This window comes from Sorex fumeus, unplaced genomic scaffold (genome assembly GCF_029834395.1).
Source record: "Sorex fumeus unplaced genomic scaffold, SorFum_2.1 ptg000008l, whole genome shotgun sequence".
NCBI lineage: Eukaryota > Metazoa > Chordata > Mammalia > Eulipotyphla > Soricidae > Sorex > Sorex fumeus.
In genome coordinates, this window is record NW_026606065.1 from 50,869,361 (window position 1) to 50,941,449 (window position 72,089).

The 72,089-nt window shown below is 41.3% G+C and overlaps 1 protein-coding gene and 1 non-coding gene across 2 annotated transcripts; both read right to left on the reverse strand.

The window, feature by feature from the left end:
- Positions 1–11,178: 11,178 nt before the first annotated feature.
- On the reverse strand, positions 11,179–11,285 carry LOC130019459 (U6 spliceosomal RNA). The gene has a single exon (XR_008791788.1). It is a non-coding gene; the product is annotated as a U6 spliceosomal RNA (small nuclear RNA).
- An 8,322-nt stretch (positions 11,286–19,607) lies between these two features.
- Positions 19,608–29,405, reverse strand: ACOD1 (aconitate decarboxylase 1). Its single transcript, XM_056109977.1, has 5 exons — positions 29,320–29,405; positions 24,573–24,734; positions 23,378–23,467; positions 21,564–21,769; positions 19,608–20,550 (listed from the first exon to the last, which is right to left on the reverse strand). Exons 1-5 carry the CDS (start codon positions 29,329–29,331, stop codon positions 19,608–19,610), a joined length of 1,413 nt encoding a protein of 470 aa, XP_055965952.1. The 5' UTR covers positions 29,332–29,405.
- Positions 29,406–72,089: the final 42,684 nt, after the last annotated feature.

Consider the following 72,089-nt stretch of genomic DNA (forward strand, 5'->3'; position numbering starts at 1 on the left):
CATTCACTCCCAGCACCATCAGGAGTAAGGCCTGAGCACAGCCAGGGGGGCCCAAAAACAAAAGAAAACAAAAGGGAAAGAGGTATTGTTAGCAATATTAATATTCTCATTTGAAATAAGTGACAGGGAAGTTACTTTAGTCCAGTAAAGGACGAACATTTTGGCACTTGCCATTTTTATGTGTGTTTGCTCTTTCACTTAAGAAGTTTCAAAGAGTGCTTGTTTTAAGTCTGGGTACAGCTTCCTGGCTGCCTCTTAAACTCCCCCGCAGAGCTGGGAGGCTCTGCAATTCCTAGATGCGCTGCAATTCCAAGGTGCGCTGCTTCTGCAGGTCCATCCGCGTCATGGACCACCAGAAGGACTTCTTGCGAAGAGCCTGATGCTCCGCCAGGGGGCGCGCCAGTGCCAGAACCACGTTGCCTCATCCTGGCAATGCTCTGCAGCGAAGTGCCCAAGGTGAAGCATCTGCTCAGTCCTTGAGCTCCTGAGCAAGACGCGTCCTCCTCTTCCCTCAGTAGCCTGTGGAGCTGAGGAGGATCGGCTGCTTCCAAAGACCTTTTTCCTTTCCTGAGATTTATTTCTTTGAAATTCAATCTGTCCAGCACTCATCATCCCTCTGCCCTGGAGTCCCCAACTACTGAACTGAGCCCTGAGTAGTACAGAGCTACTAGGGGTCTTCGCCTTGCAAATGTGAGTGCTAGGGAACACGGGCTCTGCTTAGCCCCCAAAATTCGTCACCCAGCTGCTCTGTGCCTTATTTCTTTTGTTTTGTAGTGACATCTGGAAATATGCAGAGACTCCTGCCCCCATGCCTGGCTGTCCTCACCCGGGCCCCTGGGGGGGGGGGGGCGGGTTGAGTTTCTTTCCCGGCCCGAGCAGAGCCCCGGCAGCCAAAGACCTCCAGAACCAGCCACAGCCATGCTGAAACCACTCTCCACACATCCGGATAAGCCTAACGCATGAATGAACCGGCAGAGGAACCCAGGCATGCGGGTCCCGGAGCTGAGATCTCCAAGCCTGCTCAGATGAGACTGGGCTTTCTCCACCCAGATTCCCCATCTTCCAGAAGGTAGGCGTTACACCCACCAGCTGCTGCCGGCGCCAGGTGATCCCTTCAACGGCCAAGACCCAGAGACTATAAAATGCAGCTCCAGGAAGTGCACGGCCACATTTGTGGCTGCGCGACATTTTATTATCTTGTTTTTACTTTGGAGAACCCGAACCGGTAGGCTACCAAAAGTATCCTGCCCACACAGCAGAGTCAGGCAAACTTCCCGTGTCCTACTCAATATGCCAAATACCAGTAACAATGATGGGTCTCATTCTTCTAGCCCTGAAAGAGCATTGAATATTGCTCTTTTAAAATCTCAGGGCTAGGAAGAAGGAGACATTACTGGTGCCTGCTCGAGGCAATCGACGAACAACAGGATGATCATGATCGTGATCTTGAAATATAAATAATAATAATAAAATAGCATCTTAACTGCTCTTTTTTTATCTACTCTTAATGCTGTTATTCAGTGCATTAACCTCACACTATTGTAGACAGCCATAGCACAATTTATTTTCAGAACTTTCCAGTCAATGCCAGCTGTTCCCATTGGTGATTTCTTTTAATCTTCTTTGTTATTGTAGTTGAGGTAACATAGTTACAGTTGTGTTAAGTTTATGTTTTTGATCTATGTAATGATTGTAGTTCACCATTTCACCACCCCCCGGAGTATCCAAGGTGGTTCACCACTATCTTTAAGTCATTTCTTTCCCCACTAGCAGTTTCATCCATCTCACTATGGCTTGATCACCTCAGTTCCGTGATCAAAGACCAGGGGTTGGTTATGGTTAGATATTACCCACTCCCTGGCTTAGCCTCTATACCACAGATGAAGGAAGATCACCTGCTGTGTGTCCTCCTCCCTCTGACTTATTTCACTAGGAGATGATGTCTCATTGTCAATTTGATTTGGATTCCCCTGATAATAAGAGATGATGAGCACTTTTTCATGTGCCTATTGGCCACCCATCTGTCTTCTTCAGAGATGTGAGACCAACTACTTTAGAAAGACTTCAACAGTTGACTTAACCAATTCTCCCACATTCCTCAGGCTGAATGTTTCTACCAACAAAAGGATATCCTCTTTTTTCATCTCTTTAACACACACACACACACACACACACACACACATACACTTAAATTAAGGGAAGATTCCACTGCTTATATTTACCAGTTTCTTTATTCATTCATCCCATTCTTGGACAGTTGAGTTGTTTCCAGATTTTGGTTATTGTAAATAATGCTACAGTGAACATGGTAGTGCAAATGTATTTTCCAGAGTTTTTGGGCCTATGGGATAGATGATAAGAAGTGAAATTGCTGGATTATAGGGAAATGCAATATTAGTTTTTTTGAGAAGAAACGATGGTACCTGTACACAGTGGAATGCTACTTGGCTATAAGGAAAGGAGAAAAAAAAATCATACCATTTGTTTTGTGTTAATGACCCTGGAGAATATCATGCAGAGTAAAGTTAGAAGCAGAGGGACAGTTACAGAATTCTCTCAATATCTGGGATATAAATAATCATACTAAGAGCATAGCAAATGCCCAAAGGCAACAACAAAAAAAAAGAGACCTGGTCTGCAGAAAGAGACTGACCTTGGGGGGATGGGAGGGATGAAATCATGAGGGGAGGACCCTGGGATGATGGTGAAGGCAGGTGGACAGCTGGAACACTTTTCTGCATGAAATCCTACCATTATGGCAGGAGTAATCGTACAGCAGGTGGGGCATTTGCTTTGCCCGAGGCTGATCCAGGTTCAATCCCCTACATCCCATATGGTGCCCCAAACACTGCCAGAAGTAATTCCTGAGTGCAGAGCCAGGAGTAATCCCTGAGCCTCATCGAATGTAACCCAAAAAAAGCAAAAAAAAAAAAAAAAAAAAAGAAGAAAGAAAAAAAAGAAAAGAAACCCTACCACTGACAGTATTGTTAATCACGGTGCTTAAAATAAAGAGAAAAGGAAAAGAAAGATCACAGAGCATTTCTATTTTCTCTCCCGCACCCATACCAGCTGTAAAATCTACGCAGGCTGAAGGTTGTGTTTTTGCGGGCTCTCTGGATGGCTCTATCTCACCACCCGTGTTCAGTGCTCTAGAGCCACTGTGTGTGGATGGCCAAGGAAAAAAGGAAGGAGGAAATGTGAGCCAGGCTGGTTGGTCTTAGTTGCATTTTACTTCCATCCTCTCTCCATTTACTCCTGTCTCTCCAACTCCCCAGCCCTCTGGGCTGACACTGCACCCAATCAGGTAGCAAAATCAACATAGGAAAGCCCTTCCTGTGGGCCCACCAGATTCAAAGGGAACACCACCTAAGAGGTATTCCAAAGCCCTTCCTGACTGCCCAAGGGCAAAATACCCCTTAAGGTGTTTTTCTCTTTTCCTTAATCCAATAATCTATCAATATCTTAATACTAGTTATTTTTGTATGGACACAGTAAGAGATACCATTGAGGCTTGTAGGGCAACTCTCCTGGGAACATCTTGCCACAGACTCAGACTACAGCGCTTGGGCCAGATTAATCATTCCTAACCCTAGCAGGGTCCAAATCTAGTTATCACTTTTTGGATCATGACAGCATTTGTCCATGATCAAACTCTTATAGTTAAGAATTGTGGCACTTTGGTCAGGCCCATCTCGATGCCAGGGTAGCACATAGCTTACCGTTTGCCCTAGTTCCATCCAGTCCCTCGTTGAGACCCTGTTTTGGGGGGTGCTAGGAAGTGAGGGCAACTGAGGCTTAAGTTGAGAAAGCTGATGCCCAGGAATGAATAATATTCGAAGCCAATTAAATTCCAAGTTGCAAAAGCAAAATATTGTCTTCTTGTGTCTATACAAAAGGACATTGCCTTAAAGTAAACTATTCAAAAGACATAAGGAGAGGAAAAAGGCAATATTGACTTATAATACAAAGTTCAGTGTCCTAGAAAGATCTGACCTTATAAATTAACAGAATCTGATTGGAAAAAAAGCTGATTAACAGGTTGGGGAAGAGAGTATAGAGAAGTGGTTACAGATAAACAAAAGAATGGGAGTGACTCGGGAGCACTTTGATGGGTGTGACCCGATAAACCTAAGCTCCTTGTGGCAAGGGAGAAAGGACAAAGCAATGTTATCCTACAACCAAGAAACTGCTGTGGTACATGCCAATAGAAAGTATTGAAATAAAAATTTATCTAAAAAACTAAATTTAAAAACTGATGGAATAAGAGGATTAAGCTTAAAGAATATTAGAGTATTCTGTTTAGGATACATATCATACAGAACAAATATGATGCATATGCGTGACAGCCAATCTCCCCTCTGCTTCCTTTAAGGAACTGGTTCATTGTCATGTGATTTCCCCCATCGAAACCTGCTATTGTTTCCCCTGTACTTGAGCTGTCCTGTTTCCCATTGGTGTGACCCATAAGTGTTGGCCCTGAGTGCACAAAGAATTATTGAGTGGCTTTCTGGAGTTTTCTTTCTGGTTTAGACCCTGAGATTGATTTCCTTGATCATTCTCATAGAGGCAGTCATGTCACTTTATTTTCTTTTGAAAGGGGGAAGATATTTGCTCCTAATTCTGAACAGATGCACGTCCTCAATCACTTGAAAGGGAGCCGGACAGAAGAGCAGAGAAATGTACAAGAGTGTGTCTGGGAGGAGCCCAAGGGAGCAGTGGGAATTGGCAGGCCTGGACTTCTCGAGCTGAACGCTGTCATCAGACCTGGTGAGTCAACAGAGAGCTGAGATACTGTGGTTTTAGTTAGAGCTCCTTCTTCCTGTGGAATCCGTGCAGGCTCGCATGTCATTTTGAATCCGTCCATGCCAAGTTCTCAAGCTTTGCTGTACATAGAACTGCTTAAAAGAGTTTTGCAAAAGAATCCCAGCGCTGGGTCATCAGTTCCATCAGATCCATGAAAGGGCAGAGATGAGCATTAAAATTAAAGTTGAGGGCCTGGAGCGATAGCACAGTGGGTAGGGCATTTGCCTTGCAGGCGACCAACACAGGTTCTATTCCCAGCATCCCATATGGTCCCCCGAGCACCGCCAGGAGTAATACCTGAGTGCATGAGCCAGGAGTGACCCCTGTGCATCACCAGGTGTGACCCAAAAAGAAAAAAAAAATAATAAAGTTGAGCAGTTTTTTGGATGCTCCCCAGGTGATTTTGCTGTGCAGTCACACATGAGAACTGGTACTTCTAACTCCAGGGAATGCTCACCTTGATTCACTGCACCCATTGATCCCCAAAGCATCCACGATTGGCATCTCAGAGAGTTAACAAAATGGGCAGGGTGTCTGTCTTGCCTGCAGCCAACCCAAGTTCTAGCCTCCAAAACACATACAGTCCCGGGTGAGCACTGAAAGGAATAATCTGCTCCATCTTTCCTCTGAGCTGACTGGCACTGTGTGGTACTTATCTACTATTTATCTTGTCATGCGGCACCTGGGTTGTTCCCATGTCTTGGTTGTTGTAAACATTGCTCCGGTGACTGGTATGCAGAAATCTTTTGAAATTCATAGCGTGTGTGTGTGTGTGTGTGTGTGTGTGTGTGTGTGTGTGTGTGTTCCTTGGATGCTTATTCAGGAATAGAATTGCTGGATTGTATGGTATATCTATTTTTTAAACATTTTTTCTTATTTTTATAAAGTTGTTCACAATATTTGATTACATTTAATATTCGAACGCCAATCCCACCACCGTTATACCTTTCCACCACCATATTTTCAACCTGAACCTCAAACCCCACCCCAAATCAGAACCAAAGTAATTTATTTTGCATTGCTTGTTATGCAAAATATGTTATGTTATCTACTAAAAGATGTTATGTTATCTACTAAAATATATTGTTATCTACTAAAAATGAAACAAACAAACAAACAAAAAAAAGGTTTCTCAGAAGAAAGTGTGTGACAATTGTTGAGTTTCACCCAGGAGCCATTAGTGAGAGATTAGCAACATGTTATTCAAGGTTGAGCCTTGTGTGTTTATATTGTTATCTGTGTGTATATATAAATATATATGTAATATATATTTCCCCTTAAGATTAGTTGCCTTCTACTGTAAAACCCCATCAACTGTGGTGTGCTACTCTTGGTATATTGAGGGTGTAAAGTATGAGATGTCCAGGAATAGATTCCTTCATGGGTGAGGCCCGTCCAGTCTGTGGAGATTGGCCGTGAGCCTGGAGGTAGTTGAGTTCTGGAGGTTTTCGGCTGTTGGAGCTGACTCTGTTGGGGCAGGAAGGGGCTCGCCCACCCCTCTCTTGGTTGCTCCAAATGAAACAGCCTGTCATGGGGTCCGGTATATCTATTTTTAATATTCTGAGAAATCTTGATTCTGTTTTTAACAGAGCTTGTTACCAATAGTGTCCAGGCTTTCTTTTTCTCTCTACCCTTGACATCTATATGACATCTTTGATAGAAAAAGAAACAGTTATGGGGAATATTTTTGTAATGCTATTTAAATCAATGCCTGTTTTATACTATTTAGAAGTAATTTCCAAAGTAAAAATAATTTTGTGCCAATAAAATTAACTGCACGTTTTATCACAATGACAATATATTTTTAAAAAATTCTAATTTATTAAAGCACCATGATTTACAATGTTATTTATATCTGGCTTTCAGGAATACAGTGCTCCAGCACCAGTCCCACTACCAGTTTCATTTTCCCTCCCAACCCTCACCCCAGCCTGTCATCTTGTCTTTTGAAGTTTGGATGGTAAAGTTTAGGTCTTGACACCATTGATAGACCTGAATGTCCTTGACCCCTCTCACCCCCCATTGCATGGGTCTCTTCTTGTTCCCTACTCGATTTCTTTCCTTCTCCTTCCTATACTCTGGGGGCAGTGGTGATGTTGCCAGTCTGCCTTTAAACCACAATGCTAACATTTTTAAGTGATCTTAGCTCCAAGATTAAGTAACCATCACTGAATTATCAGATAGGTATGGTTTCTAAACAAACACACTATTGTTTGTTTTCATGTGTCAAGGCCAGATGAAACACTTTGGTGCCATGTTTTAAACATGGAGCTGGTGTTTCAAAGACTTTTACCTGAACCTTTAGAGCTAACTCCTTGGGCACCCTCCTCGTGGGGAGGGTCAACTTGTTTTTAATAAATACTCTAACAGGCAACAACAGCCTTGGTCCAGAGACACAGCAGCAAGTCCTAGAAGGCACATAGCACCAGAGATCCCTCCGGGTCTTATACCGAGCCAATTTCACTGGGGCATCCCAGATGAAGAGGGTGCAGTCTCCCTGTCTACTCCAGATGAAATCCCAGTGACCAAGAGCTTCCACAAGCAAGGCCCAGGTATGCAGGTTCAAGGCCTGAATATCCAAGATGCATGGCAGCAGAGGTGCTGGTCTCTCACTCCCCGGCTCTCCGCTCACTCTGTGGCCTGCATGTCACACCCACAATGTGCCTCATGATATTCAAAAAGAGCAATGGAAAATAAATTATCTATCATCTACCCCTGGCAGGCAGGCTTTAATGGTTGTGGGAAATTTTGGGCAAAACATAATGTCCCCAAAGTGGAGAGTATGGAGGAAACTGTCTGCCGGAGAGGCTGGGTGAAGATTGGGATGGAGGTGGAGAGACTGGGTTCATAGATGGTGGAAAATGTGCACTGGTGGAGGGATGGGTGTTCGATCATTGTATGGCTGAATCTCAACCATGAAAACTTTGTAACTGTATCTCACGGTTGAGTCAATAAAAGTAAGTAGATAAATAAATAAATAAATAAATAAATAAATAAAGCACTGTCACTGTCACTGTCCTCCCGTTGTTCATCGATTTGCTCGAGCGGGCCCAGTAACGTCTCCATCGTTGTTACTGTGTCTGGCATATCGAATACGTCATGGGGAGCTTGCCAGGCTCTGCCGTGCGGGCGAGATACTCTCAGTAGCTTGCCGGGCTCTCCGGGAGGGGCGGAGGAATCGAACTCGGGTCGGCCATGTTGGCTGCGCAAGGCAAACGCCCTACCCGCTGTGCTATCGCTCCAGCCCCAAATAAATAAATACTCTAACAAAAAGAAAGGGGAATTTATTTTATTTTGTTTTGTTTTGGGGTCACACCCAGTGATGCGCAGGGGTGACTCCTGCCTCTGCGCTCAGGGATCACTCCTGGTTGTGCTCAGGGGACCATAGGGGATGCTGGAGATCATACCCAGTTTGAACCGCCTTACCTGCTCTACTATCGCTCCGGCCCTGTGTTCAATTTTTTAACGGTGCTTTAGATTGAGCCCAGGCCCCCACACATGTGAGGCTTTCTCTTCTAACACTCATTCATAGTCCAAGGAAGATTTTTTGAAAAACAGTCTTTGGGGGCCCGAAGAGACATTACAATGGGGAAAGTACAATGGGGAAGGTATTTGCTTTGTGCCAGACACACAGGTTTGGTCCCCAGTACTACATATGTTCCCCTGAGCCCTGCCAGGAGTGAACCCTGAGCACAGAGCCAGTAGTAAGCCCTGAGCATAGCCAGCCAGGCATGGCTCCACACAAACAAATTTGTATTTGAGCCACTGTTATTTACAATATTGTTAATGGTAAGGTTTCCTGCTACAATGTTGCAGCACCACACCTTCCACCAGAGTGAACTCTTTCCAGCCCCTGCCCCATCATTTCTCTCCCAACCTCCCCTTCATGGAAAGCTCAGTTTGTGAGATGGTAATATCTGAACGTTGATTACTCTATTTGTGACTGAACCAGATGACTAAACTGTTTTTCATTATTTCTGTTGAGGGTTTTTTTTCTTCATAATTCAAATATAGTCTCTGAGTCTTGGCCGCGCGACATCTTATCAGAACTTTTCTTTATGACATCTTATTATCTCATTCCTACTTTGGACAAACTTGCAGGCTATCGAATGTAGCCTGCCCACAGGGCAGAGTCTGGCAAACTCCCCGTGGCCTACCAAATATGCCAAATACCAGTAACAATGATGGGTCTCATTCTCCTAAAGAGCCGTGAATATAATCTCAGGGCTAGGATGAAAGAGACGTTACTGGGGCCTGCTCGAGGCAATCGACGACTAACAGGATGATGAAATGAAATGAAATGAAATTCAAATATAGTCGTGAATTTTGTTTGCTTTCTGTTCTACTTTGGTTATGGGTCTACACCCCATAGTAGTTCAAAACAGAACTACTATATGCGAAATATAATCTCCAGTCCCTTGAGCTCCCTTCTTGCCTCAAGCCAGGACTGATAAAAGTTACTATGTCTCATCCGTTCTTTTTTGTGTATTAAGTACTGTCAGCTGTTGAGTATTTAGGTCTTAGCAGGAACCCAGAAAGTTGCTTCTGAAACAACCATCTGTTTTGCATTTGTTGAGTTATCTCTTCTGTAAACTCTGTCAATGCAGTCTGTTGGGAGGGGCCAAGGATCAAACCCAGGACATCACACATGAAACACAGCAAGCACTGCCGAGCCACACGCTGGGTCCCCAGTACTATTGATCTACTTTTTATTTTTTTAATCACAGCTGGCAGTGCTTAGGGCTTACTTCTAGCTCTGCACTTATGGGTCACTCCTGGCGGGGCTTGGGGAACCATATGGGGTACTTAAGGGACCATATGGAATGCCGGGGATAGAACCTAGGTTGGTCATGTGTAAGGCAAGCACCCTACCTGCTGTGCTGTCTCTCCATCTGCTGCCCTCAATTCTACTTTTTGAAAGAGTATGAGAAAGCTAAGATAGGAAGACTGGAGCGATATCGCTAATGGCAGAGTTGCAGGTAAATTTTATGTTGGTGTGAAGAACACATAAGGTTGTGCCCGAGCACTCTGTAACTGCACACACACACACACACACAGAGACACACACACAGACACACACACACACGTGCATGTGCGCACACATCCCTCTGCTGGGAAAAAGAAAACAGTGTACCTGTGACTTTACACCCTGAATTCCCCAAGAACTTCATTTTTCACAGAAAAGAACTTCATTTTTCACAGAAAAGTCTCACAGGAGTTAACAAGGCAGCTCTCTCTATAGGACTGCACAAATTATTTTTTGCATCACAGGATATGATATGTCCCAGAAGGAACAAGAAGCTGTTAATTCCACATAAGGAAGGCTCACATACATTGGCAGCTCCTGGTTCCGGAATCCACCTCAGCCTGGAGAAACCCCCATCTCTAACAGAGGCACAGCGTCACCTTGTCCTACTTATTCTGCTTGTTTTTCTGCACACACTGTCTTATAAAGCTCACGACTTAGGGCTTTTTGCCCATTTTGTTCACTACATGATCACCTGCACTTCTGCCCTGCAGAAATATTCAGCTCTTTCCCAGGCCTTTTTAAAGTGATTCCCCTTGCACACCATCACAGAGTAAGGTAGACCGCAGAACCTTGTTGGCCTTCTATCAAACTCCCCTTTATATACACACCTTCTTATTTTAAATGTCTGAGTGAAAACCACTGTAGCTCTTTGGCCTGTGGTGACTTTAAGTCTTCTTAGGGTGATCAGTTTTAGTTAATACTTCTGATAAAACAGAGTTCACAATGTGGTAGAGTTCAAATAAATGCTCAGAGCTGTGATCATTCTTAAACTGGAGTCGAAGCCCGGTTTTACTAACTAGAAAGCAATTTTTTTCACTAAGAGAAACATTTCTTTCCCCCACAAGGCCACACAGACAGGAAAGAAAGGCATTCCAGGGTGGGTAGATATGAAGTGGAAACAGAGGCAGCAAGGCTGGTGGGAGCCTGCTGTCTTGAATAGGGCATAAACATAAGGTTGGTGGAAGGCCAGTGCTTGGAAATTTGGCACTTGACCCACTCCCTCACTGATAAAGCAGGTGCATTGTGCTTAGGCTAAGGCAAACAATTGTGTGTGTGTGTGTATATATATATATATGTACTATATATATGTACTAAATATATATATATATTTAGTGAATCATCATGAGGTACAGTTACAGACTTACAAACTTCCATGCTTGCATTTCAGTCATACAATGATTGAGTACTCAACCCCCCACCAGTGCCCATTCTCCATCACCAATGATCTCAGTATCCCTCCCACCACTTCCCCACCACCACCCCGCCTCTGTGGCAGGGCATTCCCTTTTGTTCCCTCTCTCCTTTTGGGTGTTGTGGTTTGCAATAGAGGTACTGAGTGGCCATTGAAAAGTATGGAACGCTTCACGAATTTGCATGTCATCCTTGTTCAGGGGCCAGGCTAATCTTCTCTGTATTGTTCCAATTTCAGTATATGCGCTGCCAAAGGAAGCACAATCTTGTCTATGTTACAGGTATATGCTGAGTAATTTCTTGCAGTTTTGATTGGACAGGATTGACTAGAGATTGGCAAAAGCTTGAGCGGTAAATGTCTTTGCAGGCCCAAAATGTTGCACATGCTTTGCTGAATTTTTATGCTGGATAGAGGAGCCATGCATTTCCTTACTGGAAGCAGAAGGCCAAGCTCTACCAACGTCCTTTCTCTCCTGATCTTATCTGTGTCATTTTTCTCACAGTGATCTTGCCCTGTGTCATTCTGTTGTGGTGGACTTTAGCCAGGCATACACGTGGATGTGGCATTTCATGGATTCTTCCAGTGAATCACTGAGTGTGTGCCATCTTGAGGATTCCCTCAAACACAGGAAGTTGCCAGTTTCCCGGCATCTGAGATCCAGCAGTGATGTGTGTGACTGGTGACAGAGGCAGCTTGACTCAGACCCTGGAGGCGAGCCATGTTTAAGAAACACAGACAGGGAACTGGAAGGACTCAGAGAATCTGGTCGGGTGTCAGGATGGGTTTTCTCGCTAGTAGTCTAGCCTGAGCCATGTGGATGACTCATTTACCAACATGTAAAGCCTGTGACACTGAGAGTGGGCCAAGTTGCACCCTTTGTGGTTATCCCCACGGAAGCAGGACGGGGAAACAAGCCTTTATGCAGTGTCTAGACATCACACGAGGCCTGGCTAAGCTCCCATTTTGGATTCTCTTAGGGTGGGTGACTTGCACCTCAGCGTTGTGCTCTGGCCTCTGGGTGGAAGAGACTATGGGCTCAGACTTAACAGTTCTACTCCATGTTGTGCATGAAAGACCATTATTAACAGTATTGGAGGGGACAGGGCGATAGTACCCAGGGTACACATGCGGCCGGCATCCTTTTTGGTCTCTCGAGCAACCCCAGGAATAATTCCTGAATGCAGAGCCAGGAGTAAGCCCTGAGCATCACTGGGTGTGACTCAAAAAGCAAAGAAAAAAAAATAAATAAAACCAAGCAAACAAACAAAAACCAACAACAAAAAAACTAGTATTGTAAACTACAGAATCTCAATCAATAAAAATTAAAGGTAAGAAATCAATTTTTATGTATTTTAAAGTACAGAGTATAATATTTTAATCAAAAGAGTAGGGTTTGTATATATTTTTTAAATTACAGTTTATTCAAGTGGAAACATTTTGGGAACTTAAGATAATAATTTGGTGATTATAAATATTTATGAGATATATATGATGTTTCTGAAATTTCCAGAGATCAAAATTTAAATGGAGATTTTATACCAGAATATCCTCGCCATCTCTTTCAACTATAAAATATCATGATTCTAATAATAAAAATCATAATAAATATTAATAGATTTTATTTTGAAAATCCCATTCCACCACAGGTTCCCTTTATAGAATCATCTGCAAAGGAAAGTAGGGGCCAATCTCTGCTTCTCTATTCTACATGTGCTACCAAGGGAAGCTGCCCATGAATAGGTCTCCTTATACTTTCTCTAATCTTTAGTTAACTCAGTGGTCATAATAGCCAGTATCAGCTTCGCCTTGCATGTCTTTGCACTAGAATAGACTGTTTTCTCCAACCTCTACTGTTGGTCTAAATTGTTTGGAATGTTAAAAAATACACTGGGGCATAAAACATTTTAGAGCGTAGGGTCAGAGAGAGCTCAATGGCCTAAGCACATTCTTTGTATGCAGGAGGTCTGGTTTTGAGCCCTGACCTGGAGGTCCCTCAGCATCTCCAGGAGCAACCTCCCAGCTTAAAAATAGGAGTGGCCCCTGAGCACCAGCAGGGATGGCCCCAAACAAAACAAAATTAAACTAAAAAGCAAAGAGTTTTTGGTTGGGTTTTGCTTTGCTTTGTTTGGGGACCACACCCGGTGATGCTCAGTGCTTACTCCTGGCTCTGTGCTCAGGGTATCCTCGTGGTTCTGGCTCGGGGATCAATCCTCAGTGTCAAAGGGACCATATGCAATGTTAAAGGGTTCCTCAGAGTTAAAGGGACCATATTCAGTGCTTGGGATAGAACCCTTATCAGCTGTGTACAAGGCTAGTGCTTTAACACCTGAACTATCTCTTCAGCCCCATGTAATTAATTTTCAGGTGTATGTATAAATGCTTTTCATTGATTTGCTCGAGCGGGCCCAGTAACGTCTCCATTGGAGACTTTGTTGTTACTGCGTTTGGCATATCGAATACGTCACGAGTAGCTTGACAGGCTCTGCCGTGCGGGCGAGATACTCTCAGTAGCTTGCCAGGCTCTCCGAGAGGGGCGGAGGAATCGAACTCGGGTCGGCCATGTTGGCTACGTGCAAGGCAAATGCCCTACCGCTGTGGGACACAGTGTTACCATGCTACAACTACCATGAAAATGTCAACATGCTTTAGTCATTATCCACATTTATATTCCACCTTGCTCACTACCACCTGAGTTCATCTGGGTCTAAGGGTTTGTTTCGTTGGATATTGAAGATCCCCTGGCTTTGTTTCATTACACACTACACATAAATGGGATCTGCCCATATTTGTCCTTCTCCTTCTGACTTATTGTGTTCATCTTAATACACTCTAATTCCATATTTGTTGAGTTAAAGGAGAGATTTCAATTTTTCTTACTGCAGATTAGCATTCCATTTTCTATATACGTCAAAATTTCTTTATTCAGTCATCAATCATCAGACACTTGGGTTGTTTCTAGATCTTGGCTATTGTAAATAGTCTTCAACGAACATAGATGTGTGTTATCTTTTCAAATTACTGTGCTTTTTTTTTAGCCTTGGAATTGGTATTTAAAAGTGCTGTAAAACTGCTGACTTAGATGGCAATTCTAATTTTGATTTTTGGAGACATTTCTACATCATTTTTCATAGAAGATAGACCTGTGTTTATTTTCTCACTCACAGTGAATGAGAGTTCTTGTTCTCCACATTGCCACTATCAGCCGTTTTTTTTATAGTTTATTTTTTACATATGTCTTTCTCATTGGTATGGTATTTCATTATTATTTTGATTTGTAGTATCATAATTAATGATAATTATCACTTTTTTCATATGCCTGCCAGCCAACTATATGTCTTCTTTAGAAAAAAAATTGAAACTAAAAAAATGGGTAAAATTCAGTTAATCAAAATGTTAAATTCTTGTTTTTCAAAAGATATAAGAATATGAAAATATACACAGTAGACAGAGAAAAGGTATTTTGCAAAACATATCTGATAAAGAAGTTATGTCCATGATACATAAATAGTTATTGAAAACCCAATGAGGTGAAACTAAGAAAATTAGAGTGGCAAAATTGTATGAGAATTAATAATTAGGACAAAGCAAATAAAAACTGTTACAGACTCAAATTACTGACTTAATTAAACTGGCAGTTCCAAGAACTGGTGAGGATAAAACTGGAAGTCTCATATTTTGCTGGAAGAGCTGTAACATGAAAATATTCCTTTGGAAAAAAAATTGGTAGAAAACATGTAATAACCAACTATATAAGCATTAAGTATCTTCCCAGAAAAAATGGAAAGATTAGTCTACAGCAGGATTTGTATTCCGAGTAGGTCCATATTGGAAATAATCCAACTTGCTAATTAATAAAGAGATGTTTTGTTTTGTTTTGAAATTTTATTTACTCAATGAGTTGTCTTCAAATTTCATTTAGTCACTGTGGATTATAAAGTTATTCATGATTTTTTTTTTGTCTTTAAAAGTGACCTGTTTGGGACTGGAGCAATAGCACAGTGGATAGGGCATTTGCCTTGCACGCGGCCAACCCGAGTTCAATTCCCAGCATACCATAATGTTCCCTGAGCACCACCAGGAGTGATTCCTGAGTGCAGAACCAGGAATAACCCCTGAGCATAGTGGGTTGTGACCCAAAAAGAAAAAAAAGTGACCTGTTCATTCAAGAAACTGATATTCTGCAAACTGGAAAATAAAGTACTGAAATGTATGTGAAAAAAACTTAAAATCATTAAATTAACTCAAAGTCATCACACACATAAAACTAAAGGTTGACTGATGCTGCTTATATGAAATATCAAAAAAAGACACACTGGAGATAAAAAAGCATGTCAGTGGTTACTGAGGACTGAAGGTGGGAGTTGGTACTGATTGCAAGAAAACATAAGGAAATTTTTTAAGTGATTGAAGAATTTTGAAACTGTTCTATATGTTTGCCAGAGTCATTAAACTATAAACTTAAAATGTATGAATTCATGACATAAAAATTATATATGTATTGTTGTTTTTAAAGGATGTTCTTGTTTTGTTTGGGTGCCATATCCAGGCTTACTTAGTTCTAACTTTTGGCTCTGTGCACAAGGATCACTCCTGGAAATGCTTGGGGGACCATATGTGGTACTGGGGATTGAACTGGGGTCAGCTGCAGGCAAGGCAAGCACCTTAACCTCTGTACTATGTCTCCCAATCCAGTTTACTGGGGTTTTTTTTTCACATAAATCCCTTTATTTAATTTATACTACAGTATTACCTACATATTTTAACTAAAAAAATAAGATTAACAGTATTAAGACTGCTGTTTAAGTCCCACATCATACATGTGGGGCTTAAATAAAGTCCCACTTTATCCCATTTCAATAAATAACTCTTCTACCCTACAGTTGCTCAAACCAAAACCAAAGAAACCAATGTTTGTTCTTGACATTTTTACATCTTCATTCCCATTATTCTCACCAATCCAACAATCATCCATCATTTAGTATTTGGATTATTCTGAGTTTTCTGATTTATCTGCATTTCCACACTTGCCTACTCCATATTGCAATCCAGCGGCCAACTTAACCTTTATAAAACAACATAACAAACTAGATTAAACAACTCAATGGTTCTCCAATGCACTTAAAAATAAAGTTTAAATTTTTTTCTTTTTAAAAATTTATTTATTTATTTTTAACTTTTTAATTGAATCACTGAGACAGACCCTTCCAAAGCTGTTTGTGATAGAATTTCAATCATACAGTATTCCAACACCTGTCCCTCCACCTGTGTACATTTCCAAGTACCAGTGTCTCCAGATTTCCTCCCATCACCCCCAACCCCCCCACCCCTGCCTGCCTCCTCTCTCTCTCCTTTTCGGAATTGTGGTTTTCAATATTGATGCTGAAAGATTATCAAGAATATTCCTTTACCTACTTTTAATATTTAGTTCTTGTCCAGCATGATAATTCCCAACTATTATTGTCATACCCATCTCTTCTCTATCTTACCTACCCTCAGTCCCACACACACTTGTGATTAGTTCCAACCATTGACCAATTCAGCAGAAACACCATCTGCACTGCTCTGTTCATTGCAGCATTGTTCACCATAGCCCAAATCAGGAAAAAATCTGAGTGCACAAGAACAATTTGCTAATAGATAAAGAAACTATGGCACATATGCACAATGGAATACTATGCAGCTGTTAGAAAAATGAAGTCATGAAATTTGCTTATAAATAGATGGACATGGGAGAGTATCGTGCTGAGTGAAATGAGTCAGAAGGAGAGGGACAGATATAGAATGATTACACTTATTTGTGGTATATGTATAATATATATATATATATGAAGACTAATATCCATGGCCAGGGAAAACACGGGTTAGGAGGACCATTTACTGATTTTTTATAATTATAAATCTATTTGTATTTTTTTGTGTCATTAAAATTGTGCTCTTTGGATTTTAAATTTTTTTCCCTTTTTTTTTTTATTAGTGAAACACCATGAGGTACAGTTGTAGATTTACAATTTTTTGTGCTTGGGTTTCAATTATACAATGATCAGATACCCATCCCTCCATCAGTGCCCATTTTCCACCACCATGGATAATATCCCCCCCACCCCCATCCCCCCCATCCCCCCTGCCTCTGTGGCAGGGAAATCCCCTGTGTTCTCTCTCTCCTTTTGGGTGTTGTGGTCTGCAAAAGAGGCATTGAGTGGCAAACATGTTCAGTCCATAGTCTACTTTCGACATGCATCTCCAAACACCCTTTATTTGGTGCTCCCTTCTCTATCTGAACTGCCCTTTCCTCTAGGATACCCGGCTGGCCTCTAAGTTATGGAGTAATCGTCCTGGTGCTGATCTCAGCTATTCTTGGGTATTAATCTCATACTTTGTTACTTTATATCCCCCAGATGAATGCAATCTTTCTATGTCTATCCCTCTCTTTCTGACTCATTTCGCTTAGCATGATACTTTCCATATTGTACCACTTGTATGTAAATTTCATGACTTCATCTTTTCTAACAGCTACATAGTACTCCATTGTGTAGATGTACCAAAGTTTCTTTAACCAGTCATCTGTTCTTGGGCATTCAGGTTTCTTCCAGTTTCTGGCTATTGTAAAGAGTGCTGCAATGAACAAACAAGTGCAGATGTCACTTCGACTATACATTTTTGCCTCTCTGGGATATATTCCCAGGAGTGGTATTGCTGGGTCAAATGGGACCTCAATTTCTAATTTTTTGAGAATCATCCATACTGTTTTCCAGAAGGGCTGAACCAGTGGACATTCCCACCAACAGTGAAGGAGTGTCCCTTTCTCGCCACATCCACGCCAGCATCGGTTGCTTTTGCTCTTTTGAATGTGGGCCAGTCTCTGAGGTGTGAGATGGTATCTCATTGTGGTTTTGATCTGCATCTCCCTGATGATTAATGATGTAGAGCATTTTCTCATGTGCTTTTTTGCCATTCGGATTTCTTCTTTGAGAAAGTTTCTGTTCATTTCATTGCCCCATTTTTGGATGGGGTTGGATGTTTTCTTCTTGTGGAGTTTAACCAGTATTTTGTATATCCTTGATATCAACCCCTTGTCAGATGTGTATTCGGTGAATATTCTTTCCCATTCTGTAGACTGTCTTTGTATTTTGGTCACTGTTTGGATTTTAAATTTTAAAATTGTGTCTTTGGATTTTTTCTGATTCCTCTCATTTAGTCTATGATAACATTCTGTCGCTGTATTCTAATGATTACCTTAGAAATTTCAACATGCATACTGAGGAATCAAAGTTCTGAATAAACAAAATAAACAATTTTGCCCTTAAATGAGATGGCATATTTAGAAACATTCGTAACTTCCTGCTTATATCTGCTATTGATGATGGAATTTTAATTCTAGAATACATTTAGTTGTTTTTTTTTGGAGGGGGCATACACAGCAGTGCTCAAGATTTAGTCCTGGCTCTGCACTCAGGAATCACTTCTGACAGTGCTCAGGGGATCATATGGGAAGCCAGGGATTGAACCTGTGCAAGGCAAACATCCTACCTGCTGTATTATCTCTCTCCCACAGATATAATTTTATATAGTTATTATATAAAAAGCTGGAGCGATAGCACAGCGGTAGGCGTTTGCCTTGCACTCAGCCAACATGGCCGACCCGAGTTCGATTCCTCCGCCCCTCTCGGAGAGCCCGGCAAGCTACCGAGAGTATCTCGCCCACACGGCAGAGCCTGGCAAGCCACCCGTGATGTATTCGATATGCCAGACACAGTAACAACAAAGTCTCCAATGGAGACATTACTGGGCCCGCTCAAGCAAATTGATGATCAACGGGAGGGCCTTTACTTACTTTACTATTATTTAATTGCCTGTATGTGTGTATATATATTATAGCTCTTTATTATACTTCAGGAATTTTAGCCATGATGTTTTTTTTCCAAAAATGTTTTTGTAGCAAAAGGTGACAGGAGCATTGTTTCCAGAATCACACAACTTCTTTTTTTTTTTGTCAGTTTTTCTTTTTATTACCACTTCACAAGTAGAGAAAACAAAGTCAGAACATACCCAGTTACACTCAAGGTCACATCTAGTAGGTGTAGAGGCAGGATTTCAATCTTTAAGCCTTTATATTGAAAACTAAATACATTCCTTTCCTGTAGAAGGCTATCACCCATTGAATAAGATCTACTGATGATGCAACAGATCAGAAACCTCCATCAACGGCAAATACACCGAGGGGTTCTAAATCCTCTATACCTTGAGGTTTTATGAAATCTGCAAATAAAAACCACCACTGAAAGTTTTAATTTGCAAGCATAGTACAAGGTGGCATTGAATTTCAGCCTTATAAACGCTTTCAAAGCCAAAACCGTGTTTTTATGCATTTAATGACCTTATGCTACATGTTTGGAAATGTATTGCACAGTGGATGGGACAAGAATTCCTTTTATGTGTAGGCAGTTCCACCATCCGGGATCTCTTGACCTTGCTGCATTCCTTTCTGGGCAGATCCTGGTTCAAAAGTGCAAATCATTGACTTTCCCCGCAGACACAAATGTCATTGAGATGATGGGTATCTTTCAAAGGGCCAGAAGGGAAGTCTCAAATGTTAGATTTTGAGACCATCTCCGATGGAGACAGACCTTTTAAAATGGGGGTTAACACAGAACAGTCTTCCAGTTCCTCCAGGTTTTCCACCATCTCAATAAGTTTTTCTACGCCGTCGCAAGGCAGCGTCCCGGAGGTGTTGGCTCTGAACTTGTCCTGCAGGTCCTTCCAGCTCAGTGGCTTCCTCCAGTGACCGTAGAAGGCATCAGAGCGCTCGGTGAACGTGACCCCATCCTGAAGGGTGACACTCACTTCACAGTACATTGTGTTGAAATTTGGAAGGTTGTCCAGCGGATGCTCCAGCCGCACCTTCGCGAGCAGCTCTCTTACCTGTGCTCTGTTGATCTGACCTTTGTGAAAGGACGGGACCGTGACGTTCCCATCAAGGAGCAGGGCACAGAGCACATACTGGAAAGAGTGACGGGCTTCATGCTCTGACTCGGGGAAGGGCCTGTTCACGTATGGAACGTCGGGGATTCTCAGCACGATTCTCTCGATGCGCTCCACAGGCACCTGCGCTCTGACGAGATGCTCTTTCACAGCTGCAGCTGCGTCGGCCACCCAGTGGGTGCCCAGGTGTGCAGGGAAACGCTTGAAGGCCACATCCTGCTGGTCCAGCAGCCAGGTGTGGGCATCGAGGTCTGGAAGGACTTTGGGGGCATAGTTGGCGTAGAAGGCCCCAAACCCTGTCTCCAGGTCCAAGACCTGCCTGTTGCCGTGGAGTCCCAGCGTCGCCAGGAATGCAGCTTCTATCCCGTGCCTGGCAGCATTGCCAATATGGAGAGGCTTGGTCTGGGTGGCAGCGTTGGCCATGGGTGCCCCCGCGTGAGACACAGCAATCGCCAGGGCCTCCTGACATTTAGCCATGCTCAGTCCTAGAAACTTGGATGCAGCCGCAGCACTCCCCAGAGTTCCGATCACTGACGGCGGATGGAACCTGAAAAGCCAATGATGAAGAGTTTCAACCCCGATTTCCAGGAAGGTGTATGGGTAGAGGCGGCCGGGGGCAGAGTGTGGAGCCAGACTATCTGGTTTGACATCTCAACTCTTGTGCTTATTAGCTGAGCGAGTCTGGGAAAATTTCTCAACTTGTCTGTGCCTGTTTTCTCTCACTTAAAGCTATGAAAGACACAGATAATGTTTTCTATCGCTTAAGACTTTGTGTTCTGCATGTTTACAGCTATGCTTGAACACAGTAATTCTTTACAAATTGTGTTGTTGTTGTTATTGCCAGGAAGCAAAAATTGTCGATTGCTGAAAATGGATGCAAAATTATTAAACCCTGGGGAGTCTGATCAAACTGCCACAGTTTTCTCACTTCCTATTTACTTCTCTCCCAGCTATCTGGACCAAGCGGCACCATAAATATTAGACTGAACCAGATGAGACAACCAATATTTGATCGCTTTTTGATCGATGAGCTGAACAGTCAGATTTAAGATATTCTAAATGTTCTTATGGCACTAAGGGCTTGTCTTGCGCACAATCAACTGGGTTCAATCCCTGGCATCCCATATGGTCACCTGAGCACCACCAGGAGTGATTCCTTAGCACAGAGCCAGGAGTAAACCCTGAGCACTGAGGAGTGTGGTCCATTAAATAAATAAATAAATAAATAAATAAATAAGATATTCTGAATGTTCTTGCAATCATTTTCACAGAATCTGTTTAGGCATAAGTTCAGGAATATTCTGGGTACCTCTGGATAACAGATAGACATGGGTCCCAATTTATTTTATAGTCCTGGTTGCTTGATTGGCTGTTGAAGCCCAGATGTCTTTTTATTAGTAGTTCCGAGGTCATATCTTAGATGAAGGGTTTGATGTGTGACTGGTGGATCAAATTATCTGCCAGCAAGAGCATGAACATCTTTAACGGAGCCTCCCTATGTGTGAGTAAACTCTGTGGAGAGTCCCATTGAGCACAGAAGGGATATAGGTTGCAACTTACCTCTTTGGAATGTCACTGGCTTCCTTGGAGAAGTGCATTAATCGGCCTTGCACTTCAATCCCAATGTTGAAAGCCAGCAACAGATCAAGGCCAGAGAACTTGGGACTTGGAGGCAGCGCTTCTGAGAGAGACATGAGGACAGGAAGGATGGCTCCGGAAGGGTGGGTGGCAGGGTGCCATGTGTCATCAAAATCCATTGAATGAATCTATGTCAACAGACACACAATAGCCAATTACTCAAAATGTATTTTCCATGAATGCATTGACTTTTGGACTAGAAGTGGTTTGTTTACTAGTAGCCGGGTTTGATACGAGATTTATAACTTTGATTCTGAGAAAATAAAAATCTCTCATCTGCTGTGATTATCAATCATATGGCTAGGCACAAGATATGCTGTCCTCTGTCCATGTCAGGAAGGAGCTTGGGGAGTAGCTCCTGAGCCACATGGAGCTTGGTCAGAGTTCTCTGCCACAGCCCATGTGAGATCTAAATTAAGTTATAGAACTACAGTGATTGTTTCTTCTCCCCACTTTCACCTTTCAACAAGTTAGACTAAAACTTTATTGTCATTGATGCCAGGACACTGAGGTGAGTCCAGTGGCAAGAGCCAGCATCGGAGAGGTTGGTTCTCAGGATTGCTACCTTGTCCCCAAAAGATCAGATTATCCTTATCTAACAAGTAGAAAAGGAAAGCCTCCCCATAAAAATTTTTTGTTATTTACAGTATAAAAGGCCATACTTTTTTTGTAATAATGCGAAGCAATTTTAAACTGTGGAAAGATTGCCAAGAATTGTTGAACCCCGAGTAATTATTAAGATATATCATAAAAACAGTATTTAAAAAAATTTTTTTTTATTAGTGAAACACCATGAGGTACAGTTGTAGATTTACAATTTTTTGTGCTTGGGTTTCGATTATACAATGATCAGATACCCATCCCTCCACCAGTGCCCATTTTCCACCACCATGGATAATATTCCCCCCACGCCCATCCCCCCCATCCCCCCCGCCTCTGTGGCAGGGCAATCCCCTGTGTTCTCTGTCTCCTTTTGGGTGTTGTGGTCAAAAACAGTATTTTTGTTCTAAGGTTTTAGTTATCCTCATCCTCATCAGTTTATTTTTTCCTTATACAAAATTGTAATAACCAGAAGTTCATTTTAAATATAGATGTTTATGTCTACTGGGCATGGCAGCTGCATTTCCCCTGGTTTATAGGACATCTATTCCTGGATGCACCATTGGGTTTACTGTCAGTATTTGATCTCTATCTCTGAAAACTACAGTATCTCAGAAATCCCAGCACATTTATGTTTAAATTGTATCCCACAACACACAGAAAAAGCATGTGAATTGTTTTAAATGGAAATTGCCAAGTTTTGGGCTCACCATATGGCCATAATCATTTCTTTTCTTGAATATCGGTTGAGTGACTAAATAAATGAATGAATGGAAAGAGAGTTACAGAATAGGAACTGGTACTAGTTGCAAAGGAGGGAGCAGTAGTTGAAAAGGATATTGTGGCTTATATTGTTTGTTATATATAAGTCAAAGTTGAGAATTGAGATACTTTAAGTATTTTTAATCTCTTCTTTCTTATTTCTTCTGTTTCATAATTTATTTGAAAAATATCAATTCACTACAAAAACATGGAAACTGAAATTATTACGTAAAAGAGAGGGAAAGTCAGTTCATCTCTCTGAACTTCAAAGATTTCATCAATAAAATATAGAAATAAGGTGATTTCTGAGATATTTTATGACTCTGATAGAACATGATAGATCAGAAGTTGAGAAGATATTAAAAATTCCTTACAGCTACACCATTAACAAAAGCAGCATATGTTGGTGGAAGTCTCAAGTCAGGACGGCCCCAAACAGTGCTGGATAAGTTGGAACTGTATATCTAGAACAAAAGAATGCTTGTCAGTGTGAACACAGCATGCCAAATCATCACTTTAAGAATTATTCTTCATCCTCAGAAGCACTGCTTTAATAACCCTTGTTTGAATCTTTTGTGCTAGGTTGGAGCTCCTATCAATGGACTCCACTCCTGTTTGTAGGACACTTTCTCCAGGGAAGGGAAAGGAGGTACTACTTGTCACTGTACATCATGATCCAGAAGTGATCCAGCGAGTGTAATCTGAATTTATTCTTTCTCACTTAAGGTAAATACGGGAGACAGTGTCTATACTGCCAAATGTCTACCGAGCATATCCTTTGGAGATCTCCATATCTAAACCTCCTCCTGGCTCAGAGTCCTGACCAAGTCTTTTTCCCAGAGAATCTTGACATCTTTGTGCGAACAAATGATTTGGGCTAGATTCTATTGCCTCTAAACTCTCATAAAGTTGTAGTTTCAGGGACCAGAGAGATAGTATAGAGGCTAACATGATTGCCTTGCACATGGGCAACATGGGTTCAATCTCCAGCACCCCATGTCATCCCAGACACACTGACAAGTATGATGTCAGAACACAGAACCAGGGTAAGCCCTAAGCACAGTTGGGTGTGACCCAAAAGCCAAAACAACAAATATGTGCTTTCAGACACAATAATTATAAACTGAGGTGTTACTAGTATTAATATCAGTCTTTAGGAGCCAGAGTGATATTATAGCAGGTAGGGCATTTGACTTGCAAATGGCTGACCCAGGTTTGATACCCAGCATTCCATATGGTACTTGAGCTCACCAGGAGTGCAGAAGCCAGGAATAACCTCTGAGTACTGTTGGGTATGGCCCTCCTCCCAAACCCACCTCCCCCCAAAAAATATTGGTCTTAAGACTGGTCTTAAGATAGTGGTTCACGATAAGATCTAGATGAATGTTAAATTAAGCAATATTTCAGTGAATATTAAATTAGAAAATCCAGAAACTTTCTCCAACAATGCACAGAGTAGTAGAACATAAGCTCACATCTCTGGCAGTACATTCATGGGTCACACTTTGTGTGATTAGATGACATGTGTGCATACTTGAGAATATCTAAAATAGATATGGAATTCATTACTTTACTATATTTGCTGGCTTTGTGAAACACATCTGTACTAGTTCCCAGGATGCCAACACCCAGAGTATCCAGAATCATCCTCTTGCTCCTCTGAAGAACTTGATCTGTCAGGTGTTCCACTTTCAGGCCATGGATCAGTTTGGCAAAGCTCTCTGTGACAGACTGAAAAAGAAAGAATATTTTAAGAGGACTCCCCTCACTTGACATTTGCATGTTTCCTTTCTAGGTGAGAACTGGAGATGCTTTGATGTAAAGAGTTGATAACACCAAACAAAACCCAATTGAGCTACATGTAATTGCTGAAGAACAATGAATACTGGGGTATGGGGGGGGGTTGTTGGAGAGTGATAGTGTGGAGTTGGAGGCAAATGTATTGCATGTGGCTCACTCCAGTTCAATTCCAGTTATCACATTGACCCCTGAGCATCCTTGCATGCAGCTCTGGTGGCCCCAAGCACCACCAAGTGGTTGAAGTAATCCCTTCAGCACCAGATGGCCCACGCAGCACCTCATCCTCAGGCCCAGACCTTGAACTGGGCACCTGGTTGGCTGTGCATCCTGGGAGGGTCCCTAGAGGCGCCACCCCTGATCACAACTTGGGAACAACCTTCCTTCACCAAAAAACCAAACAATAAAATTGATGACTCTGTGGGAGACAAAGTGTAAGGAAAAGACAACAGCCAGTTTCTGTCCTCACTGAATTGAGGGCATAGGCCTGGAGGTAGATGATAATAATGGAGGGCGTGGGCCAAGGTGCAGGGAAGCATGTTGTTGGAGTGGGTGGGGGGCAACTGACCTAGACAATGGACATGCCCAGGCTCGGGATGCACTCGGAGAGCCAGCAGCTCCATTCTTCCATATGGACCCGGCACTAAGTATTTTAAATACAGTATCCATTTGGGACTCAGAGGTCTTCAGGTAGGTCCTATGAGTCCCACTGCTGGTGAGGAGACTTATGGAAGTGACATCACTTGAGGGTAACTCTAAGATGTATAAAGCCAGAGTTTAAGCCCCTGATTCCTAAGGAATGCTGTGATGAACATGTTCACCAGAAATAATGAACATTGTAGTTCCCCTCCGAGGTCTAGAATCTTTGAAAGCAGATCAGGATTCTGTGTCTTCTTTAAGATCGCTCTATGATTTAAGGTAGTTGGGGAGGATGGGGAGCTGCCACAGTGGCTCTTGGGAACCTGGGACCACTTCTCAGCCTGGTGGATCAGACCTGTTGGTGCTGGGGGGCTTGCCTGGGCAATGTTCTTGGAGCTTCTCCGAGGCAAGGCATGTTCTACCTTTGAGCTCCAAGTACAGCCCAAGATCTCCAGGTGATATTATGTGCTCTAGTGCAGTATGATCACTCTCCATATGTGGTGCCTGAACATTTGAAATGTGACTAGTCCAAATGAGATATGGCACCAAGGTCCAGGGAATACTGGACTCCAAAAGCCAGCAAGCAAAAGAGAATAGAGAACATCTCATTAACTATATAACTATAAAACATGATGAAATGACCACATGCCAAAATGATAATATTCAGATTATATTAATTAAATGCCATTTTCATCATCTCTAACGATTTTTGAAACAACTACTATTAGAATATACAAAGTTATGGCTGAGAACCACTTGTTCTCTCTGCTGGTGGCAAGTATTTGGAGGTGCTGATACCTCTGCTGGTTATAAAAACTTATGGGAGTCAGCAGGTGGTGGGCAGGGGATCAGACTGAAGGTGAATTGTTGAGAGGCTGCAGTGGGTTAGGACTTAAAGCATGAGAGGGTGAAGTAAATTGGGCAGCTCCAGCTGCAGAGTTGCATGCTGGAAGACTGAGTTAAGAGATTTGCAGTTGAGGGTAAATGGTAGGTGCTACTTCATTAAAGTTTGCCTTGCATGTGGCCGACCTGGGTTCGATTCCCAGCATCTCATATGGTCCCCCAAGCTGCCAGGAATAATTCCTGAGTGCATGAGCCAGGAGAAATTCCTGAGCATCGCTGGGTGTGACCCAAAAAGCAAAAAGAAAAAAAAAGAAAGAGTGCTGTAGACACAATCCCTATGGAGAATGATATAGGTAATAAAGCAGGTAGAGATTCGCACTGCAGCCCCAATTCTGGATGAGGAAGCTGTAGTCTCTGCCACTGGGGAATAGAGAAGTGGCACAGACTTCTGGGCAAGGGTGATGAAATTGTTAAGTGGAACTTATTAAATGGAAGTGAAGTCTGTTTCTAGAAGAAAAGACTCTGCTTCTAGCCACAAAACTGGAAAATGGAAAACTGAGGCTCATTTGGATTCCCTCAGTTGCAGAGTCCATTGCAATTCCCCTGAGTTATAAATTCTGGAATCAGAGAGATAGCCTAGGAGGTAAGGAGCTGACCTTGCACACAGCTGACTTTGGTTTGATCCCCTGCACTACTTATGGTCCCCTGAGCACCTCCAGAAGTTACCTCGAAGCACAGAGCTAGGAGCAATTCCCGAGTACTGCTGGGTGTGACCCCACCAGCCCCAGATAAATATCAAGTCCTTCCATTGCAGTTATTTTTGGTACTTCTTCATAAGAGAGCATCTGTTATCAAATAGTATCACAGTAGTATGACTTGTATCATTTCACTGCCAGCCTAGCATGGGGTATTATTTTGTAAATGCAGAGTGCTACCACTTCCCTATGATTACTGCATGATTGTACAGGTTACTTTGTTTCTCTGTACATCAGATACTTAATGTGAAAAGGCAGCTGGAAGTTAAGGGTTTACTTGGTTAGAGGACCTGAGGCCTTTGGGGTCCTTGGCAATATGCCCGCTTCCCCTCAGAGATGAATTTATGCCCAAGTGAAGTGTTTCAGCCTGACCACCAATTAGCTACTTCATTTCACCTGCCTTTGGTTACTTTGACTTTGAAAGTAACTTTTTTAGAGAGATGAGGGGAGGCTGGAGGAGGGAGAGAAGGGAGAAAATACTCAGAGAGAAACAAGGTATTAGTGCAAAGTTCCCTGATTTGGGAAGAACCACAGTGACTGGCTTTTTCATGATGATGAAAATTTGACTCGACATATTCAGGGCCAGACAGAGGAAGAGAGGGGGAAGTAGTGGGTTGAAAATCAGCAAATAAAACTTTAAGAGTCAGAAGCATTGCTTAGATCCTTTGTTGTAAGCTAAACTACCTCCTTTCAAACTCTTGTCCTGCCCTCACAATTCCCACAGTGCCCACAGCATCTGGTGATTGTCCATATCTTCTAGGTTGACTTGAGAAGGAATTCCCAGGAGCTAGGTGTGCCCAGAATGCATATGTTGGTGGAGGGGAAAATTACTGTGGCATCTATCCACAGGGTCCCATGGTACCAGTTGTGGCAGTTGGGCCCTGTGGGGATCTGTGACAAGTCCTGAGCACCCCCACATATGCTAGAGAACAACAAACTCTTTCCAGGAAGGGAGCCCTGAGGGAGGAACGTGTGGCCTTTCAGCATCAGCTACCCTGCATGCATCTATTACATTTTGGGTTTCCCAACTTCCTTGTGGCATGCACATCTTTTAGTAAATACTTTTTTAGTAAATACTGCGATTGGGATATAAATTAAGGCAAACTCTGCTATCTTCTAATATATCTCACAAGTTTTTGCTCTTTGTCCAGAGTAACCAATGCTCTGTAATACTGAGCCAAGATGTTAGGGGTCCTGTTAAAAAAAAGTTTCTCCAAACGGCCAAGGAGTGTCAACAGACACTTAGAAATGCAACTTGGAAATACAACGTGGCCACAGAAAATGCTAAGAAGTCAAAAATCAGAGCTTACACTGACTCATTGTCTGCCTTATTTTCTTTAGCAGAAACTTGTCTCTTATTTGGCAACAAACACTGGTAAAACAGCGAAAGGCAGTTAAGTCAATATCCTGGCGTTATGAGAAATTGAAATGCCAGAGAGAGAGAGTGCAGTGGGTAGGCACTTGCCTTGGATGTGGCTGACCCAGGTTCGATGCCTAGCATCTCATACAGTCCTTTGATCCAGAAGTGCTTCCTGAGTGCAGAGCCAGGAGTAGCCCTTGAGTTTCACCAGGGGGGGGGGGGTGACCCCAAAACAAGAATAACAAAGAAGCAGCCAATTCTGGATCTATCCCCAATACCACATATGGTCCCATGAGCACCTCCAGGATTGACTTCTGGTTACAAAGTCAGGAATAGCGCCTGAGCACTGATGAGAGTGTCCTCCTCCTTATGGCACTTTTGAAGTGAAGTGGGTTGTATTAAGAGGAGAGAGCAACTGAGAAATTTACAAAGGTAAAGGCAATATAAAAAGTCAGTTGAAGTAAATTATTTAGGACCAGGCACAGTGATCGAGAGCTTGCTTTGCAGGTATGAGGCAAAGAGGATTTTTTTTTTAGTCATACCTGGTGATAATCAGGGGTTACTATTGACTTTGTACTCAAGAATTACTTGTGGTAGTGCTTGGAGAATTATATAGGATGCTGGGGATCGAACCTAGGTTAATTGTGTGCAAGACAAACACCCTATTTGCTGTACTATCGCTCTGGCCTGAGTCCAAGAGTTTGAGTCGTGGGAGCACTCCACATAACTGGTCCCCAGCACCACAGCACACTGTGTGATCTCCTGGGCACTGCAACAAAGTACCCAGAATCACAGTCAGACAACCCAGTGTGCCAACTCTGAACATCACAACAATGAAAAGAAAGGACAAGAGGGAAAGCCACTAAAATTTGAACACTACATTGCTCTAAAGAGAAATAAGCCACATAAAATGTATCAATACCTTTCGAATCATCTTGTTCCAAGGAAGAGGTTATCCCAGGAGTGAAGAGTGGTGATCTCTCTGCTGAAAGACTGACTGACTTTATATCCTCACTTCTCTCAAACTCTTTCACTTTCACTCTGTAATTTCCACTATTTCAACACTTCCGGAGGATACCTTCCCATCTTCCCTTATAAATGAGTTGCTTGATGCACACAATTTGACGATTCAACATGACCAGGAAGCACAACAGAGATGATCAAGTGTCTTCCCACAGGCACTGGACAAGCACATTGATATCAAGAGCAGCATCTTAGGCTGACATGCCATCACAGGACACTGTATCCATCCCAGAAAACTATGCTCTTTTATCTAGGAATTCCACTTCCAAAATTTTATCCTAGAGAAATGTGCATGAATGTAGGGAAGTTAAGCAAAAAGTCAAAAATGAAATCCATAGACCTGCTAATGAGTTACATAGCCCTAAATCGTGGCTAGGTTAAAATAGGGCATGTGCAATAGTTGAGGCACATTTTTACTTTTCCCATTATCTCATCCCTGATGGTCCCATCTGTCTAGCAACATCCAAATGTTCCTGAAACTTGAGATTAAGAACCTAAAAGGGCACTTTTGGGGGGATGCTAAGGGCACTTCTTTCAAGAGTCTTTGTTTGTTTCTGAACTGCATTTCCCATATATGCAAATATGAGATTTTAGATATATCTGCCTAGTTTTGGGGATAAACTACCTGCTTCCACCCATATCCCATTAAGTTGACTTAAACAGTCATCTGAACCTTTTGTTTTTAATCAATCAGTGTGACTCATCTTGTCTAGATCTAGCTCCTGTCCTCTTGGCGGTTGTCAGTGTCTTGGTGGTTTTGTTGTTGTTGTTTGTGGTTGTTTATTAATATTTTTTTGCTGTTTTGGTCACATCCTGTGATGTTCAAGGGTTACCCCTGGCTCTGCACTCAGGAATTACACCTGGTGGTTCTCAGGAGACCATATAGGAAGCCTGGGATTGAACCAAGGTTAACTGAGTGCAAGACAAACACCCCATTTGCTGTACTATGGCTCTTCTCCCATTAAGTGTTCTTGGACTGCTTATTGGTTATACCTACAATGACTATATGAAAATGAGTTATGGGCTTTAAAAAAAGTTAATGACCTTTTAAAGTCTGAGCTTGGTCTGGAGAGATAGTTCAGGGGTAAGAAGTGTGCCTTGCTTGCGGCTGACCTGGGTTCAGTCCCTGGCATCCCTTATGATCGCCTGGGCACCACCAGAAGTGTTTCCTGAGTGCAGAGCCAGGAATAACTTCTGAGCATGGCTAGGTGTGACTCCCCCAAACCCCCAAACAAGAATAAATCATGAATAATGAGCTTGTTATTCTAGCAGCAGTTAGTATTATATTGTTAGGATTACATCAGTGAGCTTTGTGGCCTTGTGGTTCTGTTCCAATCCTAACTCAGAATTAGGGCATTTTAGGCAAAAAGAAGCTTAACTGCTTTGCAAAAATAGAAATTGCTAAAGTGTCTTGTAGACAGACACTTTCTAAGGGTGTGGAAGACAAGTAGTGTATTTCTCTGGTTTGGAGCCTGCAGGAAACTGCCTAGGTTCTGAAGACAGGGTCAAGAGTGAGATGTGAGGAGACCTTCAGGAAACTCTGGTTTTAAGAGGTGTGCAGTGGCGGTTGGAGAGAAGTGAGCTCCTCTGGAGGGACAGTGCAAACAGACATCAGGAGCTCAGGAGCAATGAAGGAGCAATGGAATCAGATGTCTAATTTGACATCAGATATCTAATTTGAATTTTTTTTTCTACAACAGAATGTCACTGTCACTGTCATCCTGTTGTTCATTGATTTGCTTGAGCAGCCACCAGTAACGTCTCCATTGTGAGACTTGTTACTGTTTCTGGCATATCGAATATGTCACAGGTAGCTTGTCAGGCTCTGCTGTGTGGGTGAGATACTCTCAGTAGCTTGCTGGGCTCTCTGAGAGGGGTGGAGGAACTGAACCCAGGTCGGTTGTGTACAAGGCAAACACCCTACCCGCTGTGCTATCGCTCCAGTCCAGCAGAATAGATTCTACAACAGAATATGCCCAGGAAAGTTGATAGCCCAGTGTCAGTTGTGATTTGGGGAATGAAGGCAAGGTTTGTTTTGCTCAAGATACAGATCAGAGGGGAGAAATGTAAGTTGTGTAATGTTGGTATTTAGGGAAGGGCAGGGAATAAGGGAAATAGGTAGAGGTAGGATGTGGGTCAAGGAGTGCAACTGAGAATGGGATGTGAAAAATGGTGGGGCCTGATAGCACAGCCAGGTGACTGCCATCAGAATATTCTGCCTCTGTCTTCACATACATGCCTCAATGTCAGAGGAAGCCTGAAGACAATAGACCAGTGCCATGACAGTTCATAGTTATCATGAAACTGGTAACTCACAAAAATGGCCAAGTTTAATGAGGAACTCCCATTTCAGGTGTTTCCCAGGATTTGGAAAGGCAGGAAATCTTGAACTGTAAGAAAGTGGAAACAAAGACCTCTTCCTCTTGGACCCCCCACTCCCTGCCCATGCAAGAGTGTCTTTGCTACTTTCTGGTTTTCTTAAATAAAAAGGTAGCTTGAGTTTGACCATTTCATCTGTCTCCTGCTTCTAGTCTTCGGTTGTAGTGGCAAGTCCTTACCTGGGGTAATGTAGGTGCCTTTTGTTTATTTTTAACATTTTGTGAAAGGTGTGAGATGTATCTATTGATGGGATACTTGATTTTGAAGGATGAGCATTGGGGGACCATATGGGATGCTGGGGATTGTACCCGGGTCAGTTACGTGCAAAGCAAATGCCCTACCCACTGTACTATTGCTCCGGCTCCCCAAATGGTTCTTGAATCTTTGGGGATTGGGGAGACATCTGGATGGATTCCAACAACTGAGAACAACCATTATGGAATTATGGGACTTACTGCTAGATAGTTTAAATAAATTTGGGGTTTTTGTTGTTGTTACTCTTGTTTTTGTTTTATCATTGAGTTGAAAGAAAACAAATATCCAGTTTGGAAAATACTGCAGGCAGAACTGTCGTAAGCATTATCCCCATTGCAAGTTCTGGAGTTTTCAGCTTTAATATCCATTCTTAGTCACTTAGACACTCCTGTGACCATTGTTCTTTACCAAAAAAAAATTAAGGATGAATGCCTCTGAGGGACTTTATCACCTCACAGTGGAAAAGGCTTGATAATGAAATGATGGTTTTCATCAATATCTTCAATGTCAAAGCTTTACTATTTCAGCTCCTTTGGGCTTAAATTTTGCTAATATTGAATTTAGAAGTTAGTTCAATCATTTGCTAGTTTAATCACTGATTTTATAGAACTGTGAACAATTCGAAAGCCCTCTTTAATTAGGATCAAGTTCTAACTATCCAGGGGCTTAACTGGCAAATTGTCTATTGATGGTACTTTTCAATTCCAAGTGGCTGATGGTTTCCTGTTGCCCTTTGTGCCTAGCTTTAAGTAGAAATAACGTACTGGAGAGGTAATACAGAAGATAATAAAGGTTACTTGTCTTGAATGTGATTCACCTGAATTTGTTCTCCAGAGTCCGTGCTAGGAGTGATCCCTGAGCCCAGAGCCAGGAGTATGCCATGAGCACAACTGGGTGTGGCCCTCAAACAAAATAAAATTAGAAGCCAGGGTGATTGCTTGTAAATGCAAGTCTTCTCTTCCATCACTGTCTTGGAGAGAAGCAATGTAGCCTTCATCCCTGTGGGAGAACCTTTGGGAAGGATCTGGGCCTACTGCCAGCCACTGTGGGAGCTCATCCTCCTTTAGCAGCCCCAGCTCCAGAGAGGGCAATCTTGAGAGTGACCCTAAGCCAGAGCAACAGAGTTAAGCTGCCCTGGGATTCCTGACCTTCACAATCAGCTGAGATAATTAAGGCACACTGAGTTAAGTGGCAGTCTTGAGGGTAATTTAATGCCCACTTGAAACAGTTAACATGACTTACATGGAGCCTGAAGATCTCCCCTTAGTTATCTCTTCAGATTTAGCATCTTGCTCCCATGCAAGGGACCAGGGGCTTAGCACCTAAGGAAACCATTGTACCAGCTTTCCTCCTCCTCTTCTCTGTTTCTTTCCACAACACATCTATTTCTTCTCTCCTCGCCCCACAGCCTTCTATTATCTTCCATTTAAATCAGTGGTTTTTAGCTGGGGACGAGTTTGTCCCTTAAGAGACAGTTGAGACATCTGAAAACATTAAGTAAATTGCAGCTTCTGGGCAGGTTCAGGTATGCCTCAACCATCCTATAATAGACCAGGCATCCCTACAAGTGAAAAATTCACTACTGCAAAATGTTAATGGTACTGCTGGTTAGAAACGCCAGATGAGGCTGCATCTCTTCCCGAACATCCTAAATTTTAGTCAGATGTCCTAAATGCCTTTTTCATGGGGCATCAGGATGCCCTTGCTATACCTCTTGTGATAAGGAGTAATTCTTTTGAAAGATATCCCCTGTGAATCCCTCTCCCCCAGGGGCTAACACAGCGTTCCTCACAATGTGAGGACAATTTTATTGAATGAATTAATGGAAACTTGATGCATCGAATATAGTGATTATGCTAAACTAAAATATGAATGAAATTTACTCTCTCATCTTTTCCAATGGAAAGAAGAGACATATGTGTGTATACACATGTATATGACATGTATATGTGTTTATAATGACTTGCTTGACAGAAAGTACAATACAATGAACAGATATTTCTCTTTATCTTGACAATAGCTGTGCCAGTCATAAAGGATGACTTGAGAATATGAGTTAAAAGAATAAATGAAAAAATGTATGGAGCAACAAATTGAAAGTGTAAGGATGTAAACTATTAAAAACAAGAACCATTTAATTGAATCATTTTCCTCAAAAGAAATTATGGGGGATTGGAGAGAATTTGTCCTCAGTAAAACATATGGGCCCCCCAGAGCCCCCCCCAGGAATGATTCTTGAGCACAGAACCAGGAGTATGCTTTGAGCATTGCTGGGTGTGGCTTCCCAAACAAAAACAAAGTTGACTGGGTTCATTTGAATTTTCATTTTCTTTTTCGTTCATTGAATTCCCTGTATATTTTAAGCAAAATTTGTTAAGTTCATTTTGGGTTCCTTAAAAATAAGTTTCACTTTGGGGGAAAGCCTATGTTTTATGGGAAAGCATAATGATAATAATCAAGTCTGGTTTCTCTGATTCGATTTTTGTTAATTCATAGGTAAGGTAAGGTAAAGGCCCTCCCGTTGATCGTCGATTTGCTCGAGCGGGCCCAGTAACGTCTCCATTGGAGACTTTGTTGTTACTGTGTCTGGCATATCGAATACTCTCGGTAGCTTGCCGGGCTCTCCGAGAGGGGCGGAGGAATCGAACTCGGGTCGGCCATGTTGGCCACTTGTAAGGCGAACGCCCTACCCGCTGTGCTATTGTTAATTCATATGAAATATAAAAGCATACTTACTATGAGAATGCTTTCTTAAATAGGAAACTAAGGAGAAAAGTGTGTTTAAGCACACCTCTATGTTTAAAAGTGTTAAACAATTTTTTTTAAATAGCAATAACACTGTACCACTTAGAGTCATCAAAAATCTTTTCCACTACTTACACCATTATCTGGCCTTCATCCTGACTTTATTTCCTCCAGTCCTTCAGCAATAGAATAAAGTGAAAATTTAATCAGAAATGCCTCAGAGAGTCTGTGGTCAGTGTTTATTTTTGTATGTATACGTTCTCCCCCTGATTTTGTAAGTGCTCAACAAAGTCTTAGATTCTAAGGACTCTGAAAGGAGAAATCTGAGGTACTGATTTCTGCAAGAGCATTACTTAAATACAACTGAGTCCATGTATTTTATCACAAAGGAATCGCTGGAAGCTCAAGGTGGTTATAATTCATCCTCTAAATTACTCTAGTTCAAAGAAGAAAATTTTTTTCTCATAAGCATAAAGTAGCCTGTTAGTGTTCCTTAGTTAACTACCAAAGACTGATTACCCACAAGCCATATTGCCCTGCACCAGATGTTTGCTAAAAGCAGAATAAAATGGAGGAATGCCTTATTTGAACAAATGTGGCAGACATCTTAAAATATTTCTTGCATAAATTGTATATATGCCTAGGTTGAAGATAGAATAAATTCTAGGTGGTTCTTGCTTTCCTGAAGATGTATTTAAATATAGAACTTTGATGTATATCAAAAGAAATGTGGTGAACTATTTCATTAGCAAAGGACTATTCCCTTCAGTAGCTGTTTCAGGAGCAAAGGACACATCTAACACCTGAGGTCTTTTTTTAGACCACAAAGTTGTTTCAGCTTAGGGAAAATTTCTTCTATCATTTTCTTGATTCAGTGCCTCCTTTGTTTCCCTTTTTGCCCTGTATGCCCAGACCCATCCTAGATAGATATTATATCTCTTGCATTTATCCTCTTGGTCTCCACTTGGCTTTTGTAATGGGCATATATATTTTTAATTTTTATTAGTGAAACACCATGAGGTACAGTTGTAGATTTGCAAATTTTTGTGCTTAGGTTTCGATTATACAATGATCAAGTACCCATCCCTCCACCAGTGCCCATTTTCCACCACCATGGATCCCAGTATCCCTCCTACACCCATCCCCCCATCCCACCCTGCCTCTGTGGCAGGGCATTCCCTTGTGTTCTCTCTCTCCTTTTGGGTGTTGTGGTCTGAAAAATTAAATGGATTAAATTAAATTAAATTAAATGGACGCATTGAGTGGCAATCATGTTCAGTCCACAGTCCACTTTCAGTCTACTTTCAACGTGTATCTCCTCTCCTGGGAGGATCCTCCAAACACCCTTTATTTGGTGCTTCTTTCTCCATCTGAGCTGCCCTTTCCCCTAGAGTGTCCGGCTGGCCTCTAAGCCATGGAGTAATCCTCCTGGTACTGATCTCGGCTATTCTTGGGGATTAATCTCCTATTTTGTTACTTTATGTCCTCCAGATGAATGCAATCTTTTTATGTCTATCCCTCTCTTTCTGACTCATTTCGCTTAGCATGATACTTTCCGTGTGGTACCACTTGTATGTAAAATTTATGACTTCATTTTTTCTAACAGCTACATATTACTCCACTGTGTAAATGTACCAAAGTTTCTTTAACCAGTCATCTGTTCTCGGGCACTCAGGTTTTTTCCAGATTCTGGCTATTGTAAAGAGTACTGCAATGAACAAATAATTGCAGATGTCACTTCGACCTTAATGGGCATTTTTTTACATTTCTGCCCATTCTCTGGTAGGCTTATTTGACTTGGTCAATTGTTAATTTGGTCTTCATTGATGCCCATTCTGCAATTCACTTCTTTAAATGAGTTTCTTATCTTTGGCAATGATACTCCTATTTTGTAAAATGTGTTTCTTGTTCACTGATTAATAATTCTTATTTTATGAATGTTATACTTAAATTCTTAAGCTCTTTGGGAAAATTACTTAAAATTACTTTTTTTCTGTTTCTTGATCATTCACATCTTGGCACTTTTCATGCTGTTGATTTGCTTTGTGGTTACGAATGATAAATTCTACATGACCTGGCTACATGACTACATGGCTCTGGGATTGGGCCTATACCCCTGACTTCAGCATGACTCTGTGGTGGGGGCTTCACTTTTTGTGCTCCTGGAACGACCTCCTAGCCATGGTGTCTTCCTGATCAGTATATAATGAAACTCTCAGATTCAGCTTAAGTGAGAAATGTTTACTGATCAGGGTCCAGAAATACAGTGGTATAAGTGGCTACCTCTGCTCTCATATTATCATTGAAACATATTATAGGCTAAATATATATTTGTAAACCTTCAGGCTTATTACTGCCATCTCACTTTGGTAGAACTTTTAGGCCAAACCATCTTTTTTTTCTTTTTATTTATATCAGTCATTTATTCTTGAGCAATTGGAATAGATAGTTTTTTTTTTTTTAATTTTTATTAGTGAGACACCATGAGGTACAGTTGTAGACTTACAAATTTTTTGCTTGGGTTTCAATTATACAATGATCAAATACCCATTCCTCCACCAGTCAGTGCCCATTTCCCACCACCATGGATCCCAGTATCCCTCCCACCACCCAACCCCCCATCCCACTCTCCCTCTGTGATAGGGTATTCCCCTCTGTTCTCTCTCTCCTTTTGGGTGTTGTAGTTTGCAAAAGAGGCATTGAGTGGGAATCATGTTTGGTCTATGTAGACCAAACCATCTTAAGGCTGCTGGTATTCTCCAGTTTGCTTTCTTTTATTTCTTGCTTTCTTTAAATCTGTGTCATCTGTGACCAGGGCTCTGAATCTTGTGGAATGTGTGTGGTCATTTTACTCTTTGGAGGCAGAGCACATGTTGTTTTTGACTTTTCTTCTAAGGTATTATCCCATCCCCTTCAAATTGTTATTCTCTGTTCATGGCCTGCCCCTTATTTTTCACATGGCATTGTCTAGTTAGTTGAACAGACTCTGCTCCACTTGAATATTTCACTCATGTTTGATGAATTAGAGTTCTAATTTAAAACTTGCTCCATGAAATTAGGGAAGGGGGAGAGATGGTGGTCACAGAGATAAAAGCTGATCGCTGAGCTTGTGCCTATGAAAACACCTGAGTTCATGGGCAGAGTCACATATTTTTCAGATCTTGATTTTATCAATTCTTCTAAAGTTGATTTGACTCTTGAGGACTGATTCTCCCTAACCGAAGTTATATGAGAGTGAGGAGAGAGAGAACTCCATCAGAATTTCAATGCATGTGTTGACTGTTGATCCTAATCTCATTATTTCTGGTGTCTTAGGGGGTTGCTATTTAGATCCTTTCTGTGTTTATTTGTTGTTTTTTAGGCCACACCCAGAAGTATTCAAGTCATTATTCCAGCTGGGCTCTGTACTCAGTGATCACTCCTGGTTGGGGCTCAGAGGATCAAATGCAGTGCTAGAGATCAAACAGAAGTTATGTGCAAGGCAAGTGTTTTACTTGCTGTAGCTCTGGCCCATGGACCACTTTCTTTATTCAGGTGTTTGAGAAGGCAATTGAGCATTGCTTACATGTTGTAGCAGAGGATGGGTGGGGAGCTCCCTTGCCAGAGCAGGGTAAAGCCAGATGCTACTCTTGCCCATGCAATCACCTACCTTCCTGGGTGTGTTGGCTGGCCAGTTTCTTTGCTAGATGTGCTTGGCCAAATTCTTCTTTTTCTCCCAATTAATTACCTTTATTTATATTTCTTTCTTTCTTTTTTTTTTAAATTTTATTGAATCACTGTGAGATAGTTACAAGCTTTCATGTTTGGGTTACAATCACAATGATCAAACACCCATCCCTCAACCAGTGCACATTCCCTACCACTAATATCCCCAGTATACCCAAAATTTTCCACCCCTCCCCTGCCTCCATGGCAGACATGATTCCCCATAATCTCTTTCTACTTTTGGGCATTATTGTTTGCAGTACAGACCCTGAGAGGATATCATGTTTGGTCTTTTATCTACTTTCTGCACACATCTCCCATCCCGACTGATTCTTCCAGTCATCTTTTTCTAAGTGATCCCTTCTCTATTCCAGCTGCCTTCTCCCCTTTGCTCATGAGGCAGGCTTCTAGCTATGGAGAAATCTATCTGTCCCGTGTATCTACTATTCTTAAGTGTCAGCCTCATGTTATGTTGTTTTATACTCCACAAATGAGTGCAGTCTTTCTATGTCTATCCCTCTCATTCTGACTTGTTTCACGTAGCATGATACTCTCCATGTCTATCCATTTACAAGCAAAGTTCATGACATCATCTCTCCTAACAGCTGCATAGTATTCCATTGTGTAGATGTACCAAAGTTTCTTTAACCAGACATCTGTTCTAGGGCACTTGGGTTGTTTCCAGATTTTGGCTATTGTGAACAGTGCTGCAATGAACATAGGTACAGATGTCATTTCTACTGTGCTTTTTTTTTGCATCCTCGGGATATATTCCTAGAAGTGGAATTGCAGGGTCATATGGAAGCTCAATTTCTAGTTTTTGAAGGACTGTCCATATTGTTTTCCAGAAAGGCTGGACTAGTGGGCATTCCCACCAACAGTGAAAAAGTGTCTCTTTTCCCCCACATCCACGCCAGCACTGGTTGCTTTTGTTCTTTTGAATGTGTATGAGTCTCTGTGGTGTGAGATGATATCTAATTGTTGTTTTCATTTGCATCTCCCTGATGGCTAGCAATGTGGAGCATTTTTTCATATGACTTTTGGCCATTTGTATTTCTTTTTTGAGGAAACTTCTGTTCATTTCTTCTCCCCAGTTTTTGATGGGTTGGGTTTTTTTTTTCTTGTACAATTCTACTAGTGTCTTGTATATCCTGTATATTAATCCCTTGTCAGATGGGTATTGGGTTATTTATATTTATTTTTTAATTGAATCAGTGAGATAACCAGTTACAAGGTTGTTCATGATTGAACAACTTTTGTCATATAATGATCCAATGCCCGTCTCTTCACCAGTGTACATTTTCCACCACCAATGTCCCCAGTTTCCCTCCCACCCTCTCCCCTACCAACCCCCGCCTTTATGGCAGACACTCTAGTTCTCTCTGTCTCTCTGTCTCTGTCTCTCTCTCTCTCTCTCTCTCTCTCTCTCTCTCATATTTTGTTTGTTTGTTTTGGGCCTTACCCAGAAGTGCTCAGGGATTACTCCTGGCAGTGCTCAGGAGACCATATATGCAATGCTAGGATCAAACCAAGATTGGTCACGTGCAAGGCAAGCTCTGGCCCCCAAATTACCTTTATTTTGTTTACCATTTAGCCTTTTATTTATAAAAACATGTTATTTAATCCACAGAAGACTTATTTAAGTGAGGTAGGGGATTGGAAGAGTTCTGAGACATACGTACTCAGCACCCATACAGAAGCCAGATAGGGAGACTGAGGAGATAGGTCTCACATGGATGCCAGGATAAAGCCTCATTTACAGCCTCATCCCACCTCAGGAAAGAACCCACAACTTCACAGATGAGAAGTCACAGCACTTGGAGTTTTTGCTCTTCTTCCCCAAGCACATCAGCATTGTCTGTCAGTGTGATGCATGAGCTCTGTATGGTCTAAGATCACTCTACAATAGAGCAGTTTCTGTGTATCATTCGGATGACAATGAATAGGTAACACCTGCTATTGTCACATTTCAGTAAGAGAAAGAGTCTCCTTAAGATGAGAAGTTGATAATGACTCATTCAAATGATTCAGATGAGCTCTACGTTTCCACATCTTAGATTTTCCACACAAGCATCAGAGAGATATTTAGAAATAATGCGGCCTCTTGGTAATGTGATAGGTGGTATTTTCTATCTGACTGTTTCGGTTCTGCCTTCAGAAATTCCTGTTTAGCTTTGTTCCTTTCCCTCCTCCCTCTATATGTCATTTCACTCACTACGAATATTACCCTTTTCCTCTAGGTTAGTATTAATAATAAAATCTAGTTGGCAAAGATTTTCAAATTCCCGATGCGCCTTTCCTTGAGTCAGTGTTTTTTTTTTTATCACACAGCATTTAATAATTGTAAATATAGTTATTGCAATTTATATGTTAGTTAATAGTTACATATACAAATATAATTTTAGCTATAAAATTACAACAAACTGGTAAATTAAATTACTGAATCTATTGAAGCCGATTTAAGTCTTTTAGTCTCTAATGTCACCTTCCTTAAATTAAAAAAGAAGTTGAATCTGATGATTTGATTTAAGTTAAAGATGACTAGATCTTGTTATTACTTTTCAGCACCAGAAAAAGCAACTTTACCTGTCTGCATAAAGGCTTTTAGATGCTAATGTTATTTGTTTCTTTCACTAAGTAAAAAACTGCCCTAGTATCAGATATGTGAAAACAAGGAAAGAAATGGTCAGATCTGATAACCTTCTACTTAAAAAAAAAAACCCAAAACACTATACTAAGAGCTATAAATGTGACAAGATGTTGGGGAAGGAGAAAAACAAAATCTTTCATCAAGCCTGAAATCTTTTTTACAGAGATAAGAACAAAAAAAGGATAAATATTAGGATTTCAAGGACAATTAGAATTCCCCTCAGTATGTTCTATAAAAGGTGAATTTTAATACAGTTGATAAGGTTTTTTTTTTTTTTATTTTTTGGATCACACCCGGTGATGCACAGGGGTTACTCCTGGCTTTGCACTCAGTAATTATTCCTGACAGTGCTCGGGGGACCATATGGGATGCTGGGAATGGAACCCAGGTTGGTCGCGTGCAAAGCAAACTCCCTACCCGCTGTACTATTGCTCCAGCCCTCAATTGATATGTTTTTTATGTGACAAATAAGCATTAAGGCAAATAGTTTTCCTTTAGATTTATTCAGTAGTTAAGGCAAAGTTAGCTAATTGATTTTAACAGAGGATAAACAAGCTTCTTATACTTTTATGACAGGAAATAACTGCAACAATGAGAAGTCCATTGAAATCAGTCTATAATATATTAATCATATTATTATGTAAAAGAGAGCTTTTGTTTGAGAATCACCATCGTGATCTGGGTCCATGACAAAAGGTCAGTCCCAAGTCATGAGCTATCAGTAATGGGACAGAGGGAACTTTTAAAGCTTAAGTAGAGGGGTGATTGATCTAAAATCACTGATAGGAATATTCAGAAAGAATCTTGCAACAACCAACAAATATCTTTCCTGCTTCTTTCTTAATCATTAACAGGGAGAGACTCGGATTCTGATATTTTTGTAATCAATAATAATGGGAAAGCAGTGAAGGGCATCATTTTGTAGTTAGTGGCTAGTAAGGGGTTGATTCAGGCTGCTGACTTTTCACCTAAAGCTCTGATCATAGCAACGAGAGGCAAGAATGTGATATTTAACTGAAACGAGGTTCCAGAGGTATGCATCATTATATATCAACATCTCCATGTAGTATATTATCTTTATCACTAAGATTCTGATTTCCATCCATCTTCCATTGTACAACTTCTCTCTTTCTTCTACTTACCTACATTTATTTTTTTTCACTTTTTCTTGGGTCAACTGATTTTATGCATATTTGTTTCATTTTATTTGTTCATTTGTTTGTTTTGTTTCTTTATGGGTCCCATATGAATGATATTTCTCACTCTTGGTCAAACTAAGCATTCTAGTTTCATCCATGTTGTTGAAAATGTCAGCATACATCTTCTCTTTTAGGTGAATAGTTATTTTAGGCACCATGGTTTACAATACTGTTAATGGTAGGGTGTCATGCATATCACATTCCCGCATCACAGCCTCCTCCAGAGACTGTTTCCTTCCACTGTAGTCCCAATGGCCACTTCCTTTCTTAATCCCTCATCTCTCCCCCGTGGTAAGCTTACTACTAAAGACCAGTTTCTCAACTTTGGGTCCTTGGGGCCTTATATATCTTCTACTATGAGAGAAGATGAAAGAAATCAATCATTTCTGTTCCTCCCCTTCTGACTAACTTCACTCAACATGATACTCTCCAGATACATCCATGTAGCAGAAAATTGCATGATTTTTGTCTTTTATTATAGCTGAGTAGCATTCCATTGTTTCTTTCTTTAGTTATCTTTTCTTGGACACTTGATTTGCTTCCAGATATTAGCTATTGTGAATATTGCTGCAATGAACATTGGAGTACAAATGTCTTCTTCTGAATAGAATTTTTGGATCTTTGGGGATAGATACCAGGAAGTGGAATTGTTGAGTCATATGGAATCTTAAAGGATATGTTAGTCATATTCTCACCAACAGTGAGTGAGGACTCCATTTTCCCCACATCTCTGTCAGCACTAGTTGTTTTTGTTCTTTGTAATATGTGCTAGTCTTACTGGTATGAAGTGATACCGCATTGTTTTAATTTGCATTTTCTTTAGAATAAGTGAAGCAGAGTGTTTTTATATACGTTTTGGCCATCTGTATATCTTCTTTGGGAAAATTTCTGTTCATTTCTTCTCCCCATTTTTTTGAAGTGATTATATTTTGTAAATTTCTATAAGGGCTGGAGTGATAGCCCAGCGGGCAGGGCATTTGTCTTGCACGCAGCCAACCCAGCTGACCCGGGTTCGATTCCTCTGCCCCCTCTCAGAGAGCCTGGCAAGCTACCGAGAGTATCTCGCCCACATGCCAAAGCTTGGCAAGCTACCCGTGATGCATTCGATATGCCAAACACAGTTACAAGTCCCACAATGGAGACGTTACTGGGCCGGCTCCAGCAAACCAATGAACAACGGGAGGACAGTGACAATGACTTTATATAGCTTGGATAGTAACTCTTCATCAGATGATTGGTAGGCAATTATTTTCTCAGTCTGTGGGGTGTCTTATTCTGGTCATTATTTTTTTTGTGGTCCAGAAGATTTTTAATTTGCTATACTTCTATTTGTTTATCTTAGCTTCTCTTTGCTTGATCAGTGGCATTGAGTTACTGAAGATACCTATAACTTCAATGTCATGAAATGTTCTACCTATAGTTTTCTCAATATAATTTATTGATTTGTGTCTTATATCAATGTCTTTAATCCATTTAGATTTGATGTTTGTTATGGTGCTAGACAGGGTTCTGAGTTTATTTTTTTGCATATGTTATGAAAACTGACCAGTTTTTATAACACCACTTGTTGAACGACCATTTTTCTGGCTCCACTGCAAAATTTTTTGTTCTTTTATTGAAGTTTAACTGTTCATACCAGAGGATATGTCTTTGGATTCTCAATTCTATTTTATTGGTCTAAGAGTCTGTCTTTCCAGTACCACACTGTTTTGATTACTTTGGCTTTATAGTACGGTTTACAGTTGGGGAAAGAGGCGCTTCTCATCTTATTTTTTCCTTGGATTGCTTTGGCTATTTGGGAGGTGGAGGATTATTGTTCTATATAAATTTCAACATTTGATCTATGTCATGGGTACTTTCTATAGGAACTGGATGGAATCTGTATAATGCTTTGGATAAGATTGTTATTTGATAATATTAATCCTTCCAATCCATGTGTTTCCATTTCTTCTTGCCCTTATTTATTTCTTTTGTAAATCTTTTACTTCTTTTGTTAAACTGATTCCCGAATACTTGATTTTATGATGTGCAATTGTGAATGGGATTTAAAACATTTTATTTCCTCTGTTTCATTATTTTCATATAGAAAAGCTGTGTATATCTCTGTACTGATTTTGTAGCTTGTCACTTTACTATAAAAGTCTATTGTTTCTTTATTTTATAGATCTTTAGGGCTTTCTAAGTATATCATGTTATCTGATCATATAATATCTTGTCATCTGCAAATAGTGAGAGTTTGACTTCTTTTGCTATCTAGATACCCTTATAATATCTCTTTCTTAATTGCAAGGGCAAGGACTCCCAATACAATATTGATAGTTAGCAATGAGAGTGGGCAACCATGTCTGTGCCTGATCTTAGAGGGAAAGCTTTCAGTCTTTGTTATGGAACAAAGTTTGCTGTGGACTTGTTCCAAAACTTTTTTTTTTATCATTTATCTGTCAATGCACTTTTAAGTTGTTTTCAAATGTTAACTACTGTGAATAATATCTCCATGATCACATTTGGCCTTGTGAAAAAAAATACCTCCAGGAGGTATTTAGGGACACAGGTCTTAAAGGATAACCTTTTTTTTTCGAGCAGTGAATAGGTATCTAGCAGGGGATTCAAATTCAAATTGTCATACAGACTTTGGAAGCTGAGTTGGATACTGGGAATAGAAGTTCTTAGAAAATTCTACAGAGCAAGTAGGCATTTGGTTGTGGTGATGTACTTTGGATGAAGAGTGTGAAGGGGGAAAAAGTATGACTCTGAGGACCATGAAGTCAGTTTTCCCCCTAAAACCCTCCCTATTTAAAAGGATTGGGGCATTACTCAGTGATGGAGAACATGCTTCAAATGCACAAGGTTCTTGGTGGGTCACACAAAATGCATGCTCACACATTCACACACACACACACACACACACTCAAATTCACTGACTTACTCTCTCTTTCTTTATCTCTTTCTCTCTCTCCCTTCACTACACAAAACACAAACAAACTTCTCCCAATTTCTAAGGAGAAAGGCAATCTCTTGGCCATAAGTGCTTTTTCGTTTGATCAGTAGTAAGTTCTCTGGCTCTAAATTGGCAAAAATTAGGAAAAGGGCCATAGAGACATACAAGAATGAAGCCTCCTTGCACACAGCCAGTCGTGGTTCCACACACAATGTACCTGGTTCCCTGAACAATGCCAACTGTGACCATGATCACAGCTAGAAGTAAGCTCTAAGCCTTGAGCCAGGAGTAAGCCCTGAACATAGCTTGATATGGCCCCTAACCCTATACAAGAAATGGAATTTGTATAAAGGAGGGGAACTTTGAACCAGAAGCAGTTAATAAATGTGTCCACTGATATCTCCCCTTTCTTCTTCACTTCTGAATCAAAAAGGCATTAGTATCTCTAAGCAACGGTACCTTCTGGCAGAAGTTTCCAGAACAAATTGAAATCACTTAATAATCACTTAACTTCCCGTTAGTCGTCGATTTGCTCGAGCGGGCACCAGTAACGTCTCCATTTGTCCCTGTCGCATGCTAGTGTAGCCCAATGGCATCTGTTCGCTCTGGGAACATGAAGGGCCTCAAACCGATCGTTCATGATCTTGATGAAGAAGTCTGACCATCTGGAAGGTGGGCGGCCACGCGGTCTTTTGACATCCCGTGGAATCCAGTCGGTAACAGCTCTAGTCCAGCGGTTGTCTTTAAATCTCATTACGTGACCAGCCCATCTGATTTTCGACACCTTGGCAAATGAGACAGCGTCCCTGATTCTTGATCATCGACGGATGTCAGAACTCCGGATTCTTTCTCTCATTTGAGTGAAATGTGATATTCCAAGCATAGCTCTTTCTATTCTTCTTTGGGAGACCTGAATAGCGTTCTCATCTTGTTTGCGTAGGGCCCAGGTCTCTGAGGCATATATTAATGCAGGAAGAACAGTGGAATCAAAGAGATGTGCCCGGAGCCGGAGGTTCTTCGTCCTCTTAGCTATTTCTTGAACATTCTTGAAGGCGTGCCAAGCCTCTCTCTTCCTCCTACGCAGCTCGGGTGCCAGGTCATTTGTCATGTTGACCTCTCGACCTAGGTACACATAGCTGTTGCATTCGGAGATGGTCGTTCCATTGAGAGCGAATGGGGCGTCAGGAACAAGGCTGTTTCTCATAAACATTGTCTTCGTAAGATTCAGCTGTAGTCCGACCTTTCCACACTCACAGTCAAAGTCGGCCAGCATTTGTGCCGCTTGGCTGATGTTTGGTGTTATTAAAACAATGTCATCAGCAAAGCGGAGGTGGTGTCGTTGCCGACCATCTATCTTCACTCCCATTCCTTCCCATTCCAGTCGTCGCATGATGTTCTCGAGGGTGGCACTGAAGAGTTTTGGTGAAATGGTATCACCCTGCCGCACCCCTCTCTTGACATCAACGATCACTTCTTTGTAGAATGGTGAGATCCTGGTAGTGAATCCGCAATACAGCTCATGGAGGATCCTGATGTATTGGGCTTGAATGCCCTGATTGGTTAGGGCTTCAATGACAGCTTCCGTCTCAACAGGATCAAAGGCCTTCTTTAAATCAATGAATGTTAAACAGAACGGCATCTTGAACTCCCGAGAAACCTCAATGAGCTTGGTTATTGTGTGGATATGGTCGATGGTGCTGAATCCTTTGTGGAACCCTGCTTGCTCGCATGGTTGTCCTTCATCTAGTGTTCTGCCAATCCTATTTAGGATGACTCAAGCGAACAACTTGTAGATGACAGACAATAGGCAGATCGGGCGATAGTTGCCAATGTCATGGATGTCTCCCTTCTTGAACAGTAGTACGGTCCTGCTGGTTTTCCATTGGGACGGAACCTTGCATTCAGACAGGTAGCGAGTGAAGAGCCGAGCCAGTGTATTGATGAGTACTGATGGCAGGTTCTTCAGGTGTTCAGGTCTGACCTTGTCTGGGCCGGGTGCTGTTTGTTTCTTTACCGACGAAATGGCGTGTCAGATTTCGAAAGGGAGAACGTTGGGAACGACATATTGAAACATATTGAAAAGATTCCACAAAACTATATTTGTATCACCCTCTTCTGGAAACTTCTTAGGCCAGCAAGCATGATACTGAAGGATCACAGGGAGACACTCATAGAAAAAATTATTTGAAAAAAATCATCCGGCACTTCTTTCAATAAAAAGAAACAGTGTGTATTTGTGTGTGTGTGCATGCACATACGTGTGTGTGTGTGTGCAAGCATGTATATGCTTATATGTGTGGTGGAAAAGGTGGTTTGGGGCGAATAGAACCAAAGGGGGCAGATAATGACTCTCTCTCTGAGTCTGTGAATGTTGCTATGATTGTATAATGGCTAATTTATATTTTAATTTTGCTTTCCAACTATATTTTTGTTGATCCCTGTTCAACCTTTCCTTTAAACTTATTTGTGAGTCACTTGACTTTTAATTACTTGCCTATTCTGCCCAAAACTTTCATTCATGACTTATGTTAACACGTTGTTAGTTTGGAACAGATAATAAATTGAATACTTGTTAGCACATCGAAGCAGCATAAGGTAGACCAGGACTAGAACACCCAAATTAGCTCTGAAAGTTAAACTAACAAAATATTCATAAAATGATTTTTTAAAAAAATTCTATTAGTGAAAATACATAAGATAAAGTTGTAGACTTACATATTTTTTTTCTTGGGTTTCAGTTATACAATGATCGAGTACCCATCCCTCCACCAGTTCCCATTCTCCACCCCCAATGATCCCAGTATCCCTCCTACCTCCCCATTCCCCCCACCTCAACTTGCCTCTGTGGCAGGGCATTCCCTTTTGTTGTCTCTCTCCTTTTGGGTATTGTGGTTTTCAAAAGAGGCATTGAGTGACAATCATGTTCAGTCTGTAGTCTTCTTTCAGCATGCTTCTCCTATCCTGGGAGGATCCTCCAAACACCCTTTATTTGGTGCTCCCTTATCTATCTGAGCTGCCTTTTCCCATAGCATGTGCGGCTGACCTCCAAGTCATGGAGTAAACCTCCTGGTATCTATCTCAGCTATTCTTGGGTGTTAGTCTCCTATTTTGTTACACAGATGAATGCAATCTTTCTATGTCTGTCTGTTTCTTTCTGACTCATTTCGCTTAGCATGATACTTTCTATATAGTACCACTTGTATGTAAATTTCATGACTTCGTCTTTTCTAACAGCTACATAGTATTCCATTTTATAGATGTACCAAAGTTTCTTTAACAAGTCATCTGTTCTTGGGAACTCATGTTTTTTCCAGATTCTAGCTATTGTAAACAGTGCTGCAACGAACAAACAAGTGCAGATGTCACTTCAACTATACTCTTTTGCATCACTGGGATATATTCCCAGCAGTGGTATTGCTGGGTCAAATGGGAGCTCACTTTCTAATTTTTTGAGAATTGTCCATACTGCTTTCCAAAAGGGGTGAACAATTTGGCATTCCCACCAGCAGTGAAGGAGGGTCCCTTTCTCACCATCTCCATGCCAACACTGGTTGCTTTTGTTCTTTTGCTGTGGTCCAGTCTCTTTGGTGTGAGATGATATCTCATTGTGGTTTTGATCTGCATCACCCTGATGATTAATAATGTAGAGCATTTTCTCATGTGCCTTTTAGTCATTCGGATTTATTCTTTGAGAAAGTTTTGTTCATTTTGTTGCCACATTTTTGATGAGGTTTGATGTTTTCTTCTTGTGGAGTTCAACCAGTATTTTGTATATCCTTGATATCAACCCCTTGTCCGATGTGTATTGGGTGAATATCCTTTCCCTTTCTGTAGACTTTTTTGTATTTTGATCACTGTTTCTTTTGAGGTGCAGAAGTTTCTTAGTTTAAGATAGTCCCATTTGTCTATCTCTGTTTTCACTTGCTTGGCCAGTGGTGTTACATCTTTGAAGATACCATTAGTTTCAATGTCATGGAGGATTTTGCTAACTTTGTCTTCAATGTACCTTATGGACTCCGGTCTGATGTTGAGGTCTTTAATCCATTTTGATCTTACTTTTATACACGGTGTTAGGCAGAGATCTGAGTCCATTTTTTTTGCAAGTAGTTGTCCAGTTTTGCCAGCACGATTTGTAGGCTTTTCTAGCTCCACTTCACATTTCTTGCTTCCTTATCAAAGATTAGATGATCATATATTTGGGGGGAGATGTCAGTATACTCAACCCTGTTCCATTGGTCTGCAGTTCTGCCTTTGTTCCAGTACCATACTGTTTTAATTATTACTGCTTTGTAGTAGAGTTTGAAGTTGGGGAGTTTGATTCCTCCAATTTTCTTTTTCCCAAGAATTGTTTTAGCTATTCATGGGGGCTTATTGTTCCATATAAATTTAAGGAGTGTTTGCTCCATTTCTTTGAAGAATGTCATGGGTATCGTAATAGAGATCACATTGAATTTGTACAATGCTTTGGGAAGTATTGCCATTTTGACAATGTTAATTCTCCCGACCCATGAGCAGGGGATATCTTTCCATTTCCTTGTGTCCTCTTTTATTTCCTTAAGTAAGCGTTTTGTAGTTTTCTTTGTACAGGTCCTTTACTTCCTTAGTTAATCTAATTCCTAGGTGGTTGATTTTTGGGGGCACAGTTGTGAACGGGATTGTTTTTTTCATGTCACTTTCTTCTCTCATTATTTGTGGTAGATAGCTTTAACTATATTGAGGAAAGTCCCTTCTATCCCCATTTTGGCGAGGGTTTGCATTTTAAACGGGTGCTGGATCTTGTCAAATGCTTTCTCTGCATCTATTGATATGATCATATGGTTTTTATCTTTTCTTTTGTTGATATGATGGATTATGTTGATTGATTTCCGAATGTTAAACCATCCTTGCATCCCCAGGATAAATCCCACTTAGTCATGGTGTATGATCTTTTTGATGAGTTGTTGAATTCTATTTGCTAGTATTTTGTTGAGAATCTTCGCATTCTTGTTCATCAGGGATTTTGGCCTGTAGTTTTCTTTTTTTGTGGTTTCTTTGTTTCCTTCTAGTATTAGAGAGATATGGGCTTCATAGAAACTGTTTGAGAGAGTATCTGTTTCTTCAATTTCCTGGAAAAGCTTGAGAAGGACTGGCAATAGGTCCTTTTTAAATGTTTAGAAAAATTCGCTAGTGAATCCATCTGGATCAGGGCTTTTGTTTTGGGGAAGACTTTTTATTACAGTTTCAATTTCCTTGATGTTAATGGGCCTATTCATGTACTCTAGATCTTCTTGATTTAGCCTTGGGAGATTATAGGAATCCAGGAATTTATCCATTTCTTCTAGGTTCTCTTGTTTGGTGGCATATAGTCTTTCAAAGTAGTCTCTGATGATCTTTTGAATTTCTTTGATTTCCGTTGTGATATCCCCTTTTTCATTTCTGATTCGGTTTATTAGGGTTCTCTTTCTCTCGTTCTTTGTGAGTCTTGCTAGTGGTTTATCTATCTTGTTTATTTTCTCGAAGAAACAGCTCTTGATTTCATTGATCTTTCAGATTGTTTTTTTGGTTTTCATGTTGTTGACTTCTGCTCTAAGTTTCATGATATTTTTCCTTTTGCCTGATTTGGGCTCCTTTTATTGATCCTTTTCTAGGATCTTGAGCTGTGAAGTCAAGTTGTTAATTTGGGCCCTATCTTTCTTCCTGAGAAATGCTTGCAGAGCTATAAATTTTCCCCTTAACACGACTTTTTCTGCATACCATAGGTTCTGGTAGCTCTTTCTCATTTGTTCCCAACTATCTTTTGATTTCGTCCTTGACTTCCTTCCTGATCCACTCATTGTGCAGCATTGAGTTGTTTAATTTCCAGGTGTTTGATTTGGTTCTCTGCGGGGGGCCCTGCTAGACCACTCTCCAGCCCGCGGAGATGGCCCTTAGGATCTAGGATCCGTAGGTGCAGGGAAGGACTGACCAAATGAACACAAGACACAAGAGACAGAATGCAGCTTAGAAACAAAGAGAAAAAGGGACAGACTTTATTGAGGGCGATGGGGGTATATATTAATGAGGCAGCTACACAAAGGGTCGTGTCCAAATGTGGCTAGGAAAGTTACAGAGTCTATAAGTTTGACCTACCATACATTGCAAAGCTTATACTAAGTTAATCATTGTCAGTTACAGCCATGACAATTGTTTTCTCGGGATAATCATACATAGGACAGGTTTTACCTGCCAAAGGTCACGTAGGTGAGGATTACCATACCACAGGCTTTACCTGCTGAGGGTCACGTAGGTCAGGATAGCCATGCCTAGCACAGGCACGTAGGCTCTTTTTATTTATTTATTTATTTATTGATTGATTCACCGTGGGAAAGGTTACAAAGCTTTCAGGTTTAGGTCTCAGTCATGCAAATATCAAACACATTTCCCTTTACCAATACTTATTTTTTACCATGAAGAACCCCAATAAAACCCCAACCCCCACCCCTCCCAGTCCCTGTGGGGCAGATGAATTCTAGTTAACACTCTATCTGCTTTGATTAGATTCATTGTTTCAATAAAAGATTCACCACTATTATTTAGAGTTTAACCCCCCCCCCCCCCAAATCAGACATGCTGAAAAAGCATTGTGAAGTGATTTGCTTTCTACAGCTGGGTTCAAGAATTAAATGTTGGTTTTGGATTTCTGCTATTTTACTTATTGACCCTGGAAGTATTTCTACTGAAAGTCAGATAGTTAAGAAATTGGTTTCTGTGCTCTGGAGTCGTGGCCGTGCTGGAGAGCCGCTAGTGGGGGGCAACTGGTGGCCTCGGTAGGGCGTGAAGGGCGGACCGAAACGCCCCCCTTCCCATGAGGTTTTAGTCGCCCCCACTCCCCCGGCTCATACCTGCTGTCCACAAGGCTCCCATGTGGCCGCCATCTTTCTTTCCAGAGAGGAGAAGGCGACTGGGGCAACACCCTTTCCCCTCTGGACAGACATGATGGCCTGGATTAACGCATAGTCTGTTCACTTTTCTGCTCCAAGCTGCCAGGTTCTGCATTAAGTCCTTGTGCTTCTGGGGCCGTGGCCGAGGCACGTAGGCTCTTGGTCAGTTAAAGGGCCAGCTTCCCACAGTTCTTGTGTTTGTGTGTGATTCACTTCTATTCTCAGTGCATCATGGTCTGAAAAGATTGTTGATACTATTTCTATCTTCCTGATTCTATTGAGGTATGTTTTGTGGCCTAGGACATGGTCTATTTTGGAAAATGTTCCATGCACACTGGAGAAGAATGTGTATTCTTTCTTTTTTGGGGTAAAGACCTGTATAGGTCTATAAGCCCTCTATTTTCTATATTCTCCTTCAAAGCCAATGTTTCCTTGCTGAGTTTTGTTCTTGTTGACCTATCCAAAGGTAATAAGGCGATGTTGAAGTCTCCAGCTACTATTGTGCTTCTAGCAATGTCCTCCCTAAAATCTGTTAGCAGTTGTTTTAAATATTTAACTCTTCCCTCATTAGGTGCATATACATTTAAAAGTGTGATTTCTTCCTGTTGCACATATCTCTTGATGAGTAGAAAATGGCCTTCGCCGTCCTTTCTAATCTTTTTCAACCTGAAATTTATGTTGTCGGATACTAGTATGGCCACTCCAGCTTTTTTGAGGGAGCTGTTTGCTTGTAGGATTGTTTTCCATCCTTTAACTTTTAGTCTGTGTTTGCTCTGACTGTTCAGATGAATTTCTTGTAGGCAGCAGAATGTTGGGTTCTGTCTCCGAATCCATTTTGCCACTCTGTGTCTCTTAATTGGTGAATTTAGACTGTTGACATTGAGAAAGATTATTGTTATGGGGTTTTGTGTCATCTTTCTGTAAGGGTCTGTTGTGCTTGTAGGGTTTGTCTTGTCTTATAGTAGCCCCTTTAGCCCTTCTTTTAGGTTTGGTTTTGAGTCTATGAAGTTGCGAACTGCTGTTTATCCAGAAAATGGTGTACTGTTTCTTTGAGTTTGAGTGAGAGTTTAGCCAGATAGAGTATTCTTGGTGAAGCATTCACTTCAGTCAGTTTTTTCACTATATCTCACCATTGCCTTCAAGGCTTGGAGGGTTTCTTCTGATAGGTCTGCTGTGAATCTAAAGGGTGCTCCTTTGTATGTAATTTACTTCTTTGACCTTGCTGCTTGCAGTATTGTGTCTCTATGAGCGGCATCCATCATTCTAACTATGATACGTCTTGGAGTGTTTTTGTTAGGGTCTCTTTTAGCTTTTAGGGTCTCTCTTCAGCTCCTTGAATCTGAATGGCTGCATTGTCCAGCTCTGGGAATTTTTCAGCAATGATTTGTTTAAATGAGGTTTTTTCACTGGGATTGTTTCCTGAGCTTCTGGTACTCCAATGATTCTAATGTTGTTCCTCTTGGAATCACCTCCTAGGACTGATTCACTCTAGAGCTATTTTGAGGTCCCTTGCCATTGTTTGTTGTTGCCTGTTGGCTTGGTGCAACTGATCTTCCAAACTCACTGATTCTGTCTTTAGCTGTGGCCATTCTACTGTTGAGGGCACAGACTGAGTTTTTTATTTCATCTATGGAGTTTTTTTTATTTGTGACATTATGTGTGTATATTTTCAATTTCTGCTCTCATTTCTTCCTGAATTTTCTCGATTGTCCGATCCATTGTTTCTTTCATGTCCACCTTCAATTTACTGGATATCTGTCTGACTGTTTCATTGAGTTAATTGAACATCTTCATTACTTCATATCTGAATTCTTTCTCAGAGAGATCCCTTAGGTGAGTAGCACCTACTGAGGCTTCTTTTCATGTGGGGATTTGAGTTGTTTCTTCATGTTGGTGTGGATGTATGGAGGCTGAGATGTTACTTTTGATTGCTGGGTATGGGTAGATTACTGAGCAGCTGCCTGCCCAAAATTAGGCCATGACCACTTCTACAGAAGCCACGCCCACTTCTGTCGAGGCCACGCCCCCTATGGGTACCTGGTGTGCGTGTGGGGGTACAATCTGGGGGAGGAAGAAGACCGGGCACAGCACTGGGGATGAACAGGAAGAGGCTCAGGGATGGTGAGTGTCCCAGTGTCCTAGAGGACGCCTGGGGCGTGTTAGCGGAGAAAGCCAAGTCCTGGGTTTGAATACTGATGGACTGACTGACCTGGGGGAGGAAGAAGACCGGGAACAGCGTTGGGGACAAACAGAAAGAGCTGCATTAAAGATTGAGTTCTGGACAGAGGACTGAAGCTAAGGAAGAGCTGAAACAACACAGCATATTTCTAATAGTGAAGATGTGTACTCGGGACCACGAGGATGCCTCAAGACATGCTGTAGTAGTATGTCTTGAGTAGCTGCCCTCTTACAGGAGCTCACATTAACCTCCTATACAGAAATTTGATAGCACAGGGGTAGGGAGTTTGCCTTGCACTTGGCTGACCCAGATTCAATTCCTCTGTCTCTCTCGGACTGCCCGGCAAGCTACCAAGAGTATTTGGCTCACACGGCAAAGCCTGGCAAACTACCTGTGACGTATTCGATATGCCAAAAACAATAACAACAAGTCTTACAATGGAGATGTTACTGGTGCCCTCTCAAACAAATTGAACAAGGGGAAGATAGTGCTACAGTGCTATAGAAATTTAAACTCCTATTTAAAAGATGGCTAAATAAGAATAGACTTAACTGAAACCCAAGCACAAACATTTATAAGTCTACAACTGTACCTCATGGTGTTTCACTAATAAAAATTTAAGGAAAAAAAAAGAATAGACTATCTTTTTTTTCTCTTTGGGTCCCACCTGGCAATGCTCAGGGGTTACTCCTGGCTCTGCATTCAGGAATCACTCCTGGCGGTGCTTGGAGAACCATATGGCATGCTGGGTATCAAACCCAGGTTGGCTGCATGGAAGGCAAACATCCCTATTGTTCCAGCCCCAATAATGAGCTATCTTCTGTCTGAGTGTTGTAAGGACAGAAAGAGGAAGATCATTATAAATTTTAAAAGAGGAACAAAGAAAAAGAAGTGGCTACAGATTGTTTGCATGTCCTGTAAAGACTTTGCATCTAGTGCATACAGGCAGAGAAAGAGTCTTTGTATGGGACTAGGGAATTTCCAAATTCTTGGTGAATTTCCCTCAAATCCCTGCCATTTCTTTATTCCATTTTTACAGTCAGAAATCAATGCAGTCATTAGTCAACTGATTTTTCAACCACACTATCATTGGGAGGGACCTTCGAGTATGAGGTTATCTGACTATGGCATGTGAAGAACTATACAAAGTCTAAAAAGTTATAAATGACATCCTTGGGCTGTGCCCTAGCCTCTTATAATGTTTGAGACAGACATCTACCAGTGTCAGATCTTTTTCAAACTCTAACTCAAGTACAGTTATTCGGGTCAGTTCCTGAAACTGTAAGTTGCAACCCATATTGAGTTATGTAACTGCATGTGGGGCGGTATGTGAAAGATTAAGCAACAATGAAATATTTCTGTACATGCAACAACAAAATATTAATTCAAAATCAACCACATAAGGAATCTGATGTATTTCTGCAGGACTCACCCATGTTGCATTTTCTGGATGAAAAGGGATTTTTGAGTGGCGTTCAAGAAGAAGCCCCTTATTGATGCTCTTTCACTCTTAGTGGGAATGACCACTAGTCCAGTCTTTCTGGGAAAATATATGGACAGTCCTTCAAAAACTAGAAATTGAGCTTCCATATGACCCCACAATATCACTTCTGGGAATATATCCTGAAGATGCAAAAAAAGACACTAGAAATGGCATCTGTACCTATATGTTCATTGCAGCACTGTTCACAAAATTTGGATACAACCCAAGTGCCCTAGAACAGATGACTGGTTAAAGAAACTTTGGTACATCTACACAGTGGAATACTATGTAGCTGTTAGGAGAGATGAAGTCATGAAATTTGATTATAAATGGATAGACATGGAGAGTATCATGCTAAGTGAAATGAGTCAGAGAGAGAAAGACAGGCATAGAAGGACTGCACTCATTTGTGGAGTATAAAACAACATAACATGAGGCTGACACCTAAGGATAGTAGATACATGGGATAGGAAGATTGCTCCATAGCTGGAAGCCTGCCTCATGAGGAAAGGGGAGAAGGCAGCTGGAATAGAGAAGGGATCACTAAGAAAATGATGGCTTGAGGAACCAGTTGGGATGAGAGATGTGTGCTGAAAGTAGATAATGGACCAAACATGATAACTTATCAGTATCTGCATTGCAAACTATAATGCCCAAAAGTAGTGAGAGATTATGGGGAATATTGTCTGCCATGGAGGCAGGAGCAGGGTGTGAAAAGGGGGTATACCAGGGATATTGGTGGTGGGGAAAGTGCACTGGTAGAGGGATGGTTGTTTGATCATTGTGTGATTGTAACTCAAATGTGAAAGCTTGTAACTCTCCCATGGTGATTCAATAAAATAAAAAAAAAGTTGTACCTATTTGGGTGATTTCATGAAGGCATTTCCCCATGAAGACCCTGCAAGAGTAGTAACCAGTTGTTCTCTCTCCTCTCAAAATTTTCTGGGTCAAAGCAGTCCCACTGTCAGCTCTGATCTGTTCTCCAGGTGAGTCACTGAGCTAAAACTCTTTCTCAACAGAGAAACTGCAGTTTTTCAGAAAGGCCCCTGATGTCTCTTTAGGATGTGGAGGTAGACTGGCATTCCCAGGATTAAAACCGAATTTCTCAGCCATTTATAAAAACAAGAAAGGGCTTGGGGCTGGAGCGATAGCACAGCGGGTAGGGTGTTTGCCTTGCACGCAGCCAACATGGCTGACCCAGGTTCGATTCCCAGCATCTCATATGGTCCCCCGAGCACCGCCAGGAGTAATTCCTAAGTGCATGAGCCAGGAGTAACCCCTGAGCATCGCCAGGTGTGACCCAAAAAGCAAAACAAAAAAAAAACAAAAAAAAAAACAAGAAAGGGTTGAGAGGTTACCTGAGGTCCATGATTTAATGACCTTCCTTAAACTTTAGGCAAATGTCTTGATTACACTATAGTCAAACATGGCAGTCCCTAATATCCTAGATGAATGAAAAAACAGGTTTTAAATCTGAGTGTTTTACACCAGAGGGAAGAATCATACTAGGTTTGAGGAAATGCGAAGTCACAATCGATATTAAGATATTTGGTATTTGGTTAGCCTTCAGTATCTGTATAGCAAACCGCAGTGTCCGAAAGGGAGGTGGGGAGAGAGAGAGAGAGAGAGAGAGAGAGAGAGAGAGAGAGAGAGAGAGAGAGAGAGAGAGAAGTAAAGTGCCTGCTTTAGAGGCAGGAGGTTGGGGGGTAGGAGGGATGGGGACACTGGTGCTGGGAAGTGTACACTGGTGGAAGGATGGGTGTTGGAACACTGAATGACTGAAACCCAATCATGAACAGCTTTGTAAGGGTCTATCTCATAGTAATTCAATAGAAAAATACATATTAAAAAGATATTTGGTTAGAAGCAATTTCGGTTTTGGTACCTACTGCTTCTGTGGGGTCAGCCAGGTCATTTCATGTCCTTGCCCTAAGCAGTGCCTGGAATGTAGCAATGACTGAGTCTGCATGGCTTTCCATGACCGAAAAGGGAAGGAGTTCTTTTCCTTATGACTGATGCAAACTTCTGAAGATTCACCTTTCCTACATCAAATTTTAACCCATACTCGTTTCGCTCAAGCCAGAAAGTGTTTGCTAGGTTTCTAGAATATTTCTGTGTAGTCACAGTTTCTATGAGAACACATCTAGGTAGGCAGGTGCGTGTTCACTCAAATAAAACGTCACTGTTGCATGGATGAAAAGAGTTTATTTTTCCAGTTTGCAGTTCAAAGCTGCCTGGAAGTAGTTGAGTTCTGCTTAGCAGCTTCTGGTTTTCCTCCTTACTCACCATGCCCTAGTACAAGCATCAGAGTTTGTTCTTTTAAACTTGTTAAAAAGCTGATTGAGTTTCTCTTGGATACAATACTGTTAATGATGGTTTTCTGTGAACATAACACTACCCCCATTATTAGTGTGCCCACACCTCTCTCCCAATCCTCCGTGCTCCTTCCTTTCAAATTCCCTTCTTCCTTTCACCCTCTCTACCCGCCCTGCTGCCTTTGACCCTTTGTTGTTACTTTGTTGTGTATCTTTAAGTCCACCTATGAGAGAGCTCATTTGGTATCTATCACTTTTCTTCTGACTGACTTTACTTGCATGATATTCTCTAATTAGATCCATGTTGCATCAAATTGCATGATTTAGTTCTTTCTTAAAACTGCAGAGTATTCCACTGTGTGTGTGTGTGTCTGTGTGTGTGTGTGTGCATGCGCGTGTGCGTATCATAACTTCTTGATCCATTTATCTGTAGTTGGGTATTTTTTTTTCTTTTTGGGTCACATCTGCCAATGCTCAGGGGTGACTCCTGACTCTGCACTCAGGAATCACTCCTGGAAATTTGTGACATTTTGTTCATTGTGAAATTTGTTCATTGTCAAAGTGTGACAATGAACATAGGTGTGCATAGATTCTTTTAAATTAATGTTTTAGCCTTTGGGGGATAAATAAATGCAAATAAGTGGTATGACTGGATTATATGGTATTTCTATTTATATTTTTGAAAGATCTCCATATTGCTTTCTATAGAGGCTGATCCAGATAACATTTCCAGCAACAGTGGATGAGGTTTTCTTTCTCACCAGAACCCTGTTTCCAGGATTTTTTAATATGTGCCATTTTCACTGGAAAATGAACTATCTCAGTGTTGTTTTTATTTGTATTTCCCTAATCATGGGGGATGATAAGCACGTTCTCATTTGTCTATTGACCATCTATATGTCATCTTTGGGAAAGTGGCTGTTGATATCCTTGTCTCATTATTGGATGAGGTCTTCGAATTTTTGTTGTTGAGTTTTGTGAGTGCTTTATAGATCTTGAACATCAATCAGCTCTTATGTGATACACTGTACTCAAGTATTTTCTTCCATTAAATAGGGTGTATTTTAACTTGAGCCTTTTTTTTGCTGTGCATAAACATTTCATTTTGATGTACTCCCTTTTGTTTATTATTGTTTTTGTATCTTTATCTCTGTGTTCATTTTGTTGAAGATACCTCTGCAGTCAGTTTTATGGATAGTTCTACTGACGTTTTCTTCAGTGTATATTGTGGATCTCATTTAACCTCAAAGGTTTTTGCGAATGGTGTGAGATACGGTTCTAATTTCATAGTTTTGCATGTGTCTATCCAGTTTTCCCATTCCCACTTGTTGAAAAAATTTTCCTTGATCCACTTGAAATACTTAGCTCCTTTATCATATATTAGCTGTCTATAAATAGGGGGGGGGGTTAAGTCAGGACTCTCAATTCTGTTCCATCTGTCTGCAGGTCTATCTGTAATCCAGTACCTTGCAGTTTTGATTGTTATAGCTTTGCAGTATAGTATATAGTATATAAAGCTGAGAAATGCTGTGTCTCCCATCTTTTCCCCACCTCTAACCCCTTCAAATTGCTTTAGTTATTCAAGGAGTACTTTCGTTATTCAGGGGCTTTTATGATTCCATACAAATTTTAATAGAATTCATTCCAAGTTGTTTAAAAACATCATTGGCATTTTATTTTTCTCAATTAAATTGATTAATTTGTTAATTGACTTATAGTTTTCACTGAAAAAAGTCTCACTTCCCTTGTAAAGTTGATTTCTAGGTATTTAATGTTTTGAAGCATTATTTTGAGCAAAGGAAGCCTTTTCCTGAATAAAAAATGTACAATCTGGACTGGAACCAGAAGAGGATAGAGTTGGTTTCAAAAGCTCAGAAGTTAATTTTTTCTAATTTTATCCCCCTCACCTACCTTTGGGCCCATCAAAACTTTCAGATCAACCTAATAAGCCCAAACTTTCAGATCAACCTGATAAGATTTCCAGCTCTCTTCAGCTAACAAAATTCTTTTTTTTTTTTGCATTTTTGGGTCACACCTGGCAATGCACAGGAGTTACTCCTGGTTCGTACACTCAGGAATCACTCCTGGCAGTGCTTGGGAGACCATATGGGATGCTGGGAATCGAACTTAGGTCGGCTGTGTGCAAGGCAAACACCCTACCTGTTGTGCTATTGCTCCAGCCCCCAGCTAACAAAATTCTTGGGGAAAGATTTCAGAAACCTTCTGTCCAAGGAGTGACCACAATGACTGAAACAAGTTGTCTGGGTGGGACTCACATAATAGTTTATATATGTATGTATGTATGTAGATATATGTATGTATATATGTTGGGAAGGTAATATATATATATTACCAGTGGAGCCACACCTGGCAATACTTAGGGATTACTCCTGGCTCTGCATTCAGGAATCAGTCCTGGACATGCTCAGGAGACCATATAGGATACTGGGGAATGAACCTGAGTTTGTCACGTGGAAGACAACTGTCTTACCCACTGAACTATTGTTACAGCCCCATGCAATGAAACCAAGAGCTAGTTCTTTGAAAACTAGCAAGATTGATAAACCACTAACAAGACTCACAAAGAAAGAGATATTCTTTACTTTCACTGATAAACCAAATTAGAAATGAAAATGAGAACATCACAACAGAAACCAAAGAAATTCCAAAGATCATCAGAGATTACTTTGAAAGTCTGTATTCCATGAAACAAGAGAACATAGAAAAAAATTCCTAAATTCCTCCCAAGGCAATAGTATTTTAAAGCTCCAACAGGCAACTCTGTTTGCAGCCAAAAAGAGACTTAAGTGATGCAGGTTTGCAATTTTCTGATGTTCTGTCCCATCCGGGTGGACAGTGATTGAAGTCCCCAACAGAGTTGTATCCCTCCTCTAGACACACCTCTGGCTGTGAGCAGCCCCATGGTTAATTAGTTCTGTCCTGCTCTTGCTGAGTCCTACGATGGAACTCATGGAACTCTCCAGATGCTGGTTCTTATCTTCTTATATTTATGAATTTTGTCTGAATTTTCACAAGCTGTACCAGGCTTCACTGTTACTTAAAAAGAAAAAAAATTTCAAGACCACAGTGATAAAATAAAAAAATATTATGGTTCTTCTGTGCTTTCTGTTCACATTTAACAATATTCATAAAGTCCTTGGGAGGGGAGACAATGCCCAGGGCTGGATGCATGCCTCTCTGGAGCGAGCCTGAGAGCTGCCAGGAGCTACTTCCCTCTGAAAATAATTTTGAATCACTCACTAGATATACGTATACATATGAATGTGATTTTATTCTTATTTTTGTTTTGGGGGAGGCCACAACTAGTAATGCCCAGGGGTTGTTCCTGATTTCCCACTTAAAAATTTCTCCTGGCAGTGCTGGGGGGACCATATGGGGTGCTGGGGATTGAACCTAGATTGTCTGTATACAAGGCAAGTGCCCTACCCACTGTACTATCTTTCCAATGCCTGAATGTTATGTTAATTCTCACCAAACACTACTATGCCCATTTTCCTAGTTGACAAAGCACCATTATCATCACTTGTTCGCGAGTGTCTTGACCAGGATTACACAGCTGGTACCTGGTCCACCTAGGGTTCAGACAGGCTGTCAGACCCAGAGACTACAAACTAAGTCACAGCTCACAGTAAACTGAGAGGAGTGAAGTTGAAGTACGTGAAGTATGGAGTCAACTTTGATGCTTTTTCACCCCCTTAAGGTAAAATTTTTTTCCAAATTTTTTTTTTCCCAATTCTTCTTTTGCAGTTCCTGCTTAAAGGGATGCTTTCATGCACCTGCTTATTTCCTCTGTCGGGCCATCCAGCTCTGCTCTGTTGAATCAAGTCAGACTCCTCTGATGCTGAGTGCAGGTCAGTTCCAAGGCAGCAAGGAAGGAAACTGCTTGGTGAGTGCCAGCCAGCATGTTGGCATAGGGTGAGTAGACCTGGAAAACTCTCCTTCCTTGCAGCAGATGAGAGTCCCCTGCTTGCATTTCTCGATGATCTCAGCCCCCAAACAGCATTGCTTTCCTTCCTCATGTCAAACACTGCAATGCTTGGTCCACTGAGGCAAACAGATTTCCTTGCTGGAACACTCTGCTTCTCAAACCTGGTGTACCACAGGGTCACCAGGAGAACTAGTGTTTCTGACTGTATTTTACAGGTGCTTCTCAATCTGGTCCTGTGATGACCTCGCCAGTCTGCTTCTGCTGAAGAATGATCCACAGACTCTCACTGGGGACGATTCCAGAAACACAGAGGCTGGGACCCCAGCTCAGATCTGAAGCAGCCTGAAATCAGAATTCATGTATAACCAGTTCCTCAAAATGTGATTTGTAGGTACACTTAAGTCTGAAAAGTACTGGTTTATGTAATGTTTAGTATTTGTCATGTAAATGAAGCAACTTTGACAACAATAGACAAAATAATTGCATTAAATTATTCTGGCTTCAAAGGTGGCCAAATGAAGATCATCTGGTATTTGTCTTTTCCCTTTGACTTATTTTGCTTAGCATGATGTCCTCTGGTTCTGTCTACATTGCAGAAAATTGCAGGATTTAATCTTTTCTTAGACATACAACTGATTGTCTTTGATCCTACACACACACACACACACACACACACACCTAATCATTTGGATGAACCAGCCATTACCAGCTGCCTCTGTCAGTTACCAGGAGACCCGTGTCTCTTCCACTAACACTCTGAACTTTTTACTCAGGCTCAGTAGGCCTATGCATGGGGCTGTTCACAGGCCCTTAGTAATCTGGACCCATTGCACAGCAGATGGGCCGACAAAATAATGTACATTGAATTTGCTTGGTAAAAAGTGAAAACAATGATTATTAAGATTATTTCTCCCAAGTCTTGGGGGAAATTTATGGGTTTTTGAAAAGCTGAAGGATGAATGATCAGATTAGTGTCCAAACATAGCAAGAAAAAATAACTGGTCTCTGTCAATCGACTGACATACTGCCTGAGGATAATCAAGCAGTATCAACAAAGCTACTTCTTTTCATCAAAACTGTGGCAAATGGGAGAATTTAATAAATGTTTCCAAAATATAAAATGCAAGTGCTTCAAAGTCAGAAACCTTATCTAAGTGGTTATCTTCCCTGAGTGCTTACTATGTGCCAGGAACTTTATCTATATTTATACAATTTCATTAACCTTCCACAAAACTTTGATTGTATTTTGCATATGAAGATGCTTAAGGAAGCTGAAGAATGAAAGGAGTAGATGCATTTTTAATTCATGGATAACTTGATTTTAGATTATAAACATTATATAAATCTGCCTCTGAAAATACAGTTTCAAGCTTTTTTTTTTTTTGCCAGACATCCTGGTTGCATAGGATGAAGAGAAAACCAAACCCACAAAGATTGATTTAATTTCCCTTTTATCAGAATTAAGGAATACTTCCTGTGCTGAGGTGTCTTCATTTTCTGGTTTGCTTAGGTTTGAGTGAAACTTTCCCCAAACAAATGAAAAGTTGGGGGTGGAGCTTTACATTCATTATACAGGGTGTTTGCCTTGCACGCAGCTGACCGGATTCAATCCCCAATATCTCATACAGACCCCGGAACACCACCAGGAGTAATTCCTGAGTGCAGAGCCAGGAGTAACCCCTGATCACTTCTGGGTGTGGCCCCCAATTAAGCAAACAAACACACACACAAATAAAAAGCTAAATTCAAAATTAAAACCCAGCAAACTTTCTGTGAATATCTGTCCTTAAGAAACCATGTGGACTGAACCATTAAGCAGAAATCTTTGGTTTGCACAAGTAGTGAAGTGTGCCTTTGGCACTTGCCTACATGGGAGTTCATTTATTGCTTTGCAAACCACTAGTCCGAAATCTGCCCTTTCCGACAATGTGCTTCCTTATTCTTCCTATAATGATGGTTCATTCATCTGTTGAGTTCCCCGTCTTGCAAACTGCTGATTTGTTGCTTAATAAAGCTCTTCACCTGTAGCTGGCCAGCAGCTACTGGACACTGGGAATGAGAGACGGTGGTTTCCTAGTACCTAGGGCAACACATGCTGAAAGATTCAAGTGGGCAGCATGACCGAGACAAAGTCACCCACATGGGCCATGGACTCGTAGTCATATAACAAAGTTTATTAGGAAGATAATGGTTATAAATGAGGATCACGAGATGGGAAGAGGAAGGTGAAATCTGTGGTTTACATGAGCTAGATGGGACAGAGTGTCACGAGGTGTCATGGGATTTCTATGAGCCACTGCAGAGGTGGAACAATAAATTTTATGGACACTACAGATGTTGCAAATCTCAAATTCTCCCTAATCTCACCCTCCCTCCTTCCCCCACCAAGGGCAGTTGCAAGGCAATTGAGCTATGCTAATCACCTGGGTATGCCAGTTTACTTGGCAATAGCTCACCCTCCTCAAGGCCTGGACTTGGGGTTTCTCCACACAAACCCAGCAGCCTCGATGGTCTGGGAGCTGCTCCAGGAAGAACTTTCATCATTTACCTATCAGTTTCTCTATATTGACTGATCCCATGAGCAGCAGTGCAACCAACCTCTGAGCTTACCTGAGGAGATTTAGTGCTAAGATCAGGACAGCCTTGGGTATATCAGAGCAGCCAGTCAGGTTATGGGGGTCCAGGGAAGTAAAGCTTTGGAACCAAGTCTTTCATTGCAGCTTCTTCCTTTCCTCACTCCTTTATTGTTAACAAGTGACTCTCATAATAAAAGGAAGCTGAAACATAAAAATGACTTAAAGACTCTTTGACTCTCTCTGTCTCTCTCTTTCAGTGTGTGTGTGTGTGTGTGTGTGTGTGTGTGTGTGTGTGTGTGGCAAGATAGTTATTGAACAAAGTTTACCTAAATGTGAAGGGAGAGAAAGTGAGGAAATACATATGCATTCAAGAGAGAAAATGGGCTTCTCCCAAGTGGAAAATGACTGCAAGCAATGAGACTTAGAGATAAGCAAGCAAGGTATGTGTTGAAGAGAGGACAGCCCACACAGATAAGAGACAAAGATGAGCAAACAAGATGTATGTTTAAGAGAGAACACAGGTCTGAGAGGTTAAGCAAGCAAGCAAGTAATGTGACATAGAAAAACATGTCTTTAAGAGAAAACAGACTTGAAGGAGCAAGCTTTCAAGTCTATTTCTAATGTATTAAGGCCAAACAAGCTGTCAGTTCTTTTTTAGTTGTGGGGGGCACTCCTGGTATTTCTAGGGTTGGGATGGAGGGTGGGACAATCCTTGTGGTGGCAGTAAGTGGAGGAAAACTGAGGGTTTGGGGATCTGACCAACAGCCTTTTGTATGCTATTCATGTGCTTTACAATTTGAGTCACCTTCTCCCCCTGCACCCTGGTTGACTTTGTTTTTCTGAAAACTACACTCTGAAGTTATAGAATTAAATACTGCGATTTACTTCAGTAAATTATAGTCTAGCTTTGAATGATTCTCCCTCAGGATGTGTCTCAAATTGCTTAAGCAGCTGATCTGGTCGAAGCGGGTCCCACCTTAAGAAGTAGGTCTCATGGTGGCTCGTAAATTGTGTTGCAATTCTTTCTCTGGGCTGACTCACCAGTTATGTTATAGGTAACACAACATAACATACCTAACTCCTGGGTATCTCACCAAGTGATGTAGGTGACTTGGGGAGCAAAGGAGGTAATTAGCCTTGAGAGAAGAGAGTTACTGCCTTTCTTCTTGACCTGGTTGTGCTCAGCACTTACTCACCACTCTCAGGGATCACGCTTGGCATGCTCAGGGCAGCACAGGGAATGCTGAGGATTGAACCCAGGTCAACTGTATTCTAGGTAAGCACCTTACCTGCTGCTTATGAATGACAAAAGAAACTCAGCTAAAATAAAAAGATGCTATGCTGAATGGGAGAAAATATTCGCATATCATACCACAGATTACAAAGAAGTAATCATCCATACCAAGAGAGGGGTTCGGCAGGGTGATACCATTTCACCAAAACTCTTCAGTGCCACCCTCGAGAACATCATGCGACGACTAGAATGGGAAAGCATGGGAGTGAAGAAAGATGGTCGGCAACTACACCACCTCCGCTTTGCTGATGACATTGTTCTAATAACACCAAACATCAGCCAAGCGGCACAAATGCTGAACGACTTTAACCGTGAATGTGGAAAGGTCGGACTACAGCTGAATCTTACGAAGACAATGTTTATGAGAAACAGCCTTGTTCCTGACGCTCCATTCGTTCTCAACGGAACCACCATCTCCGAATGCAACAGTTATATATACCTAGGTCGAGAAATCAACATGATGAATGACCTGGCACCTGAGTTGCGCAGGAGGAAGAGAGCAGCTTGGAATGCCTTCAAGAACGTTGAAGAAATAACTAAAAGGACAAAGAACCTCCAGCTACGAGCACATCTCTTTGATTCCACTGTTCTTCCTGCATTAACATATGCCTCAGAGACCTGGACCCTACGAAAACAGGATGAGAACGCTATTCGGGTCTCTCAAAGAGGAATCGAAAGAGCTATGCTTGGAATATCACGATTCACTCAAATGAGAGATAGAATCCGGAGTTCTGATCTTCGTCAACGCTCAAGAATCAGGGATGCTGTCTCATTTGCCAAGACATCAAAAATCAAATGGGCTGGACACGTAATGAGGTTTACAGACAACCGCTGGACTAGAGCCATTACTGATTGGATTCCACGGGACATCAAAAGATCACGTGGACGCCCACCTACAAGATGGTCAGACTTCTTCGTCAAGACCCTGAATGATCAGTTTGAGGCTCTGTATGTTCCTAGAATGAACAGATATCACTGGGCTACGCTAGCACGCAACCGGGATGAATGGAGATGTTACTGGCACCCGCTCGAGTAAATCGATGAATAACGGGGATTAAGTGATTAAGTGAAGTGATCATACCACAGATAAAGGACTAACATTCAAGATGTACAACATTCATGTAGCTCAACAACAAAATAATAAAGTCAGAAAAGAGGGAGAGGACATAACAAACATTTGCTCAAAGAAGATATATAGACCATCAATAGGCATATATCTAAAGTATTCATCATCATTTATTATCAGGGAAATGCAAATAAAAATGACAATGAGATACCATCGTGAGATACCAGTGAGAATAGCCTACTTTAAAAAGGAGAGAGAGAACAAAAGGGAATGTCCTGCCACAGAGTCAGGGTGGGATTGGGGGGATGGGGAGTGGGAGGGATACTGGGATCAGTGGTGGTGGAGAATGGGCAATGGTGGAGGGATGGGTACTCAATCATTGTATAACTGAAAACCAAGCACAAAAATTTGTAAGTCTACAACTGTACCTCATGGGGTTTCACTAATAAAAAAAAAAAGACTGGAAGTAGCTAGTCTTGGCAGAGATGCAGTGACAAAGGAACTCTCATTCATTGTAGGAATGTCATTTGATTCAGCCTGTATAGAAAATAGTATGGGGTCTTCTCGAAAACCTAAGAATAATGCTTCCATATTAGCCAGCATTTCTACATCTTTTTTAAAAAAAAAAACTTGTTTGTTTTGCTTTTGGGTCGTACCTGGCAATCTTCAGGGGTTACTGCTGATTCTGCACTCAGGAATTACTCCTGGTGGTGTTTAGGAAACAATGTGGGATACCTGGATCCAACCTGGGTCTGCCACATGCAAGGCAAAACTCCCTAACCACTGTACTATGGCTCCAGCCCCAAGTGATTCCACATCTTGCTATATACCCCCAAGAACCCCAAAATATCACCTTGAAAAGATCTGTGTGCACCTGTGTTTTTTGGAGTACTAAGTACAATAGCCAGGATATGGAAACAGCCCCAAGGTAAAGATTATAGCTATACAATAGTAGCATGCAGCTATAAGAGAAGATGAAATCTTGCAATTTGCTGTAACTTGGATGGAACTGGAGGGCATCACGTTAAACAAAACAAATCATAGGGAGAAGAGCAAATATCAAATTTTCTCATTTACCTGTGATTTGTAGAGAAACAAAACAGAGAACTAACATCATTGAATGATGATAAAGCGTTGGCCTTGGACTATAAAACTGAACTTAGCAAGCAGTGTGGAAAGGGTAAGAGAAGGAGCAGGAAGAGGCAGGCTAGAAGTGACAAAAGGATGGGGAGGGGGGACAGAAACTGTACATCAAAACTATACATGACTGGGGCTGGAGCGATAGTACAATGGGTAGGCCTGGCACGCAGCTGAGTCAGGTTAGATCCCCAGCATCCCATATGGTCCCCGGATCATCACCAGGAATAATTCTTGAATGCAGAGCCAGGAGTAACCCATGTGCATCGCCAGGTGTGACCCAAAAAGCAAAAATAAAAACATAAATAATTAAATAAAAACTATACATGATTGCACTGTTGTATCCATGTTGCTTCAACTACAATGGGAAAAAGTTGAAACATATTTTCTTTAAATGTTACATATTTCCAGAAATGCCTGAAACTGTTTATAAAAATCAAGATTCAATGCAAATTCAGACAGAAATGCATTTAATATAACAGAGGAAACAAGTCCCAGGGCCTTTGAGATAAATCGGGGGTGTGTGTGCAATAAATAATTGTACTTCTCTGAACTTAAAAGAAAAACAAGAATAGTTGGGTAGTACAATTGTGACTTTGTGGTGGGGTTCAGGCTAGGTTTTGAGCAATGAAACTTTTTCTTTTCCTGAATGAGAAGGTGGGTCTTCATCTGAGGAACACTTAGAATCTCACAGGCTATGATTATGAATGTTCCTTTGGCTCTGAAAAATTCAGAGAAGTATGGGGGCAGAAATATAGTACAGTAGGTAAGGCATTTGCCTTGCACGCAGCCTAGCAGAGCTTGATCCCCAGTATCCCATATCCCCAAACTCATGCGGAGTCATTCTAAGCTCAGAGCCAGAAGTAAGCCCTAAGCATTGATGGGTGCAGTCCCCAAACTAACAAACAAAAAGTCACAGGAGCATTGTTTAAATGAATTTCCCATTCAGGATGGGAGATATGTGCTGAAAGTAGATAAAGGACCAAACGTGATAGCTTCTCAGTATCTATACTGCAAACCATAATGCTCCAAAGTAGAGAGAGAGTATGAGGGAAATTGCTTGCCATAGAGGCAGGGGAAGTATTGGGATTGGGGTGGTGGGATACTGGGGACATTGGTGGTGGTGAATGTGCACTGGTGGAAGGGTGGGTGTTTGATCATTGTATTACTGAAACTCAAACATGAATGTTTTGTAACTGTATCTCACGGTGATTCAATAAAGAAAGAAAGAAAGAAAGAAAGAAAGAAAGAAAGAAAGAAAGGAAGGAAGGAAGGAAGATAAAGGAAGGAGGGAGGGAGGGAGGGAAAGAAAGAAAGAAAGAAAGAAAGAAAGAAAGAAAGAAAGAAATATCCCTTGTGTAAACCATCTGTAAAAATCATATATAAAATGATCTATAAAACTGAACTCTGAAGGAGACCCATTTCTACATGAAGCATAGGTAATATTAGGCTGATTGGTTGACTTCTGTTACTGGCAAAGGGGAGAGTAGAGCAGGCAGGAAGCAGTTAAATAATCTCCAGACCTCCTCAAATATCCAAGGTCTCATTGGAGTCTTTGGAAAGGGCTGTTTTTTTTTTTTTAACAGTTTGTGCTTGGATTTTTGCAAGCTGGACTTTAAATTATAGTTCTGGGTTGTTTGCAAAGAAGCCATCTGCTCCACTTTGGAGGCCAAAGCAAGCAGAATTTCCAGTTTGGTGTTGAAATTTAGAGCCTGATTCCTCTCTTTTGCCATATTTCTGTCATCCAGGATGCTGCTGGAAGAATCAATTTCTTTAAAAAGGAATAATGAACTTCCTCAAGTACTTCAACAAGTTACTTAAGCACTCAAATTTAGCCCCATAAAAGATTGTTTGGGTCTGAATTTTTTTTTTTGTTTTTATGGGGCACACCAGTAGTGCTCAGGGCTTACTCCTGTCTCTGCACTCCTGGCAGGGCTCAGGGAATCATATGTGGGTTCAAACCCTGTCAGCTGCATGCAAGACAAGCACCCTACTTGTTGCACTATCACTCTGGCCTGGTCTGAGAATTTTATTTTTAATTTTTCAAACATTTTATTGAATCACTGTGAGATAGACCATTTCAGAGCTAGTTCATGATTGAATTTCAGCCATACAGTATTCTAACACCCATCCCTCCACCAGTGTACATCCCAGCACCAGTGTCCCCAGGTTCCCTCCCATGATCACCCATTCCCCACCCCTTCCCTGCCTCTATGGTAGGTGCTTTTCTTCTTCTTCTTCTTCTTCTTCTTCTTCTTCTTCTTCTTCTTCTTCTTCTTCTTCTTCTTCTTCTTCTTCTTCTTCTTCTTCCTCTTCCTCTTCCTCTTCTTCCTCTTCTTCCTCCTCTTCCTCTTCCTCTTCCTCCTCTTCCTCTTCCTCTTCTTCTTCTTCTTCCTCTTCCTCCTCCTCTTCCTCTCTTCTTCTTCTTCTTCTTTTTATCTCTCTCAATCTCTCAATCTCTTTCCTTTTGGGCATTGTGGTTTGCAATATTGATACTGACAGGTTATCAAGAATATCCTTTACCTACTTTTAACCCTCAGATATTGTCCAGCCTGATCATTCCCTGCTATTATTGTCATATGAATCTCTTCTCTATCTTACATACCCTTAGGCCCACACACACTTGTGGTTAGTTCCAACCATTGACCAGTCCTCCTAATCCCTGTTTCTTCCTGGCCATGGATATTATTCTTCTACTACATGTACTTTAAAAATTTTTTTTTTAAATTTTTATTAGTGAGACACCATGAGGTACAGTTGTAGATTTACAAATTTTTGTGCCTGGGTTTCAATTATACAATGATCAAATACCCTTCCCTCCACCAGTGCTCATTTTCCACCACCACAGATCCCAGTATCCCTCCCACCCCCCATCCCCCATGCCACCCTGCCTCTGTGGCAGGGCATTCCCCTCTGTTCTCTCTCTCCTTTTGGGTGTTGTGGTTTGCAAAAGAGGCACTGAGTGGCAATCATGTTTGGTCGATAGTCCACTTTCATCATGCTTCTCCCATCCTGGGAGGATCCTCCCAACACCCTTTATTTGGTGCTCCCTTCTCTATCTGAGCTCCCTTTTCCCCTAGCATGTGTGGCTGGCCTCCAAGCCATGGAGCAAAATTCCTGGTACTAATCTCGGCCATTCTTGGGTGTTACTCTCCTATTTTGTTACTTTACTACATGTATTTTTTATATACCACAAATGAATGCAGTCATTCTATATTGGTTTTTTTCTGACTCATTTCACTGGTCTGAGAATTTTTAGGTTTTAAACAAAAGCAAACACAATAAGATGTTTTGGCCAAATGAGAACCCACACCAGGCTCATTAAATGAGCAGTAGTGATCATCTGGTTAGATTGGCACTGGGGCTAGATCAGTGCTTGTGGTGAAAGGAACGTCAGTCACAGTGAAGTCAGCTCACTGCCTTCTTGAAAAGCTTCCCCCGTTTTTTTTTTTGCATGACTTTAATATAGCACTGTAGCACTGTCCTCCCACTGCTCATCGATTTGCTCTAGCGGGCACCAGTAACGTCTCCATTGTGAGACTTGTTGTTACTGTTTTTTTTACATATCAAATACGCCATGGGGAGCTTGCCAGGCTCTGCCATGCAGGCGGGATACTTTCAGTAGATTGCTGGGCTCTCCGAGAGGGATGGAGAAATTGAACCCAATTTGGCTGCATGCAAGGCAAATGCCCTACCTGCTGTGCTATCACTCCAGCCCATATATATGCCAAAAACAGTAACAACAAGTCTCACAATGGAGACATTACTGGTGCCTGCTCAACATTAATATAGACTTATTAAATTTATTTCATGTAATGTAGTCACTTTTAAAACTGTTACTTTTATTTTTAATAATTTTTAAATTAAATTACTTTGAGATAAATAGTTACAAAACTGTTC

Bases quoted from the DNA above. Each gene is read 5' to 3' on its own strand.
- ACOD1 (XM_056109977.1), bottom strand. The intron at 23,468-24,572 runs GTAATGAATTCC...CTTTTGTTCTAG, and splicing joins AAGCCAGCAAATATAGTAAA to ATATACAGTTCCAACTTATC. The intron at 21,770-23,377 runs GTAAGGAATTTT...CTGTTGACATAG, and splicing joins CTTTTGTTAATGGTGTAGCT to ATTCATTCAATGGATTTTGA.